Source organism: Suricata suricatta, chromosome 10 (genome assembly GCF_006229205.1).
Source record: "Suricata suricatta isolate VVHF042 chromosome 10, meerkat_22Aug2017_6uvM2_HiC, whole genome shotgun sequence".
Lineage (NCBI taxonomy): Eukaryota > Metazoa > Chordata > Mammalia > Carnivora > Herpestidae > Suricata > Suricata suricatta.
In genome coordinates, this window is record NC_043709.1 from 126,045,103 (window position 1) to 126,101,945 (window position 56,843).

The following is a 56,843-nucleotide window of genomic DNA, read 5'->3' on the forward strand; positions in this document are numbered from 1 at the left end:
CTTCTTCAATTTCTTTCATAAGTGTTCTATAGTTTTCATTGTATAGATTTTTCACCAGTTTGGTTAGATTTATTCCTAGGTATTTTGTGGTTTTTGGTGCAATTGTAAATGGGACTGATAGCTTGACTTCTCTTTCTGTTGCTTCATTATTGGTGTATAGGAATGCAACCAATATCTGTGCATTGATTTTATATCCTGTAACTTTGCTGAATTCATGGATCAATTCTAGCAGTTTTTTGGTGGAATCTTTTGGGTTTTCCCTATAGAGTATCATGTCATCTGTGAAGAGTGAAAGTTTGACTTCCTCCTTGATGATTTGGATGCCTTTTATTCCTTTGTGATGTTTGATTGCTGAGGTTAAAGCTTCCAGTACTATGTTGAGTAACAGTGGCAAGAATGGACATTGCTGCCTTGTTCCTGTCCTTAGGGGGAAAGCTCTCAATTTTTCCCCATTGAGGATGATATTAGCAGTGGGTCTTTCATAGATGGCTCTTATGATCTTGAGGTATTATCCTTCTATCCCTACATTTTTATCAAGAAAGGATGCTGTATTTTGTCAAATGCTTTCTCTGCATCTATTGAGAGGATTGTGTGGTTCTTATCCTTTCTTTTATTGATGTGATAAATCACATTGATTATTTTGTAGATATTGAACCAGCCCTGCATCCCCGGTAAAAATCCCATTTGGTCGTGGTGAATAATTCTTTTAATGTATTGCTGGATCTAGTTGGTTTTGCATCCACATTCATCAGGGAAATTTGTCTATAGTTCTCCTTTTTAGTGGGGTCTTTGAGGTAATGCTGGCTTCATAGAAAAAGTTTGGAAATTTTCCTTCTATTTCTATTTTTTGGACCAACTTCAAGAGACCAGGTGTTGACTCTTCTTTAAATGTTTGGTAGATTCCCCCTGTAAAGCCATCCAGTCCTGGATTCTTGCTTTTTAGGAGATTTTTAAATTACTAATTTGATTTCTTTACTGGTTATGGGTCTCTTCAAATTTCCTATTTCTGTTTCAGTTTGGTAGTTTTTTGTTTCTAGGAATTTGTTCATTTCTTCCAGATTGCCCATTGTATTGGCTCATAATATTCTGTTATTATTGTTTGTATTTCTGCAGTATTGGTTGTGATCTCTCCTCTTTCATTCTTGATTTTGTTTATTTGGGTCCTTTCTTTTTTATTTTTGATCATACTTGCTAAGGATTTATCAGTTTTGTTAATTCTTTCAAAAACCAGCACCTGGTTTTACTGATCTATTCTGTTTTCTGTTTATTGTTTGTTTTAATAGCATTAGTTTCTGTTCTAATCTTTATTATTTCCTGTCTTCTGCTGGTTTTGGGTTTTATTTGCTGTTCTTTTCCCAGCTCTTTGAGGTATAAGGTTAGGTTGTGTATCTGATACTTTTCTTCCTAAAGAAGGCCCGGATTGCTCTGTACTTCCCTTTTATGATTCCCTTTTGCTGTGTCCCAGAGGTTTTGGGCTGTGGTGTTATCATTTTCATTGGCTTCCATGTACTTTTTAATTTCCTCTTGAATTTTTTGGTTAGCCCATTCATTCTTTAGTAGGATGGTCTTTAGTCTCCAAGTATTTGTTACCCTGACAAATTTATTGGATATTTTTGTGTTCTCTTTAATTTTTTAATTTAATTTTTTTTACTTTATTAATTCCTTTTCCTCCTCCAAAATGACAAAATGAAGGAATTCAACCCAAAAGAAAGAACAGGAAGAAATAACAGCCAGGGACTTAATCAACACAGATACAAGCAAAATGGCTGAACCAGAACTTAGAATCATGATAAGAATACTAGCTTGGGTTGAAAATAGATTAGAATCCCTTTCTGTGGAGACAAAAGAAGTTAAAGCTACTCAGAATGAAATAAAAAATGCTATAACTGAGCTACAATCTCGAATGGATGGCTGGCGGCACGGATGGATGAGGCAGAGCAGCAAAACAGCGATATAGAGGACAAACTTATGAAGGATAATGAAGCAGAAAAAAAAAGAGGGAGACTAAGGCAAAAGGGCATGAAATAAAAATTAGAGAACTCAGTGACTTATTATAAAGGAATAACATCAACCGACCATCAAAAAGGCATATCATAGTCCAATTCACAAATACTCAGGCAAGGAAAGAATCATGAAAGCAGTAAAGAGAAAAAAGTCCTTAACCTACAAGGGAAGACAGATCAGGTTTGCAGCAGACCTATCCACAGAAACTTGGCAGGCCATAAAGGAGTTGCAGGATATATTCAATGTGCTGAATTGGAAAAATATGCAGCCAGAAATTCTTTATCCAGCAAGGCTGCCATTCAAAACAGAAGGAGAGAGAAAAGGTTTTCCAAACAAACAAAAATTAAAGGAATTTGTGACCACTAAACCAAACATGCAAGAAATTTTAAGGGGGACTCTCTGAAGGGAGGAAAGATAAAAAGAAAAAAAAAAGGACGAAAAGCAACAAAGACTAGAAAGGACCAGAGACAACAACCAGAAACTCCAACTCTACAGGCAACACAAAAGCAATAAATTCATATCTTTCAATACTCACTCTAAGTGTCAATGGAGTGGTCTAACCACTCCAATCAAAAGACACAGAGTAACTGAATGGGTAAGAAAACAATATCCATCTATATGCTGTTTACAAGACACCCATTTTAGACCTAAAGATACCTTCAGATTGAAAATAAGAGGATGGAGAACCATCTATCATGCTAATCGTTGACAGAAGAAAGCTGGAGTAGCCATTATATCAGACAATCTAGATTTTAAAGTAAAAACTGTCACAAGAGATAAAGAAGGGCATTATATCATAATTAAGAGATCTATCCACCTTGGAGTGCCTGGGTGGCTCAGTCGGTTTAGAGATCTATCCACCAAGAAGACCTAATAATTGTAAACATTTATGCTCCAAATGTGGAAGCACCCAAATATAGACATCAATTAATCACAAACATCAAGAAACCCATTGATAATAATATTATAAAAGTAGGGGACTTCAATACCCAACTTATAGCAGTGGACGGATCATCTAAACAGAAAATCAACAAGAAAGCAATGGTTTTGAACAACACACTGGACTGGATGGACTTAACAGACATATTCAAAACATTTCATCCTAAAGCAGCAGAATACACATCCTTCTTGAGTGCACATGGAACATTCTCTAGAATAGATCACGTACTGGGTCACAAATCAGCCCTCAACAAGTACAAGAAGATTGAGATAATACCATGCATATTTTCAGACCACAACACTATGAAACCTGAAATCAACCACAAGAAAAAATTTGTCAAGGTAACAAATACTTGGAGACTAAAGACCATCCTACTAAAGAATGAATGGGCTAACCAAAAAATTCAAGAGGAAATTAAAAAGTACATGGAAGCCAATGAAAATGATAACACCACAACCCAAAACCTCTGGGACACAGCAAAAGGGGATCATAAAAGGGAAGTACAGAGCAATCCAGGCCTTCTTTAGGAAGAAAAGTATCAGATACACAACCTAACCTTATACCTCAAAGAGCTGGGAAAAGAACAGCAAATAAAACCCAAAACCAGCAGAAGATAGGAAATAATAAAGATTAGAACAGGTACCTCTGTGCCAGATGGAGAATTATGGCTGCACAAAGTGAGTGGGCTTCAACACGTGGATTTGCTGTCCCTTTTGTATTCCTTTGATGGCTCTCAGCCCCCAGGTGGTGACATCTGTGATCATTGACTCTTCTTTTCTGCATTTTGCTGACCTCTGGGTGGAGCTGCAACTTCCTGATTTCTGGACCACAGCTCTGGGGACAAACCTAGAAATTAGGGGTGAACTCCTGAGACCCATGTAGGTGCCTTTGTAAGGAATTAGAGTTTTATCCATAACTCCCCCAATATTAAAAATAACTGCCCTGGGGTGCCTGGGTAGCTCCGTCAGTTAAGCCTCTGATTCTTGGTTTCAGCTCAGCTCATGATCTCTCAGTTTGTGGAATGGAGCCCCACGTCAGGCTCCATGCTGACAGTACAGAGCCTTCTGGGATTCTCTCTCTCCCTCTTTCTCTGCCTTTCCCCTGTTCACTTTCTCTGTATCTCTCTTTAAATAAATAAACTTAAAAAGTAAGAACTGCCTCACATTTAAATATCAATATGACTGGCTTAAAATTGTTATGCCAACATCTCTGGAAATATCTGGAAAGAATGATTACCCCTGTATTTTGTATTTATACCTTATAAGTTTGGGGCTTCCTTCCATTTGCTGTTGATGAAGGATGGATTTACCAAGTGAAAGCTGCCTGATTTTAAACTCCTTGAGGGACTAAGGTTATTCTGTTTATCCTATTGGCCATCTTTCCCTTTCTTGGGCCTTCCTCTCTTGGCCTAGAAACATAAAGTAGTCCCTAGCATTCTAAAAATAACTCTATCACTAAGTAAGTAAGTCCTCTCTTGGTTCTACTTTTCTCTTTACAACCATCAACCACCTTTTCTAATTAATTTTCTGTACCCTAATGATATTGGACTCCCTGAATTTCCAATGTTTCTTGGGATATAGGTTTTTGGCCTCAAAGGAGTGATTATGGGTTACACAGTCTCTATTAAGCAACATTTGGGACACTATTCTATCCATGGCCTTTACCTTGCCGATATGCATTATTCACACAGAGTTCAGTACTTCCTAAATGCTTGTGACTGAGAACACTTTTGCTCTGCCCAAGATCACTGAGGACCTCCTATCACTAAATTCAGTGGATGTGTAACAGGATGTAGGATTGTTCTTAGCAGAAGCTGACATTTCAAATTGTTAGCCCTTGCTATTTCTGGCTTGGGGACACCCAGTGGTCTTGGAGCAGACCTTCTTTGTTCTGGGCAGAGGCCCAGGAGTTCCCCCTTTTAGCTCTGGAGCTACGGCATTTCTGGGCACAGTGGGCACTAGCATGCTTACTTATTAATTTTTCTTTGCCTCCATGGCTTGAGGCAGACCCCACGCCTTGACCCATAGCTGAAGGTTGCTGGAGCAATTTCAGGAAGAGGTGATATTGACATTAGATCTCTCTCTCTGTCTCTCTCTGTCTCTCTGTCTCTCTCTCTCTCTCTCTCTCTCTCTCTCTCTCTCTTTCTGAGTGGGGGAGAGGGGGCAGAGGGAGAGAGAGAGGATCTTAAGCTGGCTTCAGGCTCAGCACAGAGCCCAATTCAGGGCTCCGTCCCATGATCCTGGGATCATAACCTGAGCTGAAATCCAGAGTCGATGCTCAGCTGACTGAGCCACCTAGGCACCCAGGGTCTTGGAGGGGGGCTCAGAAAATAGAACATGCTGACATGCATTATTCACACAGATTTGGTATTTCCTGAATACTTTTTTTTTAATGTTTATTTTTGAGAGAGAGAGAGAGAAAGAGAGGGAGAGAATGAACAGGGGAGGAGCAGAGAGAGGGGGACAGAGGATCTGAGGCAGGTTCTGCTCTCACAGCACAGAGCCTGATCCTGGGCTCAAACTCACAAACCATGAGATCATGACATGAACCAAAGTTGGACGCTTAACTGACTGAGCCTCCCAGCCGCCCCTCCTGAATGCTTTTGACTGAGAACCCACTGGCTACATCTAGGATCTTCCTCCTGGCCTGAGTTCTGAACAAATTGAGAAATAAGACAAGGGAGAAAGGCACATGGAAAATTCACCTTTTCCTTCATGACTGATAAAGGCCTGGCTGCAGGGTGTGGCTCACCTACTGGGGAACTTGACTTCTAAATTTTTGCAGACACATCCACCTGGCCAGCCCTGGCTACCACACCCCTGGGGCCCTGGAGGAGCAAAGCAGAACCTATGCTCTTACGGGTAAGCAACTCTCCCTGAAGAGGAGGGAGGAAATAAATGTGTGTCGTTGATTCTTCCCAAATCTACAACTCAGATGAGCCCCCCCACTGCCCCTGGGTTGAAGTAAATAAATGGACAGAAAGATCCAGGAGAGTGACCGTAGTAAGCACCTTCCTGACTCCCTTCCTAGAGGAAACACCTGAAATAAGGAAGCCGTGTCCCCTTGAAATAGATTAGCATGCCTAATGAGACAGGCAGAATTAGACCAAGGTCAGCTCGTGGGAAGGTACCTTGGGGTACCTGACTGGAGTGGAGGGCTTTCCATGCAGAGCAGGTGATTGATGTGATTGATGCTGTCATTTCTGTCCCAGGCACTCTGGAATCATAGGGGTCCTTGGGGAAAATGGCTGTGGTGTGGTGTGTGTGTGTGTGTGTGTGTGTGTGTGTGTGTGTACACGGAGCAGTACCCTGGAGCTATGCCCTACGTTGGCATGCAGTAACCTTGGGGATGGGTGGAGGCAACTCTATACCCCCCCTCCCCCCCATATCTCACATTGTTGGCAGCAGCCTCAGAAATCCGTGGTTTCAAGTACTTCTAGCGAAGAACTGGTGGCTGTTAGCAGAGACATATTTGGAACCAGCCACCTCTCCTGCCCCTTCTCTGTTAAATGAGTCTTCTTGTGATGGATATCTTTCACGGTATAGACATGTCTGGGGTTCTTAGACTCTACATGAGGTAAGAACCCTAAGAATGTCAGGATGGGCTGTTGGCATTTGGAGGACTGGGAGTGTCCTGTCACTGTCGTTTGAATACTAAAGAAATGCCACTTTTTGTACCTCAAGAGGGTGCAGTGTTGTGGGGGCTGCCTGGGTGGCTCAGTTGGGTGAGCATCCAACTTTGGCTCAGGTTGTGATCTCACGGGTCATGAGTTCGAGCCTCACACTGAGCTCACTTCTGTCAGCAAAGAGCCCACTTAGATCCTCTGTCCCTCTTTCTCTCTGCCCCTCCCCTGCTCGTGCTGTCCCTCTCAAAAATAAATAAAACATTAAAATAAATAAAACAAAAAATTAAAACAAAGACGGTGCAGTGGGATTCATGGCTTATAGATACTTCCCTCTGTGTTTCATTGATGCCTCTGCTGCATTTGACACCTGTGACCATGCACTTGGCTTCTGTGTTCTTTTCCGGCTGCCCCGACTGCTCCTTTTGGCCTCCCTCACAGCGGAAGTCTGTGTTCCCGATAGTCCTCCTCAGCACGCCTCAATGCTTACTGATCGATGCTCTCTTTCCTCTCCCCGGAAAGCCTCTCTCCTCTCCTGGTCCTGCTCTTGCTGTCCTCCAGTCTTCAGACCCCCTGCAACCGGTCACTGGCTGAAACCTTCTGGACATCTCAGAATCAACATGTTACAACCCCTGAATTCAACATCTTGGCCAAATTGGTCTTTCCTCTCTATTTTCCATCTCGACTCCTGTCACGGACATTCCCCCAGTCGTGTGAGTTAGAAATATAGAGGCACCTCTGACTCTTCCCCCCACATTGTTAGTCATCAAGATCTGACCCTTAAAATAAACAAGATTCTTTTCTGGAATCTATTGGCGTCTCTGGTTCCATCAGCGGTGGGCTGGTAAACCAGGAGCAAACAGCTCTGGGGGGGAAGACTTGATGCGTACCGTTCGTCAGTGTCTGCGGCAGCAAGACTTTTACCACAGTCACCCAAGGTTTAATAGTCTCTCCTCCAAATTCCTACAAGCTCCACCGGCCTTTGCAAGGTGGTACAAGCCAGCTTCAATCCACAGTAGCCCCAGCTCGGTGCCTCTCAGCCCCCCTGTCTCCACACTTCTCTCCCCTCAAGCCATTCTGTAGTCAGCTGCTAAACTCAGTCCTGACCACGCCGTTGTCACACAGAAGTGACATTGATGGCCTCTTGGATGGTTCCATCCACGCCCCTTACTGGCTTATTGAGCTCTTGGAGACACAACCCTGCCTACCTCTCCACGGTCATCATGGCTCCCATCTTCTCCTTCGAGGCTCAGCTCAGCTAACCCCTCCCCCATTTGTTGGGTTGGATCAAGTGCCCCCCCAGGTGGCTTTGGGTACTGCACTTATAAACTTGTATTTTCAGAGTTTTTGGTCTTTTTTTTTTTTTAATGAGTCTGTAAACTTCATCAGGGAGAAGTTGTGTGTTTGGGGGTTTTGTTTTTGTTTTAACCCCCTAGCTTTGTATATATGGAGCAGTGGGTTTCTCATTGAAATTGATCAGTAGGGGCGCCTGGGTGGCTCAGTCAGTTAAGTGTCCAACTTCAGCTCAGGTTGTGATCTCGGGGTTTGTGAGTTTGAGCCCTGTGTTGAGCTTTCTGCTGTCAGCATAGATCATCTGTTCCCCCTCTTTCTGCCCCTCCCCAGCTCATTCTCTCTCTCTCTCTCTCTCTCTCTCTCTCTCTCGGAATAAATGAATAAAACTTAAAAAGAAATTGATCAGTAAACACTCCTTAATCACTAACATATGATTATCAAAGGTGTGTGTGTGTGTGTGCGTGTGTGTGTGTGTGTGTGTGTGGTGGGGGTGTGGTGGGGGTGTGGTGGGGTTAAACACCTGTCTATTTACCCAATACTGTGTTACAGCTGCTCCTCCCCCGATTGTGGCTTAAAACAACAATGACTTTGCAAATGACTCTGGGGTTTAATGGGGTCAGTAGGCAGCCCTCACCTGAGTTTCTTCCCGGCAGGTGCAGTCAAATGCAGGCCGGAACAGGAGCTGGAATTTCAAAGATTTTTCACCCCCACGTCTGGGAAGACTCCAACAGTCAGGACTCCTCGGACCACATCCCCACACACGTCCGCCTCAGGGCAGCTGCCTTCCTCGGTCCCTGCCCCCACGAATCCCACCACGATGACTACCGTCTATTGCCGTGTTTGCAGGTACAGCCCCCACCCCCAAATTACAAGGTGGCTTTGAGATGTATCTGCTTTCAGTGATGATGGACTAAGTTTCAGGTCAGAAGCTCCAGGCTTCCCTCCATTCCTGAGGCTGAAGTCTTAGGCAGCTGACCATGTGCCTTCCTAACGTCACTAAACTAAAACGGTGCATTGGAAGCCATGGCATTGAGAGAAAGCCCTGGGAGCTCTGATGGGCAGATTTTAGGTTAAGAAAAAGAAAATAGAGGTGTTTTTTTTTTAACCTGGAGCCCATATTTTCCTTCCTCGTTCCTCGAGGTCCAGATCTCTAACACCGGAATGGGTACTGTCCCCTTCCATTTGTCACAGATAACTCATCACCAGTAATTTGCAACAACTGAATACTTTTTGCACACTATTTCATGCAATAGGTACTTTCTTAAAAAGGCAGCTTTTTGATGATGATAAAGAAGCCATAAAAACGATCTTTAATAAGCAGGGCACCTGAGTGGCTCAGTCATTTAAGTATCTGACTCTTGGGCTCAGGTCATGATCTCATGGTTGGTGAGTCCAAGGTCTGCGTTAGGCTCTGCACTGGAAGTGTGGAGCCTGCTTGGGAGTCTCTCTCTCTCTCTCTCTCTCTCTGCCCTTCCCCCATACATGTGTGCGTGCTTGTGTGTTCTGTCTCAAAATAAAGAAGCTTAAAAATGATCTTTGAGGATGTGAACTCCTCAGGAAAGACGCTTGGCTAGATCCTGGCTCCACAACCCAACAGTCGTCTCACTTTGAGCATCCATGTCCTCATTTGTGAAATAGTACCCCCTGCCCTGCTAGCTTTCTAGAACCGTAAGGATAAGCTGAGCTAACACACGCCAGCACGGCTGACAGGGTGTGATTCAAGTGCGCCAGGAGAATGCTGTGAGCCGGGCAAGGGCAGAGGACGCAGGCCTCAGGCCTGAATTCTGGACCCGCCGGCACTGGCTGGGTTCTGTGACACTTCTCTCGCCTGGTCCCCTGCTTCCTGTTTGGAGGTCGTTGCCCCTCAGCAGGCACTCCTCCCCCCGACTGCTCAGGTCTCGCTCCTGGAGTGTACTGTGTGTGTGTGTGTGTGTGTGTGTGTGTGTGTGTGTGTGTGTGTGAGCCCCCCCCAGGGGGTCTCCTCATTGCCACGTCCTCCAATCCTGCCTCTCCGTGGCCACTCCCAAATTTATATCCGCCCAGGCAGACCTTTTCTTTGAGCTCCTGCCTCCCTGAGATGCCTCCACTCCGGTGCTGGACAACAGCAGCCCTGGGACTCGTCCAGCCGTGCCTGGGATGCCACCCCCACCCAGGCCACACACCTGTCTTCTTCAGGTGGCTCCTCCACGTGACGTGAGCTCGCGGTTCACCATCCGGGGCCGCCTTAACTTCCATTACTCTGTCTCCTCCATTCCTTTCCACTGCAGCACATCTCACACGCCCTAAGGCTGTATTCGTTTCTTGTTCACTGACTGTTACTGGTTATCCTTTCTAGAATTTTAGGGACCGTGTCTCTCACCTGCCTTTCCAGCCCCAGGGCAGTGCGGGGTCCCTGACCCACAGCAGCTCTTCTGCATATATCTGATGAGCGTATGAACGTGTGTCCCGAGCAGGTTATTAACCTTGAGATAATTATGTCTGTTCTCTAACATTGAGATTATCGGGTGAGATCAGAGATAATACACGGAGAAGAGCCCGGTCGAGGACCTGGCACATAGCACGTATTTAATGAATGTTAGCTCCCCTTCCTACAAAGAATAAAGGAATAATGTTGGGGCCCAGTAGGCAAAAATAACCCTCAAACAATATTTGGCCTCCTGGGCCACACATGTGGCTTCTGTTCATCCTATGATTTTCTCATTGCTTTATAAAGAGACATGTACTTTTAGGCTTTGAATCAACTTGGTTCAGTCAGTGGCTCCAGCCCTCCCCTTGCTTTGCTTTCTAGCTCTTTGTTTGGTGTAGGGAGTTAACCCAAACCTCTGCCATAAAATTTGCATATTAAAGGATAAGCCCATGCATCACTGATGAAGGGCCTTAAGGAATGTAAATCTCTCCTCATAAAATTCTTCAGGCTCATCTTCCTCTTGGAGCCAGACTATTATTGGGGAATCCCTCCCGTGTAATGACTTGATTGTTTCCTTTTATTTACTACTGTCCTGATAAAAATGACCTTTTTGGAGCATGTCTTTACTTCAAAAATCTTGAACTATGTAACCATTAAAGAAATGATGTAATCACCCATGGCATATAAGACCCTGGCCATCTAAGTGAAAGGTGGCTTTCCACCATGCCCGTTGTCTGTCTTGTCTGTCGTTGTCTGTCTTCTTTCTTATAGATATCGTGCCGACACCAACCCCCTACTCGGGCCCTTCCGACTGGGGTACGTGGGCTGGTCCCCCGCAGAATAAGCTATACAAGTAATAAGGAACATATTCTTTAGGCATATAAAAATGTGCGTGGGCTATAAAGAAGAAACACCTAATGTGCATCAAAAAAGTCTCAATCAAATCTGGTATAATGCACATTACTTAACTCAGTGTACCAGCCCTAGGGCTTCTGCAGGTGCCTGGGCTGCACGCCCAGAGACAGCGTTCCAAACGGTGTCTATCCTTTTCTTTTTTAAATTTTTAAATGTTTTTATTAATTTTTGAGAGGCAGAGACAGGGCGAGGAGGGGAGGTTCAGAGAGAGAGGGAGACACAGAATCGGAAGCAGGCACCAGGCTCTGAGCTATCAGCACAGAGCCCGATGCAGGGCTCGAACCCACAAACTGTGAGATCATGACCTGAGCCGAAGTCAGACACTCAACTGACTGAACCACCCAGGCGCCCTGCAAATGGTGTGTATCCTCATGCCTATCAGTTTGAGAACCAGTGAGATAGAATATACATTGAAGTATAGTCCTGGGTGTATTAGGGTTCTCCAGATGGAAAAAAGTTTTTATATATATGGAGAGAAAGAGCAAGATTGGAGAAGGCTGGGGTCCACAGGATGGGCCAGCAGACTGGAAATTCAGGTAGAGTTGATGTTGCAGCCTTGAGTCCAAATTCCACGGGACAGGAGGCTAGACATTCAGGAGGGTTTTTCTGCACAGTCTTGACCACAAGCCTTTCCATTTGGGGTAACTTCAGTCTTTGATCTTCAGGCCCTCAACTGATTGGACGAAGCCCACCTACACGGGGCAGGGGGGGGGGATTAACTTAAAGTTACTGAATTAAATATTAATTATAGCTAAAATATACCTTCAGAGAAAAATCTAGACTGGTGTTTGATCAAACAGTGGGGCCTCAAGCATTAACCAAATTGACACATAAAATTAGCTATCAATTGAGCAAATATTTAATGATCAGTTTTAAAAAATATATAAAGCATCTACTATATCTCCAGTTTTAGGCTAGGTTTCATTGAGTCACTATAATGCAAAATCCTGTTCCCTCTTGCCTGCTACCCAGGAGTTTGTTACTGGTTTTTAATTTTTATTTTTTTTCCTTTAATAAAAACTCAACAGGGGCGCCTGGGTGGTTCAGTCAATTAAGCATCTGACTTCAGCTCAGGTCATGATCTTGCCACTTGTGAGTTTTGAGCCTCATGTTGGGCTCTGTGCTGACAGCTCTGAGCCTGGAGCCTGCTTCGGATTCTGTGTCTCCCTCTCTCTCTCGGCCCCTCCCCCCAGTTGCACTCTGTCTCTCTCAAAAATAAATAAACGTTAAAAAAATTTTAAAAATAAAGACTTGGGGCGCCTGGGTGACTCAGTCGGTTAAGCATCCGGCTTCGGCTCAGGTCATGATCTCACGGTTCGTGGGTTCAAGCCCCGCGTCGGGCTCTGTGCTGACAGCTAGCTCAGAGCCTGGAACCTGCTTCAGATTCTGTGTCTCCCTCTCTCTCTCTCTGACCCTCCCCTGCTCGAGCTGCCTCTCTCTGTCTCTCAAAAAAAAAAAAACAACATTAAAAAAAAAATAAAGACTTAACACATAAGGGGTGGGAGAGGATTCCTGGTTAGGAGCTTTTTAGGACCCACCCAGGCAGAGTAGACTAAACTCTTCAAATAAAGACTCCTGTATGTCAAATTTACTCACCTCAGATTGCTTCATTCAAAAAGCCACAAAAACAAGACCAAAAAATCAATTCCAGAGCTGCTACCACGTGCCAGTTCTAAGGATACAGCGACAAAGGAAATGTGGCTTCTGCCCTCTAATTGTTGATGGTCATCACGGGGCCGCTTAGTTGTCCTGACTTGCTTGACTAAATAAAACAATGGCGCTTCATGAAGCTGCAGAGGGAATAGGACGTAGTAGGAAAGACCCTTACCTTTGGAGATATTCAAAGGTGGAGAGATTTGTCATAAAAGCATATGGAGCATCAATCCAGCGGGAAACAGTTCTTCAGAACAGTCCCAGGGATGAGCTGAATCAGCGGGCACCTGATGCTCGTGAAGCACGGTCGCTTTTCCCCAACCTGTGACTGCTTGTGTCCAGCAGATGGCGCCAAATGACTGGTTATAGCAGGGATGCCCGGGCTCCTCCGCTCGGCGTGAAATCTATTTCTATAAAGCCAGCATCTTAAACAAAGCAATCATATTGTCTGTCTGAGGCTCTTTCTTTCCTTTTTATAAAGATTTCATTTTTTTATTTTTATTTTTAAAAACGTTTTTAAACATTTATTTATTACTGAGAAACAGAGAGAGACAGAGCATGGACAGGGAGGGGCAGAGAGAAGGGGAGACACAGAATCCGAAGCAGGCTCCAGGCTCTGAGCTGTCAGCACAGAGCCCAATGCGGAGCTTGAACCTACAAACTGTGAGATCATGACCTGAGCTGAAGTCAGACAGCCACCCAGGCACCCCTAAAGATTCTATTTTTAAGTAATTTCTACATTCAACGTGAGGCTCAGACTTACAACCCCAAGATCAAGTTTTATGCTCTATTGACTGAGCCAGCCAGGTGCCCCCTGAGACCCTTTCTTTTGCTCCGTTTTACAATGACCTGTGGATTTAATGAGAAGTGGCCAAGAAAATGGTTGCCAGTCCTAGAATGTGGTGATATCGTGAAATAATGGAAATGTAGGTGAAACACAAGAGATAGCCTAGTAAAGCAGCACCCACATATGGAGCTGACATGGGGAATGGTGTGTGCGTGTGTGTGTGTACATGTACTTGTGATGAAAAATACTTCAAAAAAAGGTAAAGAGAAAATATTGTAGAAAAACCTATAATGAGAATTAAAAAGTCAGAGAAGAGGAAAGAGAATGCGCTCAGGTAATCATGAGACCAGGGAGCTTAGTTTTGAGAGTATTAATATGGAAACTCCAGAAGAAAGGGTCCTATTCCTCTATTTCTGGTGGTCCTCATAAAAGGTGACTTGAATTTCAATGGATGTCACGTAAGCAGAGGATTAGGAAAAACCACACCAAGTCCACCAAGCCGTCTAGAGCCAATGCAATGGAATTCATTTCAAGGGAGTCTTCTTCCTGTCCTTGTAAAGACCAGAAATGGTCCACACCACACAGTACCTGTTAGGGAAGCGGAAGTCAGAGCTTGAGGTTCTGAAAGAGGATGTTCTCCACTGCAGAAAAAGAGAAGAGCAAAAAGCAGCCTTGGGTTGTCATGGTAGACCTACTGGGTTCACCTTCTCTTTAAGCTTTAAAAATCTCCCATTGAAATAGAAAATCTGCCTCTGGTGGAGGATCTGAAGAAGGGTGGATTCCTGCTGCAGTGGGGCATCTGATGCTCAGGGTAGAAGCTGCTTTCAGAGCAGGATCGCTGACCTAGCTTGAAAATGGGTCTCTGTGTCCTGTGTCCCCTACCTGGAGACATTTCCAAAGAGAAGACGAAAGGAGGGCATTCGTGAGATATTCCAATGGTCGTACCCAGGCGGCCCCTGGAGACCAGACTAAGACTCTTGCAGTCTTTACCAGGAGGATGTGGCTTCTCTCAGGAATTGTGCCAGTCATAAAACGTGAAATGATGCTATGGGCAAAAATGTCATTGAAGCAAAATAGTATATGATTATGGGCTTTGCAGTTTACCTCGATTCCAGTGGATTTTCAACATTGCTTGCAATAAATGAATAAATAAATAACCCTTTCTTCCAGGAGAGTTGATTTCTTACAGAAGGAGTATGATACCCAGGTTGGCAGAGATTTGAGCTTAATTATGAAATCTATGGAGAAGAACAATATTTAATCCAGATTATTCCAATTCATCTTTCAAATAATATCTAATAAGCATACTCTGGTAAGCCAGTAGTTCTCAACACTGTGTGCTGAAGGCTTACCTGGGGTAGGTTGTTAAGATGCAAATTCCTACCCCAAATCCAGACATTCTGGTTGTAGAGATTGGGGGTAGAGCTTAGGAATTTGCGTATTAGAGATAATTTCATCATTTTGAGCAATTCAGATGCAGATGGAAATCCCTTCCTCAGAGAAATAGTCCCCGAAGCAAAGGCAGAAGTAGTTGATCAGAGAAAACTCCAAACTCTCTTCTGTTCATTCATTCACTCCCTCCCTCTCTTCTGAACACATAATTCACCGAGGACTTCTGGTGCCCTACCTTTGTCCGTGGTGCTGTGGGACACAGGAAATATAAGGAGACTCGGTTCCTTCCCTCGAGGAACGTCTATCTAATGCCTGATACAGACATGCATTTGCATGTGAGTGACAATGTCAGGTGGTAAGTATTGCATTTGTAGAAATGATGTGCAAGTCCAAGAGTGTTGTGGGGATTGAGAAGGAAGTCATGTGCGTGTGACCTGGCATGCTCGGGACAGCAGGAATGGCCGTGCCGAGGGGGTAGGACATTGCCTGGGACCTGAATGATGACAAGTGGGCAGGATATTTGAAATGTAGGAACAGCATTCGCTCCGTGTCCTATGTATTAACCAAGAATATTATTATCATCCGTAAGCCTACGCTAAAGATAGCAGAGTGGCAAAGCCTCACCAGGGGTTAAACTATAATCTCGTTAACTACCTTCGGAGGGGAAATAAAGGAGCAGAAGTTCCTGAATCAGCAACATCGTCTCCTTGTTTTTTCAATATTCTGTTGCCAACAGAACCATTCTCTACTTTGCTAAGTTGATAAATAGTAGGAATGCTTGACATGACATGTTTCTTAAGTGTAACCTGTTTTTCTCATAGATTCATATCTATTTCGTCCAGCTGCCTTCAAAAAGTTAAAATTAAGATAAGACACATGACAAGTATAGGCAGTTAGCACCCTAAGAAGATTAGGACTGTTTGAAGCCACGGAAGGAAGATAGAATTAAATAAAAAGTAATGTATTTAACAAAGAGATCTGCATTCCTCACACTTCTGTTCAGACACGGTATTTTTCTTAGCTATATTTTGCCCATTTCATTAGGTGGAAAAAATTTTAATCCTGCTACCCCGTTCTCCTTCCCCACCTCTTCTTACCAGTATCCTACAAAGCATCGGAAACCAAATGTTTAAAGTGTTTTGTCACTGAGCGTGTAGAGAAGAGGCATCGCTGCCCTGCTGCACTGGATGGGAAAGGACACAGACTCTGGAGCCGATGACTCGGTTCTTAACCTTAGATCCATCACTTCCCATCTGTGTAGCTCCGGCAAAGTTACTTAACCTCAGGGGCCTCAGTTTCCTAGTCTGTAAAGCAGACATAAATAGGATTCTTATGATGATTAGTGAATCCATAGACACAAAAGCACTTAGAAGAGCCCAGAGCAAGGACTCAGTGTTAGCTACTGTCATGTGTTAGGAAGACAAACAGGGACAAGTTTAAAGGGACATCTAGGCAGATGGGAGAGGTATTCATCTGTATTTGAAAGTCAGCTATAGGGGCCCCTGGGTGGCTCAGTCGGTTGAGCGGCCGACTTCGGCTCAGGTCATGATCTCACAGTTCGTGGGTTTGCGTCCCGCATCGGGCTCTGTGCTGACAGCTCAGAGCCTGGAGCCTGCTCCAGAGTCTGTACCTCCCTCTCTGACCCTCCCCTGCTCGTTCTGTCTCTCTCTGTCTCTCAAAAATAAGTAAAAAACATAAGAAAATAAAAAAAGAGAAAGTCAGCTATAATATGGGGCTAGAAACTATTCAACCTCCCACCCAAGAAAATTATATCTTCCTTTATAACAGAAAACATTTAGGCTATTTATAAGAATGTGTAATATAAAAGCAAATAACACATTTAAGGTATGAGAACAGCAAGAATAGGGATATAAAAGTACCGGAGAAGAGTCTAGTACAGAAATGCATTCACGGCAGCTCAGGTCTGCGCAATGAGTGGACCACACGTTGTCTCCAAGCTTTCTGGAAATCACTGCAAAGAAGGGGAGCGTGATCAGCGGCAAGATAAAAACAGGCCGAGTATTCAGGAGAAATACAATTACTTACACAATTACTTACACCGTTGTGACCAGAGAGGACGCTCACCAGGTCAGCCTAGGACGAGGCTGTGCAGCACCAGACACAACGTCTTCGGCAGCTTTTTGGCAAAAGGACTACAGGGCTTCTCAGGGCTGCCCCGATAGCGTTCCTCAAATCAGCACCCCAGGGGCGTTTCAGTAAAGCAGTTCTAGGGGGAGATGGGTTGTGCGCCCAGGTGCTTGGCTGCCTGTCTGTCTTGCCTCATTGAGAGGAACATTTCTTTGTTAATCTTTTGTAAAAAAATTTTATGGTTTTTATTTATTTTTGAGAGACAGAGACAGCGTGAGCAGGGGAGGGTCAGAGAGAGAGGGAGACACAGAATCGGAAGCAGGCTCCAGGCCCTGAGCTAGCTGTCGCCACAGAGCCCGACGTGGGGCTCGAACCCACGGACCATGAGATCATGACCTGAGCCGAAGCTGGATGCTCAACCTAGTGAGCCACCCAGGCATCCTGAGAGGAACATTTTGATTCCTGCAATGCCCATGACGTTTCTTTGGAGTTGTTTGCTTTCTTTTCTTTCCCCTTTCTTTCTTTCTTTTCTTTCCTTTCTTCCTTCCTTTTGAAATGTTTATTATTTTGAGAGAAAGAGAGAGACAGAGCCTGAGCAGGAGACGGGCAGAGCAAGAGGGAGACAGAATCCAAAGCAGACCTCAGGCTCCGAGATGTCAGCACAGAGCCCAGTGTGAGGCTCGAACCCACGGACAGTGAGATCATGACCTGAGTGGAAGTTGGATGCTCAACTGACTGAGCCACCAGGGGCCCTAATTTGGTTTCTTAAAAGCCATTTGCAACTGTTTTCTTTTTTAATCTTCAGCCTCTGAGACAGGGATCATTAAACACATCTTACAAATAAAGAAACTAAGTCCAGGAGTGGTTGGACAGCGAGAAAATGGTGGGAGAGGACGGAGGTGCTGGCTCCCTGAGCTCGTCTGGACCTTCAGGCCTGACCCAGGGCCAGACATCTCCGAGTCCTGCTCCCTTTGCCTCACCAGTCATCTCTTTATCCATCGACCTCCGACTTTTTATGATGGCAACTCCATTAAAATTGCTATGGCAATAGGTGATATTTTTGTTATCAAATCCAGTGACCTTTTTCTCAGTTTGCTTTTTTTTTTTTTTAATTTGAAATACTCAGTTATTCACTCTGCGGCATTTTGTCCTCTTTTAGTTTGGGGAGAACTGGATACTCCTGGACGTCCTGCTACTTCCCCACTGCTTCTGCTCCCTGGCCCTTATGAGCAGTTCCTCCACCTGCCTCCCACATGCTGGGGTCCCAGGGTGTCACCTCTGACCCTCTCCTCACACCCCCTGAGAGAGCCAATCCTCCCTGACAAATCAGCTGCCATCCTGAAAACAGCAATCCCCAAACTGAAAGTCACATCCTGTATGAGGCTGAGTTCTAAGACCAGGATCTGTGGAAAAATAACGTTTCTTCAACATGAGACTTGTTCATTGTTTTTTCAGTTGAATCAGAGAGAATAGCTGGCTCAATTTTGGAGCCATTATGTAGAAAAAGATGTCTCCTTACAGAAGGGAATGACACTTGGAGTAGTGACGTGTTCATGTGGTGAGGACATACAAGGGATGTGAGACCAGCTGGAGGAAGAGAGGCTCATATTTCCCATCTCACAACCTGTTTAGAGCCTCCAGCTGCGGGAGGAAATGGCAGAAAGGAAATTAAATAGTTCTTCCCTTATTTGTTTATGTATTTATTAAAGTTTATTTTGAGAGAGAGAGAATGGAGGGGGGGAGGAGGAAGAGAGAGAGAGAATCCCAAATAGACATTGCACTGTCAGTGCAGAGCCCGATGTGAGGCTCCATCCTAAGAACCATGGGATCATGACCTGAGCCAAAATGAAGAGTCCAATGCTTAACCGACTGAGCCACCCAGGTGCCTCTATTATTTATTGAAGACCAAGCACACACAGGTGAATTTGTGTGCAGTAACAATGACTCCATGTGTCTCCGCTGCCTGTCCACTGAATATTTTCATGTGGTTGCCTCACAGTATTTCAAACTCAACACATCCAACATTTCTTATCTTTATTTCACACTGTTATACTTAGATATAGCAAGTACCTGCTCTATAGTATTGCTGTTATAAAGATACTCCCAAATTTTAGTGGCTTAATCAATAAAAATTTATTTTTCATCTGTGTAACATGCCAAGATAGGTCAGGAGGTGGAGGGTGAAATGGGGCACTGGAGGTCCACTCTACAAGGTTATTCAGGGATCCAGACTCAAGAAGGTCTGTCATCTCCTAGGTAGCTTCCAAGACTGCCGTGGTGTCAGCATGCAGTCAGGAGAGGGGACAGAAGAGAGCATGGAAAGGGCACATCTATGTTTTAGCATCTCACCACGTCTGCTCCCAATCCACTGGGCCACCCAGACACCAAGGTAAGAGTTCACATGCCAACACGAAGTCTGCACCATGGGAGGGAACATATACTGCATTTAAAAAAAATTTAATGTTTTAATTTATTTTTGAGAGACAGAGAGACAAAGTGAGCAGGGGAAGGTCAGAGAGAGAGGGAGACACAGAATCCGGAGACAGGCTCTGAGCTAGCTGTCAGCACAAAGCCTGACGCGGGGCTCTAACCCACCAACCGTGAGATCATGACCTGAGCCAAAGCTGGACACTCAACCGACTGAGCCATCCAGGTGCCCCCATATACTGCCTTTTGATGGTGAGGTTGTCATCTGTCATTCTCCTTCCTCCCCATTCCTAATTTGTTCTTCAACCAAAATTTTCTGAGTCTCAATTTTTGCTTTTGTAAAAAGGACCAACAATTGTGCTCTTCATAGGGTTTTTGTGAAAAGTGAGAAAACCTATGTAAAGCAATTAGAATGTGTCTGACTTCCACTGATGTTCACAAGTGGGTTAACTATTATTGTTATTAATTAGGTGCAAAATTTCATCAGTTGCCTCATTACACCAACCTAGAAACTCTTCTCCCTCATCAGAACTGCCAAATAGTTGGTGAGTCCTATTTACCTAATTAAAAAAATGCACACATAATTATGTGTCTTTAAATGCAAGAAACAGATGTTTCTGATAAAATTGAAACATATGGATTTGGATATTTCTTAAAAAGAAAACAAAAGCCACTCTCCCTGGGGGATCCAATGTATTTATATGACTTCAACTGCCATCTTTAAAATGGGTCCTATATGCCAGATGGACTTAACAAATATGTTCAGAACATTCCAATCTAAAACAGAAAAATCCAAAATTTTTTTTCAAGTGCACATGGGACATTGCCAGAATATATCACATTTTGGGCCACAAAACAACCCTCAGCAAATTCAAGAAGATTAGAGTCATACCATGCACCTTTTATGACCACAATACTAAGAAACTAGAAGTTGACCACAAAAAAAAAAAAAAAAGTCTGGAAAGAGCACAAATACCTGGAGGTTATGTAACATGCTACTAGCCCAGCACCATACTGGTAAGCTGTATAATTTCTTGCTACTTCCTGTAGTCAGAGAAAACACATTTCTTAAAAGTTAAACCCTTCTAAGAGTTGTCAGAATAGAGACACCTATCATTAAAAAGCTTATACTCAGTCAAATGCGTCTTGTCAGTCAGGCTTACTGGAGATTCAAGTCCATATGTATAGAACATGTCTTCTTCCCCACTGCTTCTGCCTTAGAGAACAATGAATGGGTCAACCAGGAGATAGAAGAAGAAATAAAAAATACATGGAAACAGATGAAAATGAAAACACAATGGTCCAACACCTTTGGGATGCAGCAAAAGTGGTCTTCAGAGGGCACTATAGAGCAATACAGGCCTACCTCAAGAAGCAAGAAAAATCACAAACAAGCTAACTTTACACGTAAAGAAGCTAGAAAAAGAACAACAAACAAAGCCTAAAACCAGCAGAAGGAAGGAAATAATAAAGACTAGAGCAGAAATAAATGATATAGAAACTAAAAACCAATAGCAGAGATCAATGAACCAAGGAGCTGGTTCTTTGAAAAAGTTAATAAAATTGATAAGCTTGACTTAGAAAAAGAAAAGAGGATTTCAAATAAATAAAATCACAATTGAGAGAGGAGAAATAAAAACCAATGTCATAGAAATACAAACAGAATAATATGAAAAACCATATGCCAACAAATTGGACAACCTAGAAGAAATGGATAAATTCCTAGAAACATATCAACTACCAAAACTGAAGTAGGAAGAGATAAGAAATTTGAACAGACCAACAACCCACAAAGAAATAAAATCAGTTATTAAAAAACAAACAAAAGTCTAGGACCAGATGGTTTCAAAGGTGAATTCTACCAAAATTTTTAAGATTTAATTTATGTTCTTTTCAAACTATTCCAAAAAATAGTAATGGAAGGAACATTTCCAAATTCCTTCTATGAGACCAGCATTACCCTGATACCAAAACCAAATAAAGACACCACTAAAGAAGAGAACTACAGGCCAGTATTTCTGATGAATGTAGATGCAAAAATTCCCAACAAAATACTAGCGAACCAAATCCAACAATACATTAATAAAATCATTCGCTATGATCAAGTGGAATTTATTCTTGAGTTGCAAGGGTGGTTCAACATTCGCAAATCAATCAATGTGATACATCACATTAATTTAAAAAAAGGGTAAGAAAGAGAAACCCACATCTAATATCATTCTAAATGGGAAAAAACTGAGAGCGTTTCCTCTATCATTAGGAACAAGACAGGAATGTCCACTCTCACCACTTTTATTCAACATAGCCTGGAAGTCCTAGCTGCAACAATCAGACAACAAAAAGAAATAAAAGGAATCCAATCAGCAAGGAAGAAGTAAAATTTTCACTATTTGCAGATGACAGGATACTATATATAGAAAACCCAGAAGACTCTACCAAAAAATTGCTAGAACTGATAAATGAATTCAGTGAAGTCACAGGATACAAAATCAACGTACACAAATCTGTTGCATTTCTACACATCAAAAATGAAATAGCAGTAAAAGGAATTAAGGAATCAATCCCATTTACAATTGCACCAAATAGTAAGATAGGAATAAATAGGTGAAAGGTCTGTATACACTCTGAAAACTATAAAACATAAAACACTGATTAAAGAAACTGAAAAGCACAAAGAAATTGAAAGATATTCCACACCCATAGATTGGAAGAACAAATCTTGTTAAAATGTCTATATTACCCAAAGAAATATACATATTTGATACAATCCCTATCAAAATACCATCAGCATTTTTCACAGAGCTAGAACAAACCTAAAATGTGTATGTAACCACAAAAGACCCCGGATCACCAAAGCAATCTTGGTAAAGTAAAGCAAAGCTAGAGGCATCACAATTCCAGACTTCCAGTTTTATTACAAAGCTGTAGTTATCAAAACAGTATGGTACTGACACAAAAATAGACACAAAGATCAATGAACAGAATAGAAAACTCAGAAGTGAACCCACAATTATATGGTTGATTAATCTTCAACAAAGCAGGAAAGAATATCCAATGGGAAAAAGACTGTCTCTTTAATAAATGGTGTGGGAAAACAGGACCATTTTTTACACCATATACAAAAATAAATTCAAAATGGATTAAAGAAAATGTGAGACAGAAGACCAAAAATCCTAGAAGAGAACACAGGTAGTAATCTCTTTGACATCAGCCATAGCAACTTCTTTCTTTCCTTTTAAAAATTTAAGACCTGGTATGTGGAGGGGCAAGATGGAGGAGAAATAGGGAGCTCCTTACTTCCCGCCCACATCTCTCAAACAAAGAAGGGCTGAAGCCAAAGGACTCTGAACCACAAGAGACTGGAAAGAAAAGAGACAGAGTCCACTAAGAAGACAGCCTCATAGGTATGTGATTGCAAACTGGGTAAGATAAAAATGGTCTGGGACATGGAGGCATGGAGGGGAGGGAGCCCCATCCATGGAGAGATGAGGGGAAGAGAAAGAGCAGCTGAAACTGCTCATAGAACTGTCCCTGGAGAAGAGACAAAACTTGACCAGGGACAAAGAGGGATCCTATCATCCCATCTCTAACTGCAGGGTTCAGAGAGAGATCCTACCTCTAACTGTGGTGCTTTCTTTGGGCTGGGTGCCTCGATCCCAGAAATTCAGTCCAGGATAGATGGTATGCAAGGGATCACAGTCACAGTTGACAGGAGGAACCAGTCCCCTACTCGATCCCCTGCTAGGAAGTGCCCCAGCTTGTGGGATTACATTTGAGCAGTATCATTAATGCTCACAGAGTAAGATCTGGAAATGAGGCTGGGTGTGGGACATAGAACATGGCCCACCTTGGCTGCACCCTTGGCACAGTGAGATAGGACCCAAAAGAGTGATTTGCAACACCGGTTTGAGAAGGGACTAGGGGGTCGCCATTTTTCTCCCCATGGCCACCAAGGCGGGGCCCTCAGGGCCCACAGTGGAGGCAACTCCCACCTACACCAAACCACACTCATCTGCCCTGGGTAGCTGCTTTGTTAACGGAGCGTGGATAGATGATACGAAACAGCCCCTCTCCCAAGATCAGCACTGATAGGTATTTCTTTATCTGTGTCTTCCTCACTCTCTGTCCCTTCCCAGCTCACATTCTGTCTCTCTTTCTCTCAAAAATAAACATTTAAACAAAAAATAAAGAAATAGGCCTGGATTGCAATGTACTTTCTTCTTAGGACTGCCTTTGCTATATCCCAAAGAGTTTGGATTGTTGTATTTTCATTTCCATTTGTTTCCAGATATTTTTATATTTCTTCTCTAATTGCCTGATTGGCGTGTTCATTCAATCGTAGAGTTTTCTGTAGCCTCCATATTTTTGGAGGTTTTCCAGACTTTTTCCTATTATTGATTTCAAGTTTCATAGCATTGTGATCTGAAAGTGTGCATGGTATGATCTAAATTCTTTTATATGTATTGAGGGCTGCTTTATGACCCAGTATGTGATCTATCTTGGAGAATGTACCATGTGCACTTGAGAAGGTGAATTCCATAGCCTCAGGATGTAGAGTTCTAAATATATCTGTCAGATCCATCTGGTCCAATGTGTCATTCAGGTCCATTGTTTCTTTAGTGATTTTTCTGTCTGGTGGATCTATCCATTGCTGTAAGTGGAGTATTAAAGTCTCTTGCAATTAACACATTCTTATCAATAAGATTGTTTCTGTTTGGGATTGTTTCATGTATTTGGGTGCTCCTGAATTCGGTGCATAGCCATTTATTATTGTTAGCTCTTCCTGATGGAGAGACCCTGTAAATATTATATAATGCCCTTCTTCATCTCTTCTTACTGTCTTAACTTTAAAGTACAGTTTGTCCGATATAAGTATGGCTACTCCTGCTTTCTTTTGACTTCCAGTAGCATGATGGATATTTCTCCACCCCCTTACTTTCAATCTGAAAGTATCCTCAGGTCAAAAATGAGTCTCTTGTAGACAACAAATAGATGATTCTTGCTTTTTTATCCATTCGATCTAGCTTGGTGTGTCTCATGTGAATCCAGGAAGATTTTTATTTTCAGGGCAGTACTTCCTGAGGCCTCACCCAGTGAGGTGCTAATACATGTTTTCTTTTAAATACTTTGATGAATGCTCCATTTCCTGCAAGTCAGGCTGCTGCAGCCCCGCACACGTTGGAGATGGACTCCACAGGCCCTGGGCTGGGCTCCCGGAACCCGCCACAAAGTAGCTGTGGCCACTCCCTCTGGACTCTGTGAGACACAAAAGCCCCAATCCAGGCCTATTTCAAGAAACTAGAAAAAGCACAAATACAAAATCTAACAGAACACCTAAAGGAACTAGAAGCCGAGCAGCAAGAACTCCCCAAACCCAGCAGAAGAGGAAAAATAATAAAGATCAGGGCAGAAATAAACAATATAGCATCCCCCCCCCCAAAAAAAAACAGTTGAGTAGATCAATGAAGCCAAGAGTTGGGTTTTTGAAAAAATAAACAAAATTTATAAATCTCTAGCCAGGCTTCTCAAAAAATAGGGAGCACTCAAATAGACAAAATCATGAATGAAAGTGGATTTATTACAACCAATCCCTCAGAAATACAAGCAATTATTAGGGAATACTATGAAAAATTATATACCAACAACCTGGACAACCTAAAAGAAATGGACAAATTCCTAAACACACACACACTGCCAAAATTCAAATAGGAAGAGATAGGAAATTTGAACAGACCCATAACTAGTGAAGAAATTGAATCAGATATAAAAAATCTCCCAACAAATAAGAGGTCTGGGCCAGATGGCTTCCCTGGTGAATTCTACCAGACATTTAAATCAGAGTTAATACCCATTATTCTCAAGCTATTCCAAAAAATAGAAATGGAAGGAAATCTTCCAAACTCATTCTACAAAGTCAGCATCACTTTGATTTACAAACCAGAGACCCAGCAAAAAGAGAGAACTACAGGCCAATATCCTTAATGAATACAGATGCAAAAATCCTCAACAAGATATTCGCAAATCGAATTCAACAGCACATAAAAAGAATTATCCACAATGATCAAGTGGGATTCATTCCTGGGTTACAAGGCTGGTTTGATATTTGCAAATCAACCAATGTCATACATCGCATTAACAAAAGAAAAGAGAAAAACCATATGATCCTGTTGATAGATGCAGAAAAAGCATTTGACAAAATACAGCACCCTTTCTTAATAAAGACCCTTGAGAAAGTCGGGAGAGAAGGAACTTACTTAAACATCATGAACGTCATTTATAAAAAGCCCACAGCTAATGTCATCCTCAATGGGGAAAAACTGAAAGCTTTCCCCTGAGATCAGGAACACGACAGGGATGTCCACTCTCACCACTGTTGTTTCACATAGTGCTGGAAGTCCTAGGATCAGCAATCAGACAACAAAAAGAAATGAAAGGCATCAGAATTGGCAAAGATGATGTCAGACTTTCACTTTGACATGTCACTTTTCACAGATGACATGATACTCTACATGGAAAACCCGACTGACTCCACCAGAAGCCTACTAGAACTGATCCATGAATTCAGCAAAGTCACAGGGTACAAAATCAGAAATCGGTTGCATTTTTATTCACAAATAATGAAGCAACAGAAAGAGAAATCAAGAAACTGGTACCATTCACAATTGCACAAAAACCAAAATACCAGGAATAAACCTAACTGAAGATATAAAAGATCTGTATGATGAGAACTATAGAAAACTTATGCAGGTAATTGAAGAAGACACAAAGATGGAAAAACATTCCATGCTCATGGATCGGAAGAATAAATATTGTTAAAATGTCAATACTACCCAAAGCAATCTCTACATTCAATGCAATCCCAATCAAAATCACACCAGCATTCTTCTCAAAGCTAGAACAAACTATCCTAAAATTTGTATGGAACCACAAAAGACCCCGAATAGCCAAAGTAATATTGAAGACCACCACCAAAACGGGAAGCATCACAATCCCAGACTTTAGCCTCTACTGCAAAGCTGTAGTCATAAAGACAGTAAGGTATTGGCACAAAAACAGACACATGGACCAATGGAATAGAACAGAGACCTCAGAAATGGACCCACAAATGTATGGCCAGTTAATCTTTGACAAAGCAGGAGGGAGGATCCAATGGATTAAAGACTGCCTCTTTAACAGATGGTGCTGGGAGAACTGGACAGCAACATGCAAAAGAATGAAACTAGACCCCTTTCTTACACCAGACACGAAAATAAACTCAGAATGGATGAAGGGCCTGAATGTGAGACAGGAAACCATCAAAACCCTCGAGGAGAAAACAGGAAACAACCTCTTTGACCTCAGCCACAGCAATTTCTTACTTGACACACCTTCAAAGGCAAGGGAATCAAGAGCAAAAATGAACTATTGGGACCTCATCAAGATAAAAAGCTTCTGCATGGAAAATGAAACAATTAATAAAACTACTAGACAACTGATGGAATGGGGAAAGATAGTTGCAAATGACATATCGGATAAAGGGCTAGTATCCAAAATCCTTAAGGAACTCACCAAACTCCACACCTGAAAAACAAATAATCCAGTGACAAAATGGGCAGATCTGAACAGACACTTCTCCAAAGAGGACATTCAGATGGCCAACAGACACATGAAACGACGCTCAGCATCACTCATTATCAGGGAAATACAAATCAAAACCACACTGAGAGACCACCTCATGCCAATCAGAGTGGCTAAAATGAATAGATCAGGAGACTATAGATGCTGGCCAGGATGTGGAGAAACAGGCACCCTCCTACACTGTTGGTGGGAATGTAAACTGGTGCAGCTGCTCTGGAAAACCATGTGAAGATTCTTCAAAAAATTAACAATAGAATTCCCCTATGACCCAATAATAGCACTGCTAGGAATTCGCCCAAGGGGCACATGTACCTTAATGTTCATAGCGGCACTTTCAACAATACCCAAATCATGGAAAGAGCCTAAATGTCCATCAGCTGATGAATGAATCAAGAAGATGTGGTTTATCTATACAATGGAATACTACATGGCAATGAGAAAGAATGAAATCTGGCCATTTGTAGGAATGTGGATGGAACTCAAGGGTGTCATGCTAAGTGAAATAAGTCAGGCATAGGACAGATACCATATGTTTTCACTCATATGTAGAACAGGAGAAACTTAACAGAGGACCATGGGGGAGGGGAAGGGAAGAAAAATAGTTGAGAGGGAGGCAAACCATAAGAGACTCTTAAATGCTGAGAACAAACTGAGGGTGGGGGAGAGGGGAAAAGGGGTGATGGGCATGAAGGAGGTTACTTGTTGGGATGAGCACTGGGTGTTATATGGAAACCAACTTGACAATAAACTATAAAAGAAAAAAATGAATATATGTTAAAAAATAAAATTAAATAAAAATTAAGACCTTTTTAAATTTTTTAAGTGTATCCATTTTGAGAGAGGGAGGAGAGGAGGGACAGAGAGAGAGAGGAGAGGGAGAGAATCCCAAGCAGGCTCCACATGGAGCCTGAGTTCTGATGTGGGGCTCGAACCCATGAGTCCTGAGATCTTTACCTAATCTGAAATCCATGATTGAGCCATCCAGGGTCCTCTTTAGCAACTTCTTTCTTATCTTGTCTCCTGAAGCAAGGGAAATAAATGCAAAAACAAACTATTGGGACTTCAACAACATAAAAAGCTTTTGCTCAGCAAAGGAAACAAGAAATGGAAAAGTCACCAAATGCAAGAAGATATTTGCAAATGACATATCTAATAAGGGTTAGTATCCAAAATATATAAGGAACTTATATAACTCAACACCCCCAAAACAAATGATCCTATTAAAAAGTGGGCAGAGGACTTAAATATTTTTCCGAAGAAGACATCCAGATGGCCAATAGATACATGACAAGATGCTCAATATGTCATCATCAGGAAAATACAAATCAGAACTGCTATGAGATACTACTTCACACCTGTCAGAATGGCTAAAATTGACAATACAAGAAACAGCAGGTGTTGGTGAGGATGTGGAGAAAGGGGAATTCTCTTGCATTGGTGGTGGGAATGGAAAGTGGTGCAGTTTGGTATTTCCTCAAAAAATTAGTAGTCTTCCTACATAGGAACGTTCACATGTTCCTCTTGGTTTTCATTTTTGTGTTTACCTCCTAGTTTGATGTCACAGAAAAATAGTCAGCCAAAACCTACTAAGAAACTTCTCTCTCCTGTCCTCACAGTTATTGGTTGGTGTCTATTGGATGAAAATGGCTGCTGCATGAATGTCCTCTAATCTCCTTTGGTTACCAAACTAATGAAGATTCCAGAATACTAAATTCTGACTCTTCAAACGTGGTTCCTGGGGTCCCCAAACCTTCCTGATTTTTATTCTGAGTAGCAGATGGCACTGTGCCCAAGTCTGAAAAGATGTTGAGGGAACATGTGCTCAAGCTTCCTGCAAAACCCTCCCTTAGTAGCATAAGCAGGCTCACCCTCCTCCTTGGGGCTTTGAGTGCTCACAGCAAGTGTGAGCTGGTTCTGGACGTCGTGGCAGAAGCTGGTTCATGACTGAGCTCAATTCCTTGCCTCTTGGGCGCACAACTGGACTATATTTCCTGGTTTCTGTTGCAGTGACTAAGCTGTGGCCACTGCACTTTGGGAGAAAGTGATCTTCCCATTTCCAGGCCTGGCCTGTGAAAGTCTCCTATTCATTCCCCCTCGTCTAGCTGGGTGTCAATGCCCAGGATGACCCTGGAAACCATAAGATGAAGGTAGCAGAGTTGTTACCAGGCTGGTCCCTTTATGACTGCATGGAGCTGAGCGCCCTCCCTGAGCTGGACACACATTGGGGTGCTACATGAGTGAGAATTACTGAAGTCCTCTATGCTTGAGTCTGTTAGGCAGGGGGACCCACTCCCTGCCTCCACGGAGCTTACAGCAAAGCAGAGGGAGACAAACACAAACGATCCAACTAGTTACTGGAATTATTACTGAGTGTGGGACAAAACAGTGGGAACCATCCATTTTTCAAAGCTTAACCTGAGTTTAGAAGCTGAGTAGATGTAATCAGTAGCTGGAGGGGACAGCAGGGGAAGCGCCAAAGCATTCCAGGCAGGGGAGAGTGTGCACAAAGACAGGAGTGGGGAATCAGGAGCGTAAACAGGAGGAACGCGAGCACCTGCAATGGCTGAGCTGAGAGCCGGCGACCCAGGCGAGGCGCACCTGGGCTGAGTCCTGTGTTCTCAGCACAGCTCCCGGCCGTGGTCGGCGCCACGCTGTGCCAGGTGACACCGTGAGGGCTGTGACTTTGGAGCCTACCCACACACCTTAGGGGCAGCAAATGAGGCAGCTCCTATTTTGGTCTGAGTGGTGTAGAAACCAAGCGACAGGTTCGGGTTTGTAAGTGAGATCACAATGACGAGTCAACATCCTTCACTTGTAGACATGGTAATCCTTGTTTCTGTCAACTCCTGTTTTTCTAAAATGCATTAACACGGGCTCTGTGTGCTTTTATTACACTTAACCGACTGAGCCACCCAGGCACCCCTGTGTGCTTTTATTACACATGCCAACCACCCAATGTTTGTCTGTCTCTGATTTTAACCCTCTGACCTACAGAAGCAGAGACAGACACAAGACACGTAACTCCACTTTCGGACTGCTCAGTTATTATCTGAGAGTGGAGGCGAACGCCCTTCCCTCTGACTCCACCTTCCATTTTGGGGGCGAGGAGTATCCAAAAGTGGGTGTGCAAGAAGATGCATTAAGGGGAGGGAAAAACTCACCGGAACTTCTTTTAAAAAGAATTACGTAAGAACATTTAACATGAGATCTCCCCTCTTGACCCGTTGTGAAGGTCACAGTTCCGAGGTACTGTGACCTATGGGCACAATACTGTACAGATTTCTGTGTGTTTTTTATTATCTAGCCATACTTAATATGTAATCAATGCAGATGAACGAGGTGTAAATAAAAATATGTATATGGATAAAATCGGGTAAGCAATCAACAAAGTTTGGAGAATTTCACCCTAGTAGTCTGCTAGAGTCCCTAGGAGGGGCCCTCCTGTCCTTACCCTCAGGTGAGCAGCCGAATACCTTCTGTGGGAGGAACCCAGGGAAGTTAGGCCCCCACCCCCGTCTCCTCCCCAGCAGCACATTCCTTGGCTCTTGTCCATTTCTCCTTTGTCTTGTCTTGGCAGAACTTTTGGTCCTGAAGTACTTTCCCTCCTGTCTGGTGACTCCACGGTTACCTTTCCGCTGTGGCCCCCCACCCTCTCTTCCCCCTGGGCGGGGCCAGCGCACCTCACCTCTCGGGCACCTCACCTCCTCACCTCCTGTCCTTGATTTCCAGCAGCCAGCTGCCCGCCTCTACGGCAGCCCTGTCTTGGCAATATCTTAATGGATTCATGCCCTTCCTAGTGAGTGTTTCTCTGATTTTGAAGGAATAGGGATAATACAATAACCATGCCTTTGGATGCCCGCTAGTGCTCTCTGCTTTACGCAATAATCTCCAACGCTGATGCCTTTGTAAGAGGCGGGCTAGCATTCTCACTTTGGGGATCACACGATGGAGGCTGAGACTGAAGCCCAAACATCCGAGCTGGAATTTGTAGACAAACGACTCGTCTGCTACCAAACCCTGAATCTCTGCCACATCCCAGGTCTTTTCTCGCCAGTACCCAGCATGGGGGGAGGGGTAGTTCTATTCATGGCAGGTCAGTGCTAAAATGGCCTTCCTGAGTGAGAAGCATCCCCTTCTTCTCCAAGCAAACAATCTAACTTGCAGGCTGTGATCAAAATTGATGGATAAATAAAATCCGTTGGTTGGAAATACCTGAGGTACATCTGGGGAAGGTCAGAATAATAACCCAAAGAAATTCTAACGTCTAGAGCTTTGGGTAGGGCACGTACTGCCCAGGGCCCAGAAATGACCCATGGGTTCTTCCCTCCTACAGGCAGCCCCCGTGGGTGCAGCAGCCTAGGCCCACCCGGCCAGGCCTGCCAATGCATTTCCCTCTGTCGTACGACTTGCGGGCACAGCCACATCCACAGGCTGAAACAGACCCCGCCCGCCCTCTCGCCCCCTTCACGAGCGTCTGGGGCCGTGACAGGGTGTCCTCTCCACTCTGCCTCACACCCAGGTTCGCACCTGGGCAGATTTCCCGATTCCACTTTTCCACCTTGCAGGTTTCTGTTCACTTCTCCAGCAGAATCAAAACAAGAGATTTACACAAAGTGCTGTGGGTTTGGACCAGGAAGTCTCCTTGGGCAATGCGTTTATTCTCCGCTTCTCTCCCTCGCCCTTAGCTACTACCTGGAAGAGCCGATGGAGAGCAAAACCACGTTTCTTGGGAAATAGGCAGAGGCATGCTGAAAATCTGCTACAGCTGTCTCCACACCTGGGGTACATTTAATCAGAACATAATGCATCTGCTGTCCAAGAACAGGGTGGGGGGTCCCTTCCTTGCCAAGGGAAACTGAACAGCCCCTGATGGCTGGTACATTTGCCCCCCCCAGGATGGCGACAGGTTGGTGATTGAGGATTTTGGAAAGTTCTTTCCCTCAAATGCGGATCCAGCTGATGGTCCCGCTGTGTGTTGCTTATTTCCAAGCACTTCAGGGGCGGCTTTCTCTGACCCTTAGCTCCTAGAACCCGAGACCTCGCGGGGGGCGGGGTGGGGGTGTGGGGTGGGGTTGAGGGCTCTTATTTCAGTCACATTTCCTGCTCACTCCCTCTTAACCTGCAGGCCAATCATTTGATTTTTGCTGCCTTTCTCCTCCCATAAAAGGGATTTAGGGGCATAATTCTTCAAGAAATCTCAAGTGGTTTTAATCAAAAACTCGTTTTGATTCTTCATCTCTTTTCTGGGAGTTATTTTCAGTTTTGTTTTCTTTGGCTCCCAGAGGCTGATAAAAATGCATTAGTTTCCAGCTTCACAGGTGAGAGCAGAGGTTTCCAAAGAGCAAAGTGGATTCCGGCTGAGGCTGAGTCAGTAATCAGCTTTGTCGGCCTTTGACTCTACCCAACTTGCTTGCTCTGAGGAGGTGCGTAGGATGACTGTGCACACAGAAAACAGCATCACGGTTCCTGTATTCCAAGAAGGAAGATGCTCTACAGACTCACTCTCCAACCTTCTTTTCCAGCAGGTACTGACCAATTTGTTTGTACTTTGAGTTCTCGTCAAGAACGGAGAGTCTAACTGGATCTCCATGCTAACCAAAATGTTCAGAACTTGTACATAGAATACTAATTTTTAACTTGTCATCTTGTAATCGTTCTGGTGAGTAAAGGGAAAGGGTAACCGGGCACATTTTTGTGTATCTTCAGTGGTGATCTTTAGAGGGGTCAGATGCCTAAGATGTCCCAAAACCATGAGCCGCATCAGGTGACTTGGCCCGCATTCCCATGCTTCTCTCTCCAGCTGTGACACATGAACTTGGTCTATTTATAGTCATTATTATTATACAGCTGACTCTTCATCTTTTGCAATGAAAAGATGGAAAATTCAAATGATATGGTTAAAATCCAAATGGCTTTAGATATAATGAAAAACAGTCATCTACTGAGACACAGTGTCTCTCTTACACACATATACACATCCCACTCATCTATGTTTGGGCTTTCACTTTGCATCTGATTATAGTCCTCATTTGGCTTGTTTCATACTGCCAACAACCAGGGGACCCAGAAGGACAGCTGGGAAAGCAGCAAGATGACCATCCACGTGTCGTGCTTTGGGGAGCACTTTTAAGTTCATGGCCCCAGTAGCTGCTACCCAAAGTCAACAGCATAGAAACCTTCGTGTTATATCAGAATCTCCATCTAAGAATGGATTAACCCAATAGGAAAGTTACAGCAAAAGGTAATACTTCCTTAGTAGGTAACAGTCAATGGAACAAAATGGTCTTAGGTCTTGGTCCCTCTGGAGTGTTTTCGAGAGATCCGTGGTTGCCATGAATAACTCAGGCCATGTAGACAAGACACAGGAGATTCAGCTTGGAGCTTCTAGGACCAGAGCAGATTGCTTATGTCTCTTTATATATAACCAGGTATTCTTTGGAGGAGAAGATGGGACTGGATCAAGGTCATTTGGGAAATTCTGCATTAAATAAACAGGTTTCGTCAGCCTTTAATCCTCAGATTTTATTGTGAAAGTCTTAAGAAGGGAAAATACTAGGAAGCTTCTCCCAAACTTTTTTGACCCAGAAGTTCCTCTTCACTGGGAATCTCTAACATTTCAAAGGGCTCTAAAATCCCACACAACCTGCTTTGGAGAATACCATTTGGAGAAGCCAGGTGTCCAGGGTCACCAACTCCCCCGTCTCAGGTCCTAGCTCAGTGGGCTTCACATTTGGGTACCCACATCCTTGGGGATGCACAAAGCCTCGCTAAGAGTCCAAATTCTAGGTTCATCACTTCTGTGGGCACACTCCCCTCTAACTGCTCTGCCATTCCTCGGAGCTGTACCTGCAGGATGCAGTGCCCTCTGTTCTTGCACAGAGGCTGTTTAATAAAACAGGAAGGCCCTCTCCCTCCCCCCTACTTGTGATGCTGCATTGCCCCAAGGTAGGCAAATCTCTGGGGTCCCCGGCAAATGCTGTTTTCAAAAGACATTGGATGAGTCTACTGACTGAGTAAGCTTTTTAAAAATTCAGATGGTTTCTAATTCTTTGCTTTATGCAAATTGAGGGAAGACCTAATTGAGTTGTAAGAGAATTAGGTCAGTAATAATAATTTCGCTGATAGATCACCATATCAGAAGGGTCTTGATAATTTACATAGCTATGATAAAATTCCTTCCATTCTAATTTTGCTTCTATAAAGAGAGTCGTGTAGTGCTTACAATAACTGTACCAACAATAATTGCAAGATGGGAATAATGTTGATGAGAAACCCCAACTATTTTAGTAAAAAGTTTGATGAAGAGTAGTTTTTCCAATAAATTTAACTTTTACAGTGAATAATTATTTATAAAAATTGTATTCCTGTTATTTTCATAAATTGTGTATAAAGAATATCTATAATGACAATTCAGTCCAGAAATATTTCTTTGATACCTAGAGCTATATAGTCACAGGAAATTTTAGATGCTAATTTCAAATTAATTAAATGTGCACAATTAATTTCAAGTTATTTTTACTTCAGATAGTTATGCTTGATCAGCAAAAGGGTTTCAGACATAAAACATCACATTATCATATATTCATATGGGGAAAGTGGAGTGGAGCTATAACCTTGGGAGTAAATGAAATAATTTTTTTGCTTGTTGGTGTATACTTAAAATGAATTATTGGGGCGCCTGGTGGCTCTACCGATTAAGTGACCAACTCTTGGTTTTGGCTCAGGTCATGATCTCAAAGTTGGGCTGACAGCATTGAGCCTGCTTGGGATTCTATCTCCCAAAATAAGTAAATAAACATAAAAAAATGAATCATGGTAGATATCAAATCACTATGGTATTATATTGCACTGGAAACATTTCTGAAGGTCTTATGAGTTTTATCTTTTACTGTTCAATATGCCCATTCAGTAGAAGTTATATCCTTTGTAACTATTTAAACAATGAAGACATATTCTAGATGTTAACTTCAAAGGGTGTGAGAAGAGGTGTAGTTCTTAAAGATTATTTTCAGGGGTGACAGAGCAGGAAGCTGAAGTCTCTGTGTCCAATAGCCCATAAGGAGAAGGAAGAGGTAGGGACCCAGAGATGACAGCATTTGGTTTGACTCAGCTTCAGGCTGTCCCTCTTGCCCCGTGCCCTGGTCACCCTCCCTCCACCTATGGGGCCCTCTCTCTAGTCCGGAGCCCACACCCATTTATTTATCCAGCTCTAGGTCCTTCACGTCCCAACCCTATGTCCCACCTTACCCCTAACCACCTCCTCCCCGCTCCTCCAACCCCCTCCCCCTCTCTTCTTCCCCCTCCTTCTCCTCCTCCTTCCCCCACCCCCCAGCCCCAACACTCATTCCCTTTAGACTTGATAACCTGCCATGTTAACTTGGCATCGGGACACCTCCTGGTCTGCTACCTCAAACTCCCCATCTCATTCTTGCCCCAATGCCAGAAACCCTCAGATGGTAGGAAGCGCACAGCTGATCCTGGTCCCTGAGCCCCAGTCTACCCATCACCATCTTAACAATGAGCATTAATTTGTAGGTTTGCAGTTTTCAAAGCCCTTTCCTCTTTATATTCCCTCATTTACTCATTACCATAACCTGCCATGTTAGAGGAAGAAACTGGCAGAAACTCAGAGGATTGAATTGATTTGTAAAAAAGGGCGGAGTTAATATTTGGATCTGGGTCATTTGTCTTCAAACTCCATGCTTTATCCATGATGTCTCAGTGGCTCTGAAGAGTCTTTTTTAGCTCAAGGTCAAGGCAAACCAATTGGGATCTCCTGAGTCTGGAGTGGCTCACTTCTCAGTGCCCTTAGTGAGCCCACCCCCTGAAGATGGTGGTGGGTGTTAGCACAGTGTCCTTGTCTGCTGCCCCTCCCTGGGTTCTCCATCAAGATTCTCCACCAGAAACTTGGAATAGACTTATAGACAGCAAGAAGGGGATCAACACACACGCACACTTGATGTGGAGCAAGATATGATGGTGTGGAGCCAAGATGAGCTGACTATAAACAAACATTCACATAAAAATGCACAAGATGTTCTGTGAGTGGTGTTTTAGTCTGTGTAGTTGTACCAGAAATAACACTTGGTTGGAAGTCAAAATACCAATCATCTAGCTTCAGTTTTTATTTTTAATTAAAGACAAAGACTTTTAGAAGCCAAGAGGAGTGCTAAATCTGTTTCAACTTAGCTCAAGAAGCCTAAATCAATAGGTATTTCTGGCTTGAATAAGTTAACTTTCGCTATGTTTCATGTGTTATTTTTAAAAACTTTTGGGGGGAACTTTTTTAAGTGCAGTCAGGATGCTAGACCTGTATGTTAGAAAAATTATTCCATTTTGGGGGCTTGATTTTTTTATTCCTCTGTGTGAGGTATTTCATTGAGGCTGAGCATTCAAGAATGATAGAAAGTTAACTGGGATTTCTAAAAGTGGTGGATACTCTAGGTCGTAAAGGAGTAAGTATGTAGCTAAGATATATGGTGAAGAATTGTAGGCCTCTTAGCACACACAGAGATCATTTACTAAGGATAGGACTGCAGCATTGTGAACAGCCTGGGATCAGCCTCAACGACCATCTGGAAGTTCAAGTGTGCTGATGGCTAGGAGGTGGGCCACCTGGAGCTTATCAAGCCTGTTCTCATTGGTTGGCTCCAACTGTTTATTTCTGAGAACCACTCAACTTGATGGTTACTCAGGCTCCATTGATAGCTGGGACCCGCTCGCTTTCATCAGAGTCGATCTAGGGCTGGTGAATGTGTTAACACGCGTTGACCGGGTTACAAATACTAAATTCATGCACAGAACTTAAAAGCAAATCTGGGTGAAACGGTGGGTGGGGCTTTTCCCAAGCAAAATCGGAGTGACCTGAAGAACTTGCAGATGGTGGTCCGCTTGCTGGTTCTCTCTGCTCACCTCTGGTTCCGATATGCTCTCTGAAATGTCACTGCACACAGGACAGACTTACCTGAACGTAGAACTGAATCCCTTTGTGGCAAAACTTTCAGAGATGGATGTGCAAGACTGTCACACTGAGAAGGAGGTTAGAGGTTGCTTACTTGGGTGTAAATGACCACCCAGGGCCATTTGGGTCTATAGGTATTTGCGGCAGGAAAATCTTCTTCTGTGAAATCATCCCTGTGCAGGAGAAACAGCATTTTGCCCTGGCCCTACATATCAATGATGCATCTGCCAAAGTTTCTGTGACAACATTTCCAAGTACTGGGGAAGAAGGGGAGAGGGTCACAGGGCTTTTAGCTGACAATGCTGTGTACAGGGAGGACACCAGGGTTCAGGGACGGGGAGCGGCTTGCCTGAGGTCATAATGCAAATCAGTAGTGAAGTCAAGTGTTACTCTGACATCCATCAGTTGACTTTAAATTCTTAAAAAATATTTATTTATTTTTGAGAGACAGGGACAGAGCGGTAGAGAAAGGGAGGGAGACAGAATCTGAAGAAGGCTCCAGGCTCTGAGCTGTCAGCACAGAGCCTAATGCAGGGCTCGAACCCACGAACTGAGATCATGAGCTGAAGTCCGCATGCTTAACTGACTGAGCCACCCAGGCGCCCCTCGTCAGTTGACTTTCATCACCCTGCTGCTATTATCCTTTTTTAAACAAGGAATTAATATACTAATTAATTTACCATTCATGGCATTGTTTGTGAAATGCTTTAAAGTCCTAAGCAAAAGACACCAGATAACTATTCCAAAGTATTTAGTATCTATTTATAACACAAGGCACTATGAACAAGAGCATAGCTTACAGAATAAAAATTTACATTGTAATCCATTAGGGAAGTACTTTGTAGAAACAGATCAGAGATAGATAGAACACAGCTGTACCCAGACTAACAGCTGCCGGAGGCCAGGTCTGGAATATGCTCTTTACCTCCAACCCCCCTGCGGCCTCCGTGCTAAGCTCTAAGCCTGGCAGGAAGCTGACAATGAGGCAGTGTTTGTTCACTGGACCTGAGTCACAGGCATATTTTCCTTTGAGCTGTGTTCCCAGACGGTGTATCTTGGAGTTTCATTTCTAATTACTCCAAGGGGCTCTGGTTCTGTCTCGCTTAGATTGTGGTGAGGAAACTGGAACCTCACAAGTAGCCCAGATTGAAACTAAAGGAGTCACCTTGACAGCAGGTGAGCAAGAGGCGCCCCAAACAGGTAATAGGGGCTACTGGGCTACTGGGAAAGGTGCACAGAGCAGGCCCCCTTGCCAGCCGGTAAACCCCTCCCACCTGGGAGTTCTAGCGTCTTGAGCAAGACTCCACCTGCCAGTGCTCCGAGCCGCCTGGAACAAGATGCTGTGCAAACATCATCCTGACTATTGTTTCTAATCTGCAGATGCTGGGCTCTGTGTCTGCAAATACAAAGAAGGAATGGGGCTACGTAGACAGAAACAACTGCTTCTGAGGACCCAGGCTGCTGCTTGCTACGTGCCTTTCCAGCAAGAAACACGGAGCCCCTACTTCTAAGCCTCATCAAGTCCTATATATTTGTCTGTGATGGGAGCTTCCTCTTCCGGACATAAATACTGTTTTTCCTTCCTTCAACAATCAACTCTAGTTCTTTCCCAGGAGAGCTGCCCACAGCCCCAGGCTGCTCTTTCTCCTAACTGAGTCGTGGGGACACTCCTCTGGTCCTGCGGCTTTCTTGTGAAATCTACTAGAGAGAGACCTCTCCTGGAAAAGCGGTGTCTTTGGGTTCTAAGTGATCAGTTTCTTCTGTCCACCTGGATCTAAGGGAACAGGGTCGTGTGGACACTCAGATTATACACTTTCCAGTTTCCCTAAACAAGTGAAAACACAGTGCCAAGGTTCACTCCTCTGGGAACTCTCAACTGCCAGAGTGTTCAAAACTTACGAAATGGCTTTTGCAACCAAATTCAGAGTGTGGCAATTGCTTCAGGACTATGGATCCATTTTCTTCAGTGGCCTGGGATGAACATGAAAGAGGAAAGGGAATATTCTAGTGTGAAAGAAATAGAAGAGAGACATGAGGACACATAATACCTTATACAGTGTTGCATCTAAACATAATGGCAAAGACTGCTTTAGATATTTGAAGAACTTTTATGAAGTCGGGTATCAGATGATTAATTTGTTGGGTGTGCTAATGGCATTATGGTTATATGCCAGAATATTCTTTTCCTTTTACACGTCTATTCAAGTATTTAGTGGCAAAATGACTTGAACACTCGGACTTGTTTTAATCTATTCTAGCTTTTAAAAAGTTACTATTGTTAAACAAGTATGGCAAAATGTTGTTGGTTATTGAAGCTGGAGAACTGGTAGCTGGGGATTTTTGGGGGGGCTACATTTGAAATTTTTTATGAAAATAACTTAACAAAGAAATATTGAATATCGTATAAAAACATGGGCATTCCTTGTGTGATAAAGGTTCTCAACATATGTAAGGTCTTTACTTCCTGTCTAGCTTAGAGAGAGCATGGTTTCCTAGAAATTGTTCAATTAAAACCCTTTGGCAAGGAGGTTTCTGTTTGCCAAGTTCGGTACAGTTTATCTGAAATTCAAAATCTATTTATTTTATGGATTTAAAAAAATGTTTTGGAGATACTGCTAAATTCCTGGATCTCCACAGTTCAAAAGAGGTAAAGTAGGATTCATGATAATACCTCCATTCCCCAGGGTGATCTGCTTCCCATGTTTTCCTTTTTCTTATTACTTCACATTTGTGGTTGGATACGTCCTGGTAGCATTAGACACTTCAGCTTCTTTTTCTCTTCTTCCTAGGAAAAAAGGTTTCACTTGCTTATGTTTTTCTATTCAAGTCCATTTTCTGATACATCTTCCCAAGTGGTCCCAACTCCAGGGCACCTGAAGTCAAGGAACAATGACTTGTATGTGAATGGTGACCAGTGATTTGTTCTTTTCTTAAAAAAAAAAAAAATATATATATATATATATATATTTCATTGAGATATAAGTGGCATATAACATTGTGTTCATTACATTGTAATGATCTGACCGTCTGTATGTACTGCTCAGTGGTGGCCACAATAAGTTTAGTTAACACCTGTCACCACACATAGTTAACAGCATTTTTTTTCATGTGATAAGGCTTTTTAAAATCTACGTTTTCAGCAGCTTTCAAATATATGATACAGTATTGTGAGCTGTGGTCACCAGGTTGTACATTACATCTTAGGGCTTATTTATCTCATAAATGACAGTTTGTATCTTTTGATGACCTTCACCCATTTCATCAACCCCTGCCATTGGTAACCACAATCTGTTCTCTGTATCTCAGTTTCTTTTTTTTTTTTAATTTTAAATGTTTTTTATTTATTTTTTGAAAGACATAGAGAGACAGCATGAGCAGGGGAGAGTCAGAGAGGGAAACACAGAATCTGAAGCAGGCTCTAGGCTCTGAGCTAGCTGTCAGCACAGAGCCTGATGTGGGACTCGAACCCACAAACCGTGAGATCATAACCTGAGCCGAAGCCAGACGCTCAACTGACTGAGCCACTGAGGCACCCTGGTTTTTGTTTTAGATTCCATGTATACGTGAGATCATACCAATATTTTCTTTGTCTGATTTATTTCCCTTAGCATAATGTCCTTGAGGTTTATGCATGTTGTCCCAAATGGCAAGGTGTCCTTCTTTTTAATGGCTAATATTCCATTATTCCATATATAAAAATTACAATATTTATATACCACATTTTCTTTCCTCATTCATTCATCAGTGGACCATTAGGTGATTTCTGTGTTTAGGCTATTGAAACTGAATGCTACAGTGGACATGGTGGTGCATATATGTTTTTGAGATAGCAATTTTATTTCCTTGGAATAGATGCCCAGAGATGGAATTGCTAGATCACATGGTAGTACTATTTTTAATTTTTTTTGAGGAACCCCCATATTATTTTCCCTAGTGTTTGCCCCTATTTACATTCCTGCTAGCAGTGTACAAGGATTTCCTGTTCTCTATATCTTTGCAGGCACTTATTTCTTATCTTTTTGATAAATGCCATTCTAACAGGTCTGAGATGATATTTCATTGTGTTTTTGATTTGTATTTCCTTGATGATTGGTGATGTTGAACACCTTCTTATGTATCTCTTGGCCATTTGTATGTTTTTGGAAAACTGTCTATTCATGTTCTCTGCCCATTTTTTAAATTTGATTGCTTTTTTTCTATTGAGTTTTATGAATTCTTTATTTAGTTTGGATATTAACCTCTGATCCTTTATATGCGTTGCAAATATTCTCTACCATTTGGCATGTGGCCTTTTCATTTTATCGATGGTTTCCTTTGCTGAGCAGAAGCTTTCAGTTTGATATTTTCCCACTTGTTTTTGCTTTTGTTGCTTTTACTTTTGGTGTCAAATAAAAATATCATTGCCAAGACTGATGTCCAGGACACTATGCTCCTAGGCTTTCTTTTAGGAGTTCTATGGTTTTAGGGCTTACATACAAATATTTAGACCATTTGAGTTAATTTTTGTGTATAGTATAAGAAAGTGGTCCAATTTATTCTTTTACATGTGGTTGTCGTATTTTCCTAACACCATTTATTGAGGAAATGGTCCTTTTCCTGTTGCATATTCTTAGCTCCTTTGTCATAAATTAATTAAATGGGTGGGTTTTTTCCTGACTCTCTATTCTGTTCCATTCATCTGTGTGCCTGTTTTTATGCCAGCGCTATGCTGTACTGTTTTGATTGCTAAAGTTTTGTAATATAGTTTGACATCAGGAAGTGCGATGCCTCTAGTTTTGATTTTCTTGCTCATGATTGCTTTCGCTATTCTATTCAACCCAATTCTCTTCCATAAAAATGTTAGGGTTGTTTGTTCTATCTCTGAAAATGCCATTGCAGGGTTGGCATTGGATCTGTAGACTGTTTGGGGTAGGTGGACATTTTAGCAATGTTAATTTTTACAATCCCTGAACACTGCATATCTTTCCATTTATTTTTGTCTTCTTCAATAGAGACCGTTTTACTACTTCTTTTCTAATTTGGATGCCTTTCAATTCTTTTTCTTGTCCGATTTCTATGACTAGGAGTTCCAGTACTATATTGAATAAAAATAGTAAGAATGGCCGTCCTTGTCTTATTCCTGATCTTAGGAAAAAAAAAACCTTTTCATTTTCCACCATTGAATATGATTTTGAGTATGAGTACAAGCTATGGGTTTGTCATATATGGCCTATATTATATTGATTTAGTCCCTCTATACTCACTTCATTGAAAGTTTTTATTATGAATAGATGTTGAATTTTATCAAACATATTTCCTGCATCTCTTGAGATGACCATATGATTTTTAACCTGCATTTTGTTAAAGCGTTGTGTCATATTGATTAATTTGTGGATGTTGAACCATCCTTGCATCCCTGAAATAAATACCTCTTGATTATACTGTATAATCCTGTTAATGTATTGTTGAATTTTGTTTGCATCTATGTCCTTCAAGGATATTGACCTATAATTTTCTTGTAGTGCCCTTGTCTGCTTTTGATATCAAGGTATTGCTGGCCTCCTAAAATGAGTCTGAAAGTATTTCCTTCTGTTTTTAGAAGAATTTGAGAAAGACTGGTATTACTTTTAATTTAAATTTTGGTAGTATTCGTCCATGAAGTCATATAATTTTGGACTTTTCTTCATTGGAAATTTTTGATTGCTGACTCAATCTTTTTACTAGGAATTGATCTGCTCAGATTTTTCTATTCCTTCATGATTCAGTCTTGGTTGGTTATATATTTATAGGAATTTATTAATTTTTTTCTAGGTTGTCAAATTAGTTGGCATATGTAGCATAGATAGTAAAACCTTGGTTTCTGAGCATAATTCATTTAGGAATCATGCTTGTGATCCAAAGCACTCATATATAAAAGTGAATTTCAAGAACCATTGGCTCAGTTTTGATCATGTGACATTTGGTGTCAGGTATTACTCACATTGCAAAACATCACTCATTTATCAAGTTAAAATGTATTAGAAATGTTTTTTCATCTTTTGGAACACTCCCTGAACAAGTTACTCACAATCCAAAGTTTTACTGTAGTTGTTAATAGTAGTCTCATACAATCGTTTTTTTGTTTGTTTTTACTTTAATGTCTCCCCTTTATTTATAATTTTATTTACTTGAGTCCTCTTGTCTTCTTGGTTAGTCTAGCTAAAGACTTGTCTATACTGTTCACATTTTTTTTTTAAAAACCCTGCTTTTAGTGTTTTTTTTTTCTATTGTCTTTTTAAATTTCTATTTTATTTATTTCTACTCTGATCTTTATTACTTTTCTTATACTAACTTTGGGCTTGGTTTCTAAAAATTTATTCTATTTCCTTGTTAGGTTATTTATTTGAGATCTTTCTTCCTAATGTAGGTGTTGCATCCCATAAGTCTTGGTATGTTGTGGTTCATTTTATTTGTTTCAAAGTAGTTTTTGGTTTATCTTTTTGATTTCTTATTTGACCCATTGGCTTTCAATAGCATGCTATTTAATATCCACATATTTGTTAGGTTTCTAGTTTTCTTCTTTTAATTAATTTGTAGTTTGTACCATTGTGGGGTTGGAAAAGATGTTTGATATAATTTCAATCTCAAGTTTATTAAGACTTTTTTTGTGGCTTAATGCATGATTTACCCTGGCGCATGTTTCATGTGTGCTTGAGAAGAATATGTATTCTGCTGTTGTTGGATGAAACATTCTATAAATGTATGTTAGTCCATCTGGTTTAATGTGTCATTGAAGTCTAATGTTTCCTATCAGTTTTGTCTGGATGATCTATCTATTGATGAGAGTGGGGGTATTGAAGTCCTCTACTATTATTATATTGCTGTCTGCTTTTCCCTTTTGGTCTGTTAATGTTTGCTTTATATACTTAGGAGCCCCTTGGTATTCTTTGATTTTAATATGCCCCCCCCTTTTAAATGAAGCTTTATAGCAGTCACCCTCTTGTTTTTTTTTTTTTTTTTTGGTTTATTTTCTTGAGGGAGGAGGGGCAGAGAGAGAGGGAGCCACAGAATCTGAAGCAGGCTCCAGGCTCTGAGCTGTCAGTATAGAGCCCAATGTGGGGCTCGTGAACCATGATGAGATCATGACCTGAGCTGAAGTCAAACTCTTCACCAACTGAGCCATCCAGGTGCCCCAAGCCCTTTCTTTTTTAGATTAAAAAAATATTTTTTAGGGAGAGAGGGAGAGAAGGAGGAGGAGGAGGAGGAGGAGGAGGAGGAGGAGGAGGAGGAAAGGGGCAGAGGGAGAGAGAGAGGCAGGGAGAAGGGAGAATCAGTGAGGCTTGATCCCATAACCCTGGGATCATAACCTGAGCTGAAATCAAGAGATGGATGCTCAACTGACTGGACCACCCAGGTGCCCCAACATGGCCCTTTAAAATTTTTTATTTTGAAAGAATGACAAAGAGAGTGTGAGCTGGGGAAAGACACAGAGAGAAGGATAGAGTGAATCCCAAGCAGGCTCCATGCTATCAGCACAGAGCCTCATGTGGGGCTTGATGCATGAACCACGAGATCATGACCTGAGCAGAAATCATGAGTCAGATGTTCAACTGACTGGGTCACTCAGGCACCCCTGGCCCTTTTTAATATTAATCAAACAATCTTGGTTCAGTGGAACATATATAAACATGATATCTTTCATCCTTGAGAAGCTCACAGGTCTAACCAGAATGACAATGTGGAGCCACAGAAAAAGCAAAACTTTTTGAAAGGGTCACATAATATAGGAAGCTAGAAAAGTGGTTTTTTAAATTTATTTTTTTAATTTACATCCAAGTTAGTTAGCATTATAGTGCAACAATTTCAGGAGTAGATTCCTTAATGCCCCTCACCCATTTAGTCCATCCCCCTTCACAACCCCTCTAGTGGCCCTCTGTTTGTTCTCCATATTTAAGAGGTCCTTATGTTTTGTCCCCCTCCTTGTTTTTATATTATTTTTGCCTCCGTTCCCTTATGTTCATCTCTTCTCTGTCTTAAAGTCCTCATATGAGTGAAGACATATGATATTTGTCTTTTTCTGACTAATTTCACTTAGCCTAATACCCTCCAGTTCCATCCACGTAGTTGCAAATGGCAAGATTTCATTCTTTTATATTGCTGTGTAATACTCCATTGTATATATATATTTATATACCACATCTTCTTTATCGATTCATCCATCGATGGACATTTGGGCTCTTTCCATACTTTGGCTATTGTTGATAGTGCTGCTATAAACATTGGGATGCATGTGCCCCTTTTAGGCAGCATATTTGTATCCCTTGGATAAATACCTGGTAGTGCAATTGCTGGGTCATAGGGTAGTTCTATTTTTAATTTTTTGAGGAAACTCCATACTGTTTTCCAGAGTGGGTGAACCAGTTTTCATTCTCACTAGCAGTGCAAAAGAGATCTCTTTCACTACATCTTCACCAACATCTGTTGTTGCCTGAGCTGTTAATTTTAGCCATTCTGAGAGGTGTGAGGTGGTATCTCATTTTGGTTTCGATTTGTATTTCCCTGATGATGAGTGGTGTTGAGCATTTTTTCATGTGTCAGTTGGAGAAGTGTCTATTCATGTCTTTTGCCCATTTCTTCACTGGGTTATTTGTTTTTTGGGTGTTGAGTTTCATAAGTTCGTAATAGATTTTTGGATACTAACCCTTTAGCTGAAATGTTGTTTGCAAATATCTTCTCCAATTCCATTGGTTGACTTTTAGTTTTGCTGATTGTTTCCTTTGCTGTGCAGAAGGTTTTTATTTTGAATAGGTCCCAATAGTTCATTTTTGCTTTGGATTCCCTTACCTCCACAGATGCGTTGAGTAAGAAGTTGCTGGGGCACCAGGCTCAGTCTGTTAAGCTTCCAACTTCAGCTCAGGTCATGATCTCACCACTTGTGGGTTTGAGCCTCATGTTGGGCTCTGTGCTGACAGCTCAGAGCCTGAAGCCTGAGGCCTGCTTCAGATTCTGTGTCTCCCTCTCTCTCTGTCCCTCCCCCACTCACAATCTCTCTCTCTCTCTCAATAATAAAGAAATGTTAAAAAAAATTTTTGCAGCCATGATCAAAGAACTTTTTGCCTGCTTTCTCCTCGAGGATTAAAAAAATTTTTTTTAACATTTATTCATTTTTGAGAGACAGAGCATGAGTGCGGGAGGAGCAGAGAAAGAAGGAAACACAGAATCGGAAGCAGGCTCCAGGCTCTGAGCTGACAGCACAGAGCCTGATTCGGAGCTCAAACCCACAAACTGTGAAATCATGACCTGAGCTGAAGTCGGATGCTTAACCCACTGAGCTACTCAGGTGCCCCTCTTCTCGAGGATTTTGACGGCTTCCTGTCTTATGTTTAGGTCTTTTATCCATTTTGGGTTTATTTTTGTGTATGGTGTAAGAAAGTGGTTCAGGTTCATTTTTCTGCATGTTGCTGTCCAGTTTTCCCAGCATCACTTTCTGAAGAGACTGTCTTTATTCCTTTGGATATTCTTTCCTACTTTGTCAAAGATTAGTTGGTCATACGTTTGTGGGTCCATTGATCTGAGTGTTTTTGTGACAATTAGCAAAGTGTTTTTGAAAGATATGGTCCTTCATTCCAGAACTAAATTATTAGCCATGATAGCAGTCATGCCAAAAAGCGAGTTTCCTTTGTCTAGCTATCAGGAAGTTAGCAGAAAAAATAATGTAGGACAAGCTAGAGCAAAAACAGGAGTAAAATACCCTGAAGCCATGCAGAGGCCACTTCCACCTGGTAAAGGCTCCATCTGTAAGGTTGCCACGCAGAAATGGGAAAAGGAATGGTGCTCTCTACTTGGTCATACTCAGATGGTGAAAGGACTGAGTTTTGTAGTATTTCTTTTAGTTCTTCTTGTTTTACATCCAAATGAAGAAAATGAAACTGATTTTTGCGGTAGTGTCAAAACACCTCATGCCATTGAAATTTCCAGAAGTTTGAAAGTTGGAGGTGAAATCTGTACTGTGTATCACAACACATAGCAGTATGGGGGAGAGGCTGATAACTTATCTGCCTCCACTTTCATCCTTGATCACATACTGCACACTTGGTTTAGTTATAGGACAGGTTACTCTAAATCAGAGGGAAATCTCATACATTATTACACAATCATCCAATCAACATCTGTTGAGAGTTGACAGTAAGGCTGCTATTTTGCAGGGTGCTATGGTGTGGTAGGGACTGAGATGCTATACTTTCTGTCCTCAGATCATTTAAAGTCCAGTGATATCTGGAACAATGCCTTATTTGTAAAGAGGCAGCATCTTGGTTTTTGTAGATTTGACTGTTGGACAGATAGTGCCCTTTGGATTTTACTATCCTATTTCCTGTATGTGTGTATTTGTTTATCATCAATTCATCGTCCTAAGGCTTCAACCCAAATCATTTATTTAGTGGCTGGAGCCAAGGGACTAGCAGTAATCTACAAATTCACTCCAATAAACCCTTTATGTGTGTGTGTGTGTGTGTGTGTGTGCGCGCGCACACGCGTGCGAGCACGTGCATGCATGCACATGAAATAGGAGAAACCATTTAAATCCCTAGAACTTTGGTTCTTCTCTATCATCTGTGAGTGCTGTATTAACTGAGAATTCAATACTCACATTAGAAAAATATAAACTTGAAATCCCCATAAGATTCTTCAAGTGTCTGGGTGGTCTGGGTCACATGTGTTCTAAATTCTTTCCTGAGCGAGTCCACTGACTTATTGGCATTGTGACACCGCCTATTGCATCAACCTGGCCATGGAAGCCAAGGGGTCCTAGTCGAACAGATGGTAAACATTCTACTGCAGAATAATGATATCTCCCTACGAGGAGTGTTGATCTTGGCTTCTGTCACTAATTGAGAAGGTAGAACATGAGGTTTAAATGCTGGCTCCAGCATTTACTAGCTGTATTACCAGAAGAACTTGGGCGAGTTAATATAGCCTTTCTGAGCTATTGCTTTAATTTATTATCAATGAAATGGGGCTAATCATATTTACTTTTGAAGGTCATAGTAATGAATGATGAAGTACTCAGTAGAGTGTTGATATGTAATACAGGCACATGGTGATCGCTAAATGAATGTTGACTGTGAATGAATGAATGGTCAGTGTTTTACTGTAGTGCGAATTCAGAGAGAAAGATGATAAAGAGGAAGACTTCATAATATTAAGAGATATGAAGAAATTCCTGATAAATTATAACTATAATTTATGGAATTATGGAATAATGGAAACTATTTTTGAAGGAAGCCATTCAATCTCTTTCTCATTAGGTTCTTTAAAATAAGACAGTATCCTTGTTAAAAGAGTTTGCGGTAGAGCATATTCCCTCCAGAGGTGTGCTTTGGGTTCTGGGAAATGTCCTTCAGCAAGAGGAATTGCTATTGAGATTCACCTATGAACCCAGGCGCTGCTGCTTGTCACAAACTCATCCCTAATATAGGTCCTACCTTCCTGCTTGGGGGCAGGCCAGCTGGTTTGCCTTTGGCAGTTTTATTTTCAAGTTGCCAGAAACAGAGCTCATATTGAAGCAACATTTACAGGTCTTTTAAAAATGATTTGAAATTGCCATGGAAACTGAAGTCAAAATGACGAAGTGCCAAGCGGGGGGCATCCTTTGTTAATTGCTTATGAAGACATGTGAAATGAACAGAAAGTTTGGGCCTGGTAAAATGATAGATGTGTTCAAGAAAAGGAAATGAAAAAATAGGTTACAACACCCATGGGAGGCCCAAAACAGCACTGTTGAAATCATGGCTCTATGGAAGCATTTTGATTAGTTTCAGTTACACTACCTGTCAGATTTATGCTGGTGTAAAAAAACAATAAAAGGAAAAAAAAAGAAAGCTTATGTTACATTGACTATTATGTGATTAAACCAAGAATCTCATGGAAGAAAAACAAAATGGTCAGCATATATACTTTTTGGTTGGACTTTCAATCCCACCCCCCCCTTTTTTAAACAAATTACCTGTAATTTCATCAAGGATTAAATACGAATGAAAAAGAATGTTTCCTAAGTCTCAGTGAATTCAAGTACTTCAAATTTTTTTCTATCATTATGCAAAGAAGACATATTCCAGCTATCCAATGCCAAGTGTAGACTGCACAGTATTATAAAACACAACATACTCTGATTCTTTAAAGTTTCATTTAAAACTTAAACATGTAGCAGAGATCAAAATTAAACCTCTATTTTAAAAGTACACCTTTGTTTACATGTTCTTTGTAGAGTCTATAGGCCTTTCAGATCTAATTTCTGTAGAACTCTCATACAGAAGCAGTTTGTAAAAGCTGTAGGTTATTAAGACTTGACGAGGGAGGTACTATTGTATATAATTTCAAGCCACATCTGGTTATTGGTGCCTAGTAGGCTGCTGGGAGAATGACCATTTAATTCGTCTTTATGACTAAAGTTAAAAAAACCCAACTATCTCATCACGACGGCTGATGTGTGGTACCATTATGATGGTATTATTTCTAAGGACCAGTGATGCCCAAATTCTGTTTTGTGACTCACTGCTCCTCTGCAAAGGGTTCTTGACCTGACAGTGAAACTAAGGCACAAAAATCAAACAGGAGACAAAGTAACCAGAAAAAGCCCACTCAAATGGGATCCACTTAAAGTGAGGCCCAAAATGTCATAGTAGACAATGCAAAACAGATTTGATGGGTATGATTTTGGAAAACTAAAAGAAAAATTTATAAAAACAAATTTATTTTGTCTTATAATTAACAAAATGGTTTTACAATGACAATTATGCACTAATCATTGGCTCAACGAAAAAGAAATTAAGTGTTGATTTGAGGCTGTAGTGCACTGTTAACTTGGGTGGCACTCAATGAACCAATCTTCTTTGTATTTGTACTCTTATTAGTCCCTTACATATTGATTTTGGGCTTGGCCATGTTACTAGTTTTGGGCCAGTGGAACGTTAGCAAGGGTGATGTAAGCAAAGGGTTGGTAAGTCCTTGCACATTGGGCCTTATTATCTTGGGATACTTCAGGGACCTATCCCCCATGCAATGAGAAAGCATGAGCAACCATGAGAGGAGTCCACATGGAGGAGAACTGAGGCCCTCCAGCCAACTCCTGAGCTCCTAGTCAGTAGCCAGCCCAAATTCCAGCCATGTATGTGAGTCCAGTTTAGATTTTCTAGACATCCTGCCTACAACATGTGAAGCATAGTCACTTCTAGGTCAACCCCCTGAGATGGAAGATGTAATAAATTGTGGGGCATCTGAGTGGCTCATTTGGTTAAGTGTCTGACTTCAGCTCAGGTCATGATCTCATGGTCCGTGGGTTCAAGCCCTTATCGGGCTCTGTGCTGACAGCTCAGAGCTTGGAGCCTGCTTCAGATTCTCTGTCTTCCTCTCTGTCTGCCCCTCCCCTGCTCACACTCTGTCACTCTTTCAAAAATAAATAAAAATTTTTAAAGGAAGTAATAAATTGTGATAAGTGGTTAAATTTGGGGATGGTTTGTTATGGAGTAACAGATAACTAAAACAGAAATTACTACCTGGAAGTGGGGTCTTGCCATAACACCTAGCCTTGATTTTGAGCCTGGTAGAAGGAAGGGAGAAATTTGGGAGAATTACAAAGAGACTGTTAGTGGAGTCTATAAAGGCAGTGAGGAAATTCCCACTGGAAAAGCTTAAGAACAGAAACTCTGAGTTATGTGTTGGCAGAACAACGAGAAAAACTGTTTGCCTGTGGTATTGTGGGGAATAGAGAGGGTACCTACTGACCTCGTGGATCTGACTAAGGAGATTTCTGGGAAGATTGTGAAAAGTGCCACTGGCTTCTTTTAGCTCCTATGCTAGAGTACAGGAGGAACAAGCTGAACCAAAGAATGAACTGTTCAGATTTCAAGCAGAATTTAGAACTAAAGAGGTATTAGAACATGTGGGTTTGATAAAAAATAGTTTTTCACCCCTAGTCTCTATTGAAAAAAATTCCCAAAGTGAGAAATTGCATTGGTTTGAAGGTTAAATCCAAGGTGATGGTAGTGAAATATGGCTTCAGGGTCAAGGTCTGTGTTATGGGATCTGAGAGACTAAGGAGTATCTCAAAGATCCTCTCAGACAACAATACTTCTAAGAAGCTAAAGAGTATTCTCCCATATGATTCTGATTTGCACACCCTAAACAGAGAGAGGATTGTCGTGAAGAGATTTGTGAGTGTGATTTTATTTATTAGGGTGAGTTATAATTTGATACATAAAAATGCAAAGTATGTACTGGAACTATGCTAGCCTAGATCAAAAGGACAGAGAGACAAATTCAAAATGAGAAGGTGCCTCAAGATCCTCAAACTCCTCTGGGAAGGAGGAAGCAAGCCGAGGGAAAAAAAACTTAGCTGCAAAGAGAAATGACCCAGGTTTGAATGGGGAGGAGGAAAGGGGAAGGGGGGTGATGGTCATGGAGGAGGGTACTTGTGGGGAAGAGCACTAGATGGTAACGGAAACCAACTTGACAATAAAGTATAATAAAAAAAAATAAGGATAGCTCAGAACAAGGCTTGAACACAGAGGGTGGAGGTAAGAGACACAAAAAATCACTCTCAGGAAATATAACTGGGTCATGATAAAAATAACAAACTGGCTACATGGCTGGATTTAATAATTACTATGGACCAGTAACTGCTGCGTGCTTCCCATTTTCAACCTTTTTAAGTAGAAGTACCTCTTGAAGTTTTCCCTGCCTTGCTTCTAAATTGTATGTTGACTATGTGAGGATCAGAAAACTTGTGTCTTTAGTTGACACTTCTTCAGATCAGAAAGAACTCTACTCAGGAGACCTTGGTTGCATCTAGACTGACTTAGATGATGAGATTCTGTACTTGATGAGATATGACCTTGAGAGTTTTGGAGAGGGTAAGTGTATTTTGAATGTGGGAATGGTAGGACACATTTGAAGCCAGAGAGTGCTTTGTGGACTGCACTTTTGTGGCACTTAGTGAACCTTATCTCCTGGTATTCCTTCCCTCCCTCATTGACCCTGAGCTTGGCCACATGACAAGCTTTGAAAAACGGGAATTTGGCAAATTTGATGCAACCAGAGACTTGATAAGCTCTTGTACATTGGGAGTTACCCTCTTGGGACAGTACTCTTTGAAACCTGGACACTGCTATGAAAAAGCCCAAGAAACCATATGGAGGAGAATTGAGGTCCTAGAAAACCCTTCAAGCTAAACTCCCAGTCAGTGGCCAGCACCAGCTTTCAGCCATGTGAATGATGTCATGTTGGATTTTCTCATCAATCCAGCATGCCAGACAACACCACGAGAAGTGGAAGAACTACCAGATGAACTAACAGAATTCTGAGAAATGTTACATTGTCATGCCTTTAAATTATTAAATATATGACTGTTTTTTATGCAGCAACAGAAAAACCAATCGTGAAGCTAATAATTTTTATTTAATCTAATTAATTTATTTAATGTTTATTTATTTATTTATTTTGAGAGAGAGAAAGAGTGTGAGTCGAGAAGAGGCAGAGAGAGGGGGAGAGAGAAAATCCCAAGCAGGCTCTGCATTGTCAGTGCAGAGCCTGATGCAGGCCTTGATTCCATGAACCATGAGATCATGACCTGCGCTGCAATCAAGAGTTGGACACTCAACTGACTGAATCACCCAGGCAACCCAGGATGCTAATAATTTTAGATAAAATTGTGCAACAGTAGGACAGAGTATCTTTTACTTCACATTGGACTTTTGCCGTATTATCACAAACAGGGCTACTTTTGTAAAAATATTCAAAAGTTGCATTTAATTTTTCCCAAATGCTTTGTTGATCCTTTGATAGTTGAATATATTTGTTTATTTTTTAAATGTTTGTTTATTTATTTTGGGAGAGAGAGACTGAACCAGGGAGGGGGAGAGAGAGAGAGAGGGAGAGATTCCCAAACAGGCTCCATGCTCAGTGTGCATCCCAGTGTGGGGCTCAATCCCATGACTGTGAGATCATGACCTGAGCTGAAATCAAGAGCTGGACCCTAAATTCAGGTGCCCCTGAATATCTTTAATTTGAAAATATCTTTTTATGTTATTATTCCTGTTTATTTTCTCTTTGTTAATTGGCAAATTGTGCTGTATCAATTATTGTTGGCTTATCATATATTTAAAATAGTTATATATTTATTTAATCAACTTCATGAAATTCCACATCTTTTGCAGTATTTACAATTTCTTTTCACAGTAGACTTCTACTGTATTTGACTTTATTATCTTCTAGAATGGTGAGGTAGATATTGATGTCTTGAAAGGAAGGGGCTTTGGTTAGAGATTAAAGTCATAAGAAGTTAGTTTATTAAAACATAGTTTTGCTTAAACTTGAGAGACTATTGAATACTGAAAATGAACTGAAGGTTGAAGGGGAAGGGGGAGGGGGGAAAAGAGGTGGTGGTGATGGAGGAGGGCACTTGTGGGGAAGAGCACTGGGTGTTATACGGAAACCAACTTGACAATAAACTATCTTAAAAAACATGGTTTTGCTTTATGATAACTTTGCTTCTCTTAAACAAGTCATATAATATATGCTCACATAATAAGAGGTCTGCTCTACTGCTATATTTATAGCTGAGCAGGTCCTGGTACCAGACAATGCTGTGCTTTCTGGTGAAAGCTCCATTGAAGACTGTGTGTTTGGTTCATGCTTTTCACCCTGAATCTAAATATTGGCACAACTCAGATCAAACTTTGGGGAGGGAGAGAGCTGGAAAGAAGTCTAGATCCTCAAGGCTACCTTAGCATGCCATTATAGGTAGGGAAGAGGTGGGGAAAGAGAGATGAATGCCCTGAGAATTGAACTTTTGCCCAGTCTGCACAGGAGGAGGCTGAAGAGAAAGAAATCTGCTAGCCTGTGTGGCCCTTAAAGGCACCAAGAACCTGCTCACTGGTAGATGGGACTTAGTGAATGTCCTGGGCTCTTATCAATAAAATTAGTGAATCTCATTTTTTTGTGGGAAGGTGGATGAAGGAGGGGTAGAGGAAGAGAAGAGTAAAAAGAGAGGATGGAAGAATCCCATCCCTCTGCAATATCCATTTATTGGAGGAGAATCTACCCATTGAGTGATAGGATGTGGGGAAGTCACAAGTTGAAGAATGGCGAAGTCTTCCACTCTGAGCACAGATCACTCTGTAATTTTTTCTTCATATTCCCCCATGGAAAAGAGGAGGGAGAACTGAGGAAAGGGTTGCACCTCTGGGCAGAACCGCTTTAGCAACAGGCTGAGAGAAGGTGCTCACAAAACATGAGCTTGTCGGAGTTGAAGTTCTCATACTTTTTTTTAAAGTTGCATAATTTTTTTAAAGCCAAGTTTTCCTAAAGTCTTGCACTAGGGGTAGGAGGGTATTGACTCCAAGGGATGCTTGAAGTGGAGGGAGCTGGTCTTGAGAGAAGTTCTGGAGATGGGGACGAGATCAAGTTGTGATGGTGGAGCACAAAGTTGGGAAGAAACAGGTGTACTTTGAATTGGTTTACTTTAAAAAGTTGTTCCAGGAGAGTTAGATCTACTTTCTATTGGTAAATGTTAAGCTTAGTTATATCCACAAAGCTCATTATTATAAATAATTAGCATAATATTTATAGTTATAGCACAGCTATAATCTATCCCTCAAGTCCTACCCTTTTGAGTTTAAACACAGAAATTCAATACACAAGAGAACATGTAAATGAAATAAACAGTTTTAGTGTTGAACAAGGTCCAGAAAGCTGAAGTTGTACATTTACAGCTACAGAACATGTATATTCATTAATTCATTTAACAAATATGGAGCGCCTATGAGCGCCAGTCACTATATCTAGTGTTCACATTATTAAAGCAGATTCAGAAAGCTTATTTTTTAAAGTTTATTTATTTTGAGTGAGAGAGTGAGCGAACGAGAGAGAGCATGCACATGTGGAAGAGAGAAAGCAGGGAGAGGCGAAGAGAGAGGGAGGGAGAATCCCTCAAGGAGCCCGACACAAGGCTTAAACTCACAAACGATGAGATCATGACCTGAGCCAAAATCAAGAGTTGGGCACTTAACCAACTGTGCCACCCAGGTGCCCCTGGATAACGTATTTTTAAAAGCTGTAATGTATAAAGTGGGGTCACTGGCACAAAGTCAATAATGGAAGAGCTGTAAAAAGCAAGTATTTTTGTACAAAGTACTTCACCTTAGGTGTAGAAGTTGCTAGAATACTGACTACATTATGCCTTGGCAATGAGAGCATGGATAGAAAGGTTAATAAATGCAGAGTGCAGGTGAAGAATCACTTAGTGAAAAAACACTAATTATGATACCGTTGGGGTTTTGTTATAAATGCATCAGTTGGATTCCAAAAAATGGCTATCATCAGCACTATCTGCTTTCATTTATGTTTCAGGGAAGTATTTCTTAACCCCTTTAATGCGATGCTTTCATAGGAAACATAAAAATACCCAAACTTCTTTCACACTTTCTATTCATTTCTAAGCAGTCCCCACAGTGTCCTACCAAGCCAAAACTCCTGCGAGATCCTCCAGAATAAAAGACCATGTCTCCAGCAAGCTTTTCAACAGGGTTTTAACTCTTCTGTCAGCTGGCAAGAACACTAACCCAGCATGTTGAAAACACACAGTTGAATGTATATTTGGAGTCTTTGTAAACTTTCCCATGCATGCTATTCCATCAGCTCTGCACAGTCCCTGAGCGGATCCTGACGAGCTGAGATATCATGCAAGTGCTCAGAGGTGAAAACCGGTCTACACAGCTTGGCGTTTGCAGTCTATTGAGTGGGCCCAGCTGCGGGGCTCCCATGCAGCAGGAGGGCTCTTCCCTTTGAAGAACTTTGTTCCACTCCAGCCTCCATGGCTTCCACCACCCCCCAGGAGACTTCACTTCCTATGGGAAAGAGCCACTGTTGACACGGTCTCAGGGAGACTCATGGCAGCTTTGTGATAATCACACTGTACTCCCTTTCCATCCCTCCTTAATGTTGACTTAGGTTTTTTTTCCCCATTTCTTTCCAAGGACATTGATGTGAAAGGAAGGTCAATGAAAACCACCTTGGTTTCAGTTTGAGGGTTAGTTGTACTCTGACATAAAAAGGGAAGGATTTCTTCTTAGAGACTCACGTAATACCTGGCATGTTTAACCTTAACCTTGTCAGTTACAAGGACATTTCAAAATTTAAATGAAGGCGTTTCAGAGGATGTTGAACTAGATTTTCAAGCTGTTCTTTCTCAGATAAACGTTATGTCTTCTAAATCACTTTTTTTCTCTCCCCAACTGAATGATGGTACCAGTTTGACTTTTGATGGATGTATATACTCTAAGGGCACATAGTCTCTGCTTTATTCATTTCTGTGCTCTCAGGGACCTGAATAGTGCCTGATGCAGAGTAGTTGAAAGCTAAATGTTGATAGTTTTCATGTTGATATTTGTTGAAACAAATGTAGAGTGATAACTACAGCATATAGGGAATAAAATGCTCAACCCAGGCCTCGTATTTCCATTTTGTATCTAAAAATCTACACAAGGGGATGCTGGGAATTTGATTTGATAGACTTAAAATTACAACAGGAATTCTTAGAGCCTCATCTTGATTACCTGAAAAATCAGCTAGTCTCCCTGTTTCTGTTTTGTCAACCGTGAAAAGGGCTGTTGGCAGTGTCTTCATCAAGCAGTAGAGGGAGGAAGGAAGCATAGTGCCTTGTTATGGGGTGCTTGTCAACCCCAAACTTAGCTCATTTTTCTTCCTGAAATGCACATGCCTAGC

At 41.9% G+C, this 56,843-nt stretch overlaps 2 long non-coding RNA genes across 3 annotated transcripts; both read right to left on the reverse strand.

The window, feature by feature from the left end:
- Positions 1-11,587: 11,587 nt before the first annotated feature.
- On the reverse strand, positions 11,588-37,328 carry LOC115304295. Of its 2 annotated transcripts, none has more exons than XR_003914370.1 (4): positions 37,110-37,328; positions 16,894-16,985; positions 13,010-13,259; positions 11,588-11,873 (listed from the first exon to the last, which is right to left on the reverse strand). It is a non-coding gene; the product is annotated as an uncharacterized LOC115304295 (long non-coding RNA). The 2 variants fall into 2 exon arrangements; XR_003914371.1 differs by lacking the exon at positions 37,110-37,328 and adding an exon at positions 29,014-29,200.
- Positions 37,329-39,034: 1,706 nt separating this feature from the next.
- On the reverse strand, positions 39,035-47,745 carry LOC115304296. Its single transcript, XR_003914372.1, has 3 exons — positions 47,713-47,745; positions 39,778-39,891; positions 39,035-39,110 (listed from the first exon to the last, which is right to left on the reverse strand). It is a non-coding gene; the product is annotated as an uncharacterized LOC115304296 (long non-coding RNA).
- Between the last annotated feature and the right edge of the window lie 9,098 nt (positions 47,746-56,843).